At 48.7% G+C, this 53,718-nt stretch overlaps 5 protein-coding genes across 5 annotated transcripts; all 5 read right to left on the reverse strand.

Moving 5' to 3' along the window:
• Positions 1-6,405: 6,405 nt before the first annotated feature.
• Positions 6,406-7,707, reverse strand: LOC123158833 (uncharacterized). The gene has a single exon (XM_044576663.1). The coding sequence runs from the start codon at positions 7,705-7,707 to the stop codon at positions 6,475-6,477; it is 1,233 nt and encodes a 410-aa protein (XP_044432598.1). The 3' UTR covers positions 6,406-6,474.
• Positions 7,708-7,918: 211 nt separating this feature from the next.
• On the reverse strand, positions 7,919-9,613 carry LOC123158834 (disease resistance protein PIK6-NP-like). The gene is made up of 3 exons (XM_044576664.1): positions 9,429-9,613; positions 7,980-8,602; positions 7,919-7,935 (listed from the first exon to the last, which is right to left on the reverse strand). Exons 1-3 carry the CDS (start codon positions 9,611-9,613, stop codon positions 7,919-7,921), a joined length of 825 nt encoding a protein of 274 aa, XP_044432599.1.
• A 13,019-nt stretch (positions 9,614-22,632) lies between these two features.
• LOC123158835 (uncharacterized) lies at positions 22,633-23,934 on the reverse strand. The gene has a single exon (XM_044576665.1). The coding sequence runs from the start codon at positions 23,932-23,934 to the stop codon at positions 22,702-22,704; it is 1,233 nt and encodes a 410-aa protein (XP_044432600.1). The 3' UTR covers positions 22,633-22,701.
• Positions 23,935-24,145: 211 nt separating this feature from the next.
• LOC123158836 (disease resistance protein PIK6-NP-like) lies at positions 24,146-25,841 on the reverse strand. The gene is made up of 3 exons (XM_044576667.1): positions 25,657-25,841; positions 24,207-24,829; positions 24,146-24,162 (listed from the first exon to the last, which is right to left on the reverse strand). Exons 1-3 carry the CDS (start codon positions 25,839-25,841, stop codon positions 24,146-24,148), a joined length of 825 nt encoding a protein of 274 aa, XP_044432602.1.
• A 13,030-nt stretch (positions 25,842-38,871) lies between these two features.
• LOC123162902 (uncharacterized) lies at positions 38,872-42,766 on the reverse strand. Its single transcript, XM_044580658.1, has one exon. It carries the CDS (start codon positions 41,254-41,256, stop codon positions 38,941-38,943), a length of 2,316 nt encoding a protein of 771 aa, XP_044436593.1. The 5' UTR covers positions 41,257-42,766; the 3' UTR covers positions 38,872-38,940.
• Positions 42,767-53,718: the final 10,952 nt, after the last annotated feature.

Genomic DNA, 53,718 nt, shown 5'->3' on the forward strand with positions numbered 1-53,718 from the left:
GCCAACGCGTCGCTAAACTTGGTCATGGCGTGTTTGTTTATCTTCTTCATTGCCGGGTCCTCGTCTGGATCTTCATAATCCTTCTCATTCTGGCCCGGGAACAAGAATATCTGGTGAAACTTCTTTAGGAGGGAGCTCCTCATATTTTCTATCTTCTGTAGTTTCTCATCGTTGATGGCGGCGGTTGTCCGTACGATGCAGCCTATTTGATTGCCGTAGCATCGACGCGATTCCCCGGGCGCCTTTGGCTCAAAATTGCCGTCGTCCACCTCCATGACCACCAGTCTAGTAGTCCTGAGTTTGTTAGGAAGTCACTGCCTCTTTGCTTTCGGTTCTACAGTACCGGCTCCGCTCCCCGAGGCAGCGCCGGTCTCAGTCTCAGCGCTGGTCTCGACACCGGTCTGAGTCTCAGCGCCGGTTTCAGTCTCAGCACCGGTCTGCGTGTCGGTCTCAATCCCCGATGCCACCGGTGGGCCCAGCAACAACATCGGTTTATCGTCGGTAAGGCTAAAAAATTCGTCTGCCGCCCGGTTGACGTCGTCGCAATCACCAGAACCCTGTCCTTCATCGTTGCTAGCCATGTTTCCTATGATTAAATCTAGTCAATTAATTCTAGACCTAATAAAATGAATAATGACATAAAAAAGGCCTATTGTTTTGCAGGAACGTTGACTCCTTCCTGGTGCGGCAAATCCCGGGCACTCGGTATGTCCTAGTTTGTAGCACAAGTCATGCCGAAATTCCCGGAGAATTTCAGCATGACCTTTGCTAAAAAGTGGACAAATCGAGAACCTGAAATTTGCCGGAACGGAAATGAATCAACATTCCGGCACAACATATATAGGCCACTCAGCTTCATTTAAACAACAAAGCCACTTGGGCACAATCGAACCACTTCAATGAAAAGATATAACATGACCACTTCAATGAAAAGATATAATCAACAATAAAAGTCTAGGAAGGGATCATCTTTAAAATAAAACTTGCCTAAATAACCTAGATAATTAACCTAATTAAAGTAGTTAACCTGACTAGTTCTCTGTCAAAGCCCTAACTAAATTTTTGCCTAAATAACCTAGATAATTAACCTATGCATGAGAGAGAGAGAGAGAGGAGGGGTGGGGGCTTACAGAGGATGGCTCCGGTGGTGGCGAGGGAGGCAGGGGCGTCTCCGGTGACGGCGAGGGAGGCAGGGGCGTCTCCGGTGACGGCGAGGGAGGCAGTTGTGGCAAGGGAGGATCCGGTGGCGTCGACGGCGGCTCCGGTGGCGTTGATGAGGCCGCGCGGCTTCGTGGCGTTGGGGGCGGCTCCGGTGGCGTCGACGGCGCACGGCTCTGGTGGCTCCGGGGGCGTCGACGTCGGCAGGAGACGGCGGCGAAGTGGGGCGACGGCGAATCGGGGAGATGGCGGCGGGGTGGGTCGAGAGATTTGGGGGGCAATGGTGGCCGGGGGGAAACGGTTTTTTGGTTAAGTCAAACGTAGCGGAAGCGCGTTTCGAAAAATGGGTTATAGCTAACTTAGCTATAGAGCGTTTTACAAAACGCGCTACTTCTACGGCTATGTAAATTTCTCCCTTTTTTATTTCCTTTTCTGTTTCTACAACGGGGGTCTAGGAAACGCGCTGCAGCTATGTTAGCTATAGCGCCTCTTTTGAACACACCCTACAGCTATGCCTTTCTATGTTTTTCTGCTTTTTCATTTATTTTGCTTTACATTTTATTTTATTTTCTTTCTCCTTTTCTGTTTCTTTCATTTTCATTTACTTTTCTATTTGTTTTTCATTTTATTTTATTTCCGTTAGCAGTAGCGCTCTTCTTGTGAAACACGCTGCTACTCATGCCCTAGCTGTAGCGCGCTTCCTCCAAGCCCGCTACTGGTATGCGTAGCCTATCGTTCCACCAATGGGAATATTAGTAGTAGCGCTTTTACGATCACACGCGCTACTGCTACAATTGTATCTGCAGCGCGGTTTTTTCTCAACCGCTACTGCTATCTAGCACTAGCGCCCTTTTTTGACCCGCGCTGTTGCTAAATTTCTGTGTATAAGGTTTTCCCTAGTAGTGATTCCATGCCCGAGGAACTTGTCGTAGCCCGTACACCGCTTTGTGTAGGTTCAATACCTTGTGCTCCTCTCCTTCTTGGATGTACCCCGGTGGTTGCTTCACATACAACTCTTCTTCTAACTCCCCAGTCAAAAATGCGGAGTTCACATCCATATGATGTATCCTTCAAGATTCTTGAGCCGCGAGAGCTATAAGTAGCCTCACCGTGTCCATCCTTGCAAGTGGAGCGAACACTTCTTTGAAGTCCATACCTTGGTCTTGCACGTTCGATTTAGCCACGAGCCTTGCTTTATGCTTCACCAAGTTCCCCTTCGGCATCTTTATTGACTTTGAACACCCACTTGAGCTTCATGGCATTATGTCCGTTGGGAAGATCGACGAGTTCCCATACTTTGTTGTCTCGGATCGACCCCAACTCTTCATCCATAGCATGACGCCAACACTCTTCTGTCTTTGCGTCTTCAAAATTTTCCGGTTCCTCGATGTGCAAACATCGTTGCCCTTTACTCTTCATCTTCACCGGACATCGTTGTTCTGAACTTGCCAAAGTTCCTGTTGCTGGCAATTTTGTGCTTTCTGGAGCTTTTTCTAGCGCTCCAAACTTTTCTGAGCTGTGTTCCCCTTGCAAATTTTCTAGGATTTGCTCCCTTTCTGGCCCACTAGATAGATCTCTTGCAGATGGCACTGTTCCTTCACGTGGGCTGCTTGAATGCACCACAACCACCACATTGCTTCTTGCTAGTTCTTGGCTTGATCGTGGCCCATGTGGCCACCTAGTGCACTCACCTGCTTGTGCGCTGCCTAGCAAGTTGCTGCTGCCATCGAGCTCGTCGCCCACTGCATCTCCGCTCGCTTGCAACCCAGCAGCTACTCGTGACGCATCTGCCTCGAACCGTGTTCTTCTGGCGAAACGTATTCGCCATTTTCCTGCACAACCACTCTGTCACGCCCTGCCACGTGTTCTTCTGGCGACACATCTTCGCCGTCTTCTAGCGCAATCACATCATCACGCTTTGTGTCGTGGTCTTCTGGCGCGACAACCTCGCCTACTTCTAGCGCGATCACACCGCCACGCTTTGCGTCATGGACTTCTGACGCCACAACTTCGCCTAGGTTTGCTGACGTAACCACACTGTCACACCCTGGGTCATGGTCTTCTGGCGCCACAACTTCTCCTGGGTAGACTGAGGCGTATGCACTCACCGGACCCGTGTCCAGCTGATCGTGATCATCTGGATCATCTTCGTCCACTAGCTCGCACATCAACATCATATCCCATCGTCTCCTTCCTCGACCATGAGCGTCCTTTGCTTGATGCTTCCTCGCACTTAGCCTTGAAGTGACCGAGGAGGCCACACTTATGACACCTCACTTTTCTGATGTCAAACTTCCTCCTCGGTGGTGCGGGCGCATCCTCGTCGTCTTAGTCGGTGAAGTTCTTTCTCGCCGAGCGCTGCTTCCCTTTCCCCTTCTTCTTGGCGCTGCTCGTAGATCCACCCTGCTTTTCTTTTGACAGGGCAATCCGTTGCACCTTTGTCAGCATCGGGTGCTCACCCGCCTCCGCGTCGCCGAAACTAAGACGAATTCTCTCGTCGTGGGCCTTGAACCTTCCGACGAGATCCTCAACCGTAAGAGTTTTCAGGTCGAGACATTTCTCAATCGACGTGATGATCTGGATGTAGCATGCGGGCGCGGCGCGCAAAAATCGTCGGAGGATCGCAACTTCTTCTAGGGTTGAACCATAGTTGTGTATGCCGTTGACGAGGGTCTTGAGATGGGAGGCAAACTAATCGACCGTCTCACTTTCATCCATCTTCAGGCACTCGTAGCTTCTCATCAAGGACTGGAGATGTGCTTCCTGGACACGGTCACGACCCTGGTGCAGGATCATGATGGTCTCCCATGCCTCCTTCGCCGAGTTCTTTCCGACTTGGTGTTGCGGCACATCCTTCGGCATGGCGGAGTAGATCGCCCTTAACGCTTGACGATCCTTCCGGTACTTCGCCGCGCCCTTCGCGTACTCGGTGCCGCCAGGGTCGACGGCTTCCCAGTACTCAGCTCCCTCCATCGCGACCTCCATGTTCATCGCCCACAGTGCGTAGTCCTCTAGATTCAGACGGGGGAATTGCGACACCCCACCATCGGCATCGGCGCTCTCGCTGCTGCCGTCACGATCTCCTTGCCTGTGTTCGACATGATCCTTCGAGTGCTTTCCGAAGATCACGACCAACAAACCAAGCTATGAATACCAATTGTTGGCACAGGCCCAACGTACGTCGCTCGTAGACGATTACTTTCCGTCAAGAGCACACACGTAGTCGCCGAATCCACCGAGTTCTTTCCGGCCATACGTAGACTACACGTACGTAGCACAGCCAGGACACACAAGGCACATGCTAACTAGCTAGCTTAACAAACTTGCATGCGTCGTTGGGCGGCCGCGGTGCTCCTCGGCTTTCGATGGTGCGACTTGGCGGTGTTCCGCGGGTCGCGGGCGTTCCTGATGCGGCAGCGCGGCCATTGGCCGTGGGGCGCGTGGTGGTGCGGCTGGCCACCGGCTTATGCTCCGCCTAGATCTGGGCCCCTCTGGGCCTCATCTGGGTTGGGGCGGCCTGGTGCTTAGGCGCCCGGCGGCGCAGCTCCCTAGTGGAGATGGCGCGGCGTCGGGGGTTACGGGCGGTGGCAGCCTCGTCAACCGATGTGTTGCAGCATGGCGGCACGGGTTGTCCGGATCCTTCGAGGTCCGGCCGGGCCTGTGCGGGCCCGGTAAGCTCATGTCGTCCTGTCCGGTCGGCTCTGCGGCAGCAGTGGTGGTAGTCCCCACCCTTCGACTGAGTGGCGGATGCCCCCGAGCCCGTTGGCCCTTCGTCCCTCCACCAAGTCTCGTGTCGGTGGCTCAGAGAGACGGCAATGATGGTTCGGTGACCGTGGTGGCACATGTTGGTGGACGGCAGTTCCAGTGGTGCACTTCAGATCGTCCGGGGTGGTGGTGGTCGTTTGGGTGGGAGAAATCTCTGGTGGCTTGTCCGTCATCGACGCGGTGACGCCTGCGGGCGCCGCAATACCTTCCTGAAGGGCGTCGGATATACCCCTCCCCCACTGCCCTCTGCGTACCGGGGGAAACCCTTGGACTTGTTCGGGCAGCAGTGACGTCGTCATCGCATTCCTTCTTGAAGGTGCTGCCCGGTATGCGACGCCTCGGAATGCTAGGAGCACGGTCGTACTTCTCCGGATGGTGCAGCTGTTTCTGGCCATCTTTGTTTTGTCGATCAGCCGTCGTCGGCATTTATTTCTCTTTTTTCTCTCTTCTTTTCTCTTTTGGGCTTGTTTGTGCTGCGGTCCCAACAAGCTCGTTTATCGGATGGTGCTGTATAATATATAAAGCGGGGGAAAGCCCTTTTTTCTTAAAAAAGAACAATACAAAGACGCGACTTGATGGCTATGGGGCCGTATCGGTCCTGCTGATCTTTATTACCTGATCTGAGTCGTTACAATTACAGGGGCTGGTTACAAAGTAGTATATAAATAGCACTTAGGCTAGCTAATACCAAAACCTACTCGGTGATGGTTCCAATCCCGAGCCGGACTGGACTTCGTGGTTAATTCCAACAATTAACATGTACTAACCTTAATCAGGACAGCAATATTATTGCCTTCATAAAACAAGAATTATCAGCTGATCCATGAGTGTCTATCATTCCACCATATATATCTTTTGCATTGCGCTGCCAAACATTTGTTTAGCCTTACTTTTGAATTATGGGCATGCACATACATATGTTCAACATTGGTTCAACCAACTTCTGAATTATGTTTTGCTATTATATGGCCCAGTATTTGTGAGAAAAACTTGTTTAAGTTTTCTATACTTATGATTAAAGTAGCTAGCTGCACATACATATATACATGTCACTATACAACCTGGTAAATAGAGAATCAAATTAAAATTACAAGATAGTGTGTCGGTCCTGGTTAGTATATGAGCTCTTGCTCGGTTTCGCCTTGTATCAGTCACGCCGTTCCAGCTTGTTCCTCTAGTTCTTGAGGGTAGTGTGGTGTGGTTAAATGCAGAATGCCTATAAGGCTATAGAACCAGCTGTTCTGCTACAAGGCACGGATGTTCTCCTGCGACATTATCTCGAGTCTATAGTCTAATTGCTGCAAGGAATGTGGAGTTGTGGACACATTCACTCATGTTATATGCTCGTGTATCGTTATGTCAGACATTTGTTCGGACGTAATCAGGCTTCAAAGAAGAAAAAGAAGAACCCATGGCAAAAGGAAGCAGGACGTATTTCAATGTTCAATTGGCACGATATAACCAAGGCCTTGTGATCTGGAAGATTGTTGGGTGCCTATTACATTGGATGCACATAACTAGAGAATAAAGAGAAGAAGAAATGGAAATGAATCAGGACGGATGTGCTTGGTCCTCCAGCCTCAGGACAGCTCTTGTGTACCTGGACTCCCTGCCGTACTTAACTGCCTCCTCCAAGCGTGAGCTGTGTAGCTCATCAAGTTTCTGCTGCAAATGTTGCTTGATTGCCTCGCTGTAGGAACCCTTGAGCCACACCTCCTTGAGTCTAGATAATTCCTTTAATCCAGACACCTCCAAAGAAGCCTCAGCAGTAGAGCAGTCAACCACCAGCACCTCAATGTATTCTGGTATCCAATATCCAAAACATATCGCCAGCTTGTAGCTGCCACAGTCAATCTTGAGGATTGGGGCGTCAGTGAAACCATCACAATACAACGTCTCATCCCGCTGACCATAATGGAGCTGGCCATCTTGAACCGGCTTGACATAAATATTACGAAATGCACGTCGATGAGGAAATTCCGTAATGCTGTATATATCTTCTTGCGTCGACACTATGAGGTCAAAACGAGACTTTCTGAGACAGTAAAGATGCTTCACCAAGACCGGCGGTACTTGTACTTCCCCACCCGTCGAATACAGCTTAAGGCTCTTCAGACTCTTGGGTAGGCCGGAGAACATGTCACTCGAACGAGAAAAAAAACTTGTTGCAGGTTCCCCCTTGTCAAAATATACTGACAATGACTCGAGATGACCATGTCCTGAAATGGCAGAGTACAAGTCGTGCCAGTTTTTGCGGTTGATACCAGACACGCCGAGCTTGCGCAACTGGGTAAGCTTATTTACCTCCTTGAGGATGGCCTTCCCACCTGCACCACTCACATTCACGACACCGAGTGTACGCAAGGCCGCCATATTCCCAATCCCGTGAGCCTGAACCTTAACACCACCACCATTATCATTAAGTCGTTGGCGTCTGCGCAACTTCTTCTTATTGGAAAACCAGTTATCCAGATCGTGTGCCCTCCTTCTCAGTAGCGCTAGTATAGGTGATGCCCCATCATCACCGTCAATAGCAGCTGGTGCTGGTGTTTCTGATGGTTGACTAGTGCTCACGCCATGACGGTCTACCGGTGTTGTTGTTGTTGTTGCTGCTACTGCTACTGCTCCTGCTGTTTGGACTGTCCTTGTGCCATCATTGTCTGCTTCTGCTGCTTTAGTTAATCCCCCGTATTCATTGTCAATGCCAGCTGGTGGCAATGTTTCTGATAGTTGACTTGTGCTCGACTTGCTTGTTGCTGCTACCGCCACTGCTCTGCGGATCATGCTTGTGCTAGCATGGCCTGCCGCTACTGATTTAGTTAATGTCCCATCTTCATCATCAATGTCAGTTTGTGGTGTTTCTGATGGTTGACTTATGTTCGCGCCATGAGGGTCCACTGATGTTGTAGTAGTAGTAGTAGTAGTAGTAGTAGTAGTTGTTGTTGTTGTTGCTGCTGCTGCAACCACTACTGATGTTTGGCTGGTGCTTGTACCATCATGCTCTGATGCTTCCTGTTGCACATCATGGCCTTGACCCAATGATTCATAAGTGGTGCCTGCACGAATATATTGTAGATTTTGTAGCTTGCTGATGGAGGCTGGTAACTCTACTATACATGTGTGTCTGACATCCAGAGTTTGCAACTGCCTCAGTCCACCCACTGAATCTGGCAGACAAGTGATATCTTCGCATCCCCGCAAGGATAGAAACTTGAGACAAGGCAGTAGCTTCACTATCTTCTCGAGGTCACCATCTGATACACTTGATGTATCCTCCAGATCCAGCACCCTAAGAAGTGCCATATTGATACCCTTAGAGACGAAGAATGACCTCCACTTCCCAAATACTGTGAAAGAACGTAGTCGTGATAGGTCCATGCTCTTGAATACACTCTCGTCTCTGTCCCAAGTGGTGCTAATGGTGAGGTGTTGTCCAGCACATTGCAAGCTGGGGCTGCAACGGCCCTCCGGTGCAAACACAAGGTTATCATCCATTCTCCGTGACATGATATATCCATGGAAGAAACCGTTAACTTGGAACATGTCTTTCACCTTGCTATTTGATGCATTCGTGTTTGGTGGATACTGGATTATGCTCAACTTGATCAGTTCAGAGAACAACATTTCCCCATCCTCATCTGCACTAATGCCAAACCTATCCTTGTAGTAACCCTCTGCACTTATACCAAAATTTTCCCTGGAGTAGCCCTGACGGTTGATAAGATATTTATCACTAGAGTAACCCCCTGAGCGCAAACTAAATTTTCTGTTACCCTCCATGCTAGTACCAAACTTCTCTCTGGAGTAACCCTCAGCTCGAGAGCAGTTTTTTGTAGCTCGAGCTACACAGGACCTACTATCCCTTCCGTTCATTCTACAATACTTTGCATAGAGATATGTGCCATGTAAACAGGCCTTGTCAGTAGTTAACAGCGCAGGAACAGTGCGACGCCCTCACCCAGGCCAGACGCTGCGCTGTGTAAAAAAAGGCCTATCTCCTAGGTGAGTACTGTAGTATAATTTTTATGATAGGTTGGTCTACTGCATGCATGCGCATCTCTCTTCCTTCACCCTACTATGTCCCACATGCATGCAGCTTTCCACTCTCCTCACGTCCTCTCTCTTCTTTTTTCCTCTCTCACACAGTCACGTAGCTCCTCTCTCTCTCTTCCTATTCTCTCTCACAAACAATACCTCGCTCCCTTTGAATCTCATATCTGACAACATCTCTCTCTAGGAAAAAAGGAGCACTCTCTGCACACTCTTCTCTAGATTGGTCAGAGGTGTGCAGGCGGTGAGAAAATGTGTACAGTGGTTTGGCCCATGCGTTACAGTTTGCCAGCGATTAAAAAACAGAACAGTGGCCTGCAGCTTCCCCACAGCTTGCACAGACAGCTCCTGCTAATTACTCTGCCATGTCAGAAGGACAGCTTGTGTAGCACATATCACGACGTGAGCCGATGGTATGGATAGTGGGTCATGTGGAGCTCGGCCTAGGCTGAAACTTTCCGCCCTCAGCTATCCACCGCCTCAACAATCGCCTACGTCTGATATTGTAGTCCGCATGGAAGACTGAGAGATAAAAGATACATGGCTTCAGTGCATCTGAGCACGCATCAAAGTAGGACTGCATCCAACTAAATATACTCTTTAAACCAGAGAATTCTGGCCTGGTCTCCAAAATTTCCATGTAGGTATTGAAAGTGCAACTCACTCCAAATGATCTACATCAACATTGAGCATCCACATCTTCAACACCTACATGAAGTCATCATCGACAAAACCCAAGGTTAGTTCATCCCTCTAAGGGGGTATCTCACATCTAGGGGGAGCTTAACTCTAAGAATTGAGTCAAAGCAACTCTAATGATGTGAACACATCAATGCATTATGTAAAAGTGGTAACCCCACTTGAAGCTTAAACGATGAGTATGACTTATGATCAAATGTTCTCATTTGACTCCTAAGTCAATATACTCATATATAGATGACCTAGTCATCGCCAATTGTTTGATAGATGCTAGAATTGGTTATGCATGTTTTGCCACATATTTCATTTGCCATTTTATTGTGTGAGCATGTTGGTTGCATATTTTACTCATTCGAGGACATCCACTTGTTGTTTTGATTGATTGGTTTCTTTTTCTTTTGCCAAGTGGATGGACAAGAATGCCTAAGAACCTACACTAGCTATCTATGCGTTTCTCGTCTCAAACTCTATTCATGCTACATCACAAAATTTGATCAAGTCAGATTCGAACCATTCTGTGTGAGGAGCACTCGGAGTCCCCGATTCGTCATAGACTTAAACTTCCAAAACTTCTTTGTGCTTTTCGGTCTGACCGATTCTTCCATTTCGGTCATACCGAGATCACTAAGTCGATCTAGGTTTTCAATCTCGGTGCAACCGATTTGAACTTTTTGGTCACACCGAGTTGCTGTAACTGTCAACAGTTATGCATCACGGTGCCACCGAGTCGTTCCACTCGGTCACACCGACAGTGTCGGGCTATATATTCACACGGGCAAAAATTTGGAAAACTTTCTCCAAACCTCTTAGCCCGCGCATAGCTCGCTCTGCCTTCTAGGTCTCCGGATCATCGACTTCGTCGCCAGCCGCCTCCAGTCGCTGGTCTCCGCCGCCGTCAACAGATTTCATCTCCGTCGTTGCCGCCGTAGCGAGTTCATCGCAGAACTAGGGTATGAACTCGATCACAGTGCTATCCTCGTCTGATTCTCAGCACATTGTGTTCATTATGATTCTTGCCACGATTGAAACACCTCTATCCAGTCAAAACAATCCTTAGAATAGATGCGATTTGAAAATTTAGGGTTAGGTTTCCGCCGAAACCATCTCGAACCCATCGAGTTGAAAACTCGGTCCCACCGATTCGGCTAACGCCATTGCACTAGTAAACCATCTCGGACCCACCGAGTTGAAAACTCGGTCCCACCGATTCGGCTAACGCCATTGCACTAGTAATTCTCGGTCTGACCGAGAATTGCTAATCGGTGTGACCGATTTTAGAACTTTGTGAAACCCTAGCAGTCTCGGTGCCACCGAACTATGACTCGGTCTGACCGAGTTCACTAGTTTAGGTTCCAAAACTGCTTCGGTATCACCGAGTTTGAAAATCGGTTGATCCGAAATGCTTTCTGTGGAAAACTATAACTAAGTTTTTGAATCATTCTTTTGCAAAAATATCTGCATTTTGTGATGCTCATCCACTCTATCTCATCTATAACTATTCACAGGGTCAGCAGTCAGTGTTTGCATCATGTCAGACCAAAGTGATAGTCAGAACAGGGAAGAAGAGCAGATTCACATGAGTGAGGGCACTAGTCCCTCTAGCACTTCAGATGATGGCAGCAGAAGCACTCCCAGCAATTTGCCCAAAGCTGCCACCAGGACAAGGAAGAAAAGAACCTCAGCCTCTGAGGATGAGGATTATGTGGCAGTAGAGGATGAGGCCACTTCCATGAAGAAAGTGGTCAAGAAAGAATATGGTTCAGCTGCAGCCACTAAGCCAGTAGTGTAGAAGAAGGCACCTGCAAGAAGGATTCCCACTTCCAAACCCAGGAAGGTTGCCACTGGAGAAACCATGAAGTTTACTATTGAGTCAGAAGATGAAGCTGCTGGTCAAGATAAAAAGAAAAAGAGAGTCAGAACCACTACTGCCAAAGTTCTTGGCAATCCCTCTATGAGGAGAGACTCTGAGGAAGAGGAAGAAGAGGTTGCTGCACCAGCACCCAAGGCACAAAAGCTGATGAGTGAAGCTATAAAGTCAGGGGCTGCAACATCAAAGCCCAAGAAGCACCCAAAGCTGCCTCCAAGCCCAAGAATGCACCAAAGAGGAATACCAGGAGTATACCAGCTGCTGAGAAGAACAAGGCCCTAGTGCCTGAAGTTGCTGCTGAGGAAGATGATGAAGGACAAGTCCTGAGGAAGCTCAAACCCAAGATTCCAGACCACAATGATGCTCATCCTGTGGCTGAGAACATGAAAATCAGGAGAGATTCAGGGTTGAGGCTATGGAGAGAGTCAGATCCATATGCCACTAGGAGAAAGACTGCTGTTGATTACAGGTTCCACACAAAGGAACAGCAGGATTTCTATGAGACAATTTTGTTGGACAAGAAGCCTATAGTGTGTGATATGAGGTGGGTCGACTGGACCTACATGAAGGAGAATGAAGAACACTATCCGGAACATGACTTGGATTGCAGTCTTTCATGCCACTGCTTTGAAGTATCTTCTTCGCATATGCCTCCTGCCATAATGTGATCTCCTCCGGCTTTTGGTGTACCTCGATCCCAAGGTAGTAATGCAAGAGCCCTAGATCAGTCTTCTTGAATAGCTCCTTCATGTGTAGTTTGAAGTTTGCAATCACCTCTTCGTCTGCTCCAGTTATCAACAGATCATCCACATAGATGCCCGCTAAGAAACGATCCTTGCCTTTACCTCGCTTATATATTGTATGCTCTAGTGGGGCTTTCTCAAATCCAAGAGAAATCAATGTACGGTCAAGCTTAATATTCACTACTAGGGAGAAGGCTAGCAGCAACGCGGGTTTTAGGTGTATCAGTAGCGCGGGGTGAGGCGCTACTAATAAGGCGCTACAGCTAACACATAGCAGTAGCGCGTGCTCACCAGCGCTACTACTACACAAGTGTAGCAGCAGCGCGCTTAGTGGAAGCTCGCTACTGCTAGTAGCTCTAGCGTGCTCTGGCTGGACGCGCTACTGCTATCGCGGCGCTGCTGCTAACTTTCATACACTCGCTACTGCTAATTTTAGTAGTTTTTTGTTTTTTTTCGGCATATTTGTTTTGTATTTGAACAGGCTTTATAGATGAATCTTTAGCACATACAAATGTAACCATGATACACAGACAAATGCCTGCAAGACCACAAATGTAATCATAGCATATACATACAAATAATCTCATCATAATCATCATCCAACACAAAGTGGTCTCTCGTCATCATCTCGAAAATAGCGATACAAGTCTCGATTACTTGCAAATACATCGCCATCCATCTAAACAATGATATACGCGAGAAGAGCTATCACTTTGAGTACATGAGTTCGTATCCCTCTCTCCCATTAGCGTGAACCTAAATTAACTACTGCCCATCGCTCGGAAACCGGAAACCGGTACACCTAGGCCTGACACTCCGGCCACTTGTCGTATATATACTCCTAGCGTAGCACTTATTCACCATCCATGATCTATGCACCTGCATCGTCACATGAGTCGATGATATGGAACATATATAGTTGAGCAACAGAAGAGACAGACTTGGCAAAAATAGAAACAACATATCATAAGCATAAATAACAAAGTTCATCGTACCCCAAAATGCCCTAACTAGAGTGATATTCACTAGTCGAGGAGGAGGACGGTTTAATTACATCACAAATAAAGTTTCACCGCGCATAACTCAAAGTTTTGTCATACAGAAAGTATGGACTAAACGGACACATTGTCATATATCGACAATCACTCCAACATGTCGTTCCATCCATCCATGTCAGGGAGATAGTCCCCGAGCTAGTGAAAGGCTTCAGGTCGAGACGCTGAACGGCTACCCGTGTTCGGACGTCTTCCCGCGACATTTGTCCTTCTTCGTAGAACATCCCTGTTTTTCCGACGACCTCCTTCATGATGATTTGGGCAAGTTCGCGCTAGATGTGATAGAACTCGGCTCGAAGTCGATGATCCTCGATATCTCCTACGTTCTTTGCCCATTGCAGAATATGGGCATCGCCGGATGTAGGTGACATGCGAAGATTCTGGTGATCCCGCCTATACTCCAGCATGTGGTGTAGGACATAGAATCCATCATTAAGAGAATCGTTCGGTTGCTGGATGCAGCAGAAGTCGGTCTTATGGCCGAAGGCGAGCCTGCCGCCCCTTCTCTTCTTGTCCCTAACCTCTCCACCCTTGCTTGGTAGTAAACATATAACTGTCGAGAACATCCTTAATGTGGGTGTAATCCTTTTTGTGAATGTTCTTCGACGACTCCAAGTAAAGAGCGTGAGAGAATCGGGGGTATAGGATGATGAGGACGGCGCGCCCACCGCTGCGCAAAATAAGTACACCTCAAATTACTTAGCCTCCACCGTGCAAATGAATGATTGAAATCGAAGGAAGGATAGCAGCGCGGATGACTTACACGCGATGATAAGGCACGAGAATCGCCTCCTTGTCCTTATTGGCGAGCATGAAACTAACGATGTAATCCCTCGCGTATTCACGGTGCTCTGCGCAGACTCCCAAGAAGCCCTCGTGCATGTAGTACGGGTCAGCGACACAAATATGAGATATCTGCTCAAACCCGATGATGTAGTTCATGTGCAAGGCATAAAGGCGGACAAACGTAAAATCCAGCTTCTTCATGTGAAACATGTCGAATATGTAATCGAATCGGAGGAAGAACTTATCCGCGGGGAAGCTGTCGACGTACGACATTTGCCGCGGAACGTTAACCACGTAGAGTGGGTATCCTGGATCTGTCGAGGCGACAAGGCCTTTCTCTACCCGCAGCACATCGTCATGAAGTCTCCTTAGATCGCCGAATCTGGCCCCTAGCGCTCTTGCAGGTAGGATTGGTTGACCGGGGATATGCCATTTATCCGCATCGGGGATATCTATACGGTCCTGAAGCCGAGGCTGCTGAGGCGGCTGGATCATAGAATCAGTTTTTTTGCCTTTCCTCGCTCTCTTCCTAGACTTCTTTACTACCGGAAGGTCGTCCATAATACGTTGAGACGGCAATTCAGGCACCGACTCATGACGCTCAAACCCTGAGGAGGCGCCAGTATAGACGTACTGTTCAGTGCCACCGTCGTCCTCGTCCTCATCCATGGCGACGTCATCAGCGACTAATGGAGCCTCCTCCTTACCCCGTCCGCTATCACCCAACCCGACACCCGACGCTAATTGGGTAGGTGGGGTGTTGATGTTCATACCTTGCTGAGGCTGCGTGCTCGTGGGTGTGCTCCCGACCGCCTCCAGATGAAGTAGACTCTTTGGTCACAACAGGACCCACCCATTGCAACAATCACCAAGCCGCCGCGGTGTCTCATCGTCATCCACCAGTAGTATTGCAGGAGGCAAATTCTCGTGGCCCAGTTCGACACTGGCCACGGAAACCTTGAAGACGTTCGGGGGGATCGGCCGGCTATAGAACAATGGTTCCTTCGGCTCCATTATCGTCGCCTTCCCCACGTCCACCTTCTGGTCGCCGATGGTGTACAATATGGTGCACGGGGTTTCGTCGGCCTGCAAAGAAAAGTCTTGACGTGAGACATCCGAAAGGCAACGAAAACGGGAGATTATACATTTATATTGAAGGGGTCCGGTGTGACAGATACCGTGAGGGCGTCGAGCTCAGCCAAAGACGAAGCACCGCCGAGCACGTCCGGTGCGGGAGTCGGTGCGGGAGCAGGTGCTCCCAAGAAGTCAGCAAGGGGAAAGTCCTCTATATTTTCTTCTGGATTTTGCCTTGTCCAAGTGAAAACGCCCGTCACCAAGGAAGTAGACAAATCTGCAACCACCTGTTTTGCGGCAGCTACCGCTGTTGCGACTGTCTGAGATGATTTCTTCTCAACCGCAATCTCAACCTTCTTGTCGATGTTTTCTTCAGTTAACCTCTGTCTTTCCTTTCTCTCCTCCGTGGTCTCACAGTAGTACTTCTTCCATGTGGCGCCGTCTCCGACACCGTGCACGCGTCCGTACGAGGTTGAGTATCCACCGGTTGTCGTTTCAATATGTTCAACGCCCGGTTGAATGGAGTGTCCCACTTGGGCCTCGCCAATGCCTCAGACGGCGAGTCGCTTTCGGCCGCAATCCGGTGCTGCTCTCTCTGCAAAAGGCACAAGGATCGTTTACAAATATGACTAACGTGTGCAGTCAAATTGATCAGAAACTAAAATTACCAGCAGTCTCATGAACTCCGTAATGACCGGTGTTGTCTCGTAAACCTTCTTCACTGGGTCCCAATGGTGCCGAGCCCTCAGGACGTCACGCTCCTGCGGGACGGTGAAATCCGCCAAGGGTTCTGGGATGCCCAGACTCGCGGCTTCCGCGTCCTCCTGGGCCCATTTGGACCTCTTTCCGCCGTAACCACGGCTTCCGAGGTGGTGGCTCCCAATGTTCCTCTCTTGATGCCCCTTCATGTACTTAGATTTTTTTTGGCAGCTTCAGCCTCGCAAACCTCCTTGAATATTTGAAACTGCTCTTCCGTGATTGTCGGATTATCCTTTACAATCTCGGAGTAGGGTTCCTTCTTGTCGATGATCTTTGCTTTCACTCGAGTTTTCCAAGCGGCCAACGCGTCGCTAAACTTGGTCATGGCGTGTTTGTTTATCTTCTTCATTGCCGGGTCCTCGTCTGGATCTTCATAATCCTTCTCATTCTGGCCCGGGAACAAGAATATCTGGTGAAACTTCTTTAGGAGGGAGCTCCTCATATTTTCTATCTTCTGTAGTTTCTCATCGTTGATGGCGGCGGTTGTCCGTACGATGCAGCCTATTTGATTGCCGTAGCATCGACGCGATTCCCCGGGCGCCTTTGGCTCAAAATTGCCGTCGTCCACCTCCATGACCACCAGTCTAGTAGTCCTGAGTTTGTTAGGAAGTCACTGCCTCTTTGCTTTCGGTTCTACAGTACCGGCTCCGCTCCCCGAGGCAGCGCCGGTCTCAGTCTCAGCGCTGGTCTCGACACCGGTCTGAGTCTCAGCGCCGGTTTCAGTCTCAGCACCGGTCTGCGTGTCGGTCTCAATCCCCGATGCCACCGGTGGGCCCAGCAACAACATCGGTTTATCGTCGGTAAGGCTAAAAAATTCGTCTGCCGCCCGGTTGACGTCGTCGCAATCACCAGAACCCTGTCCTTCATCGTTGCTAGCCATGTTTCCTATGATTAAATCTAGTCAATTAATTCTAGACCTAATAAAATGAATAATGACATAAAAAAGGCCTATTGTTTTGCAGGAACGTTGACTCCTTCCTGGTGCGGCAAATCCCGGGCACTCGGTATGTCCTAGTTTGTAGCACAAGTCATGCCGAAATTCACGGAGAATTTCAGCATGACCTTTGCTAAAAAGTGGACAAATCGAGAACCTGAAATTTGCCGGAACGGAAATGAATCAACATTCCGGCACAACATATATAGGCCACTCAGCTTCATTTAAACAACAAAGCCACTTGGGCACAATCGAACCACTTCAATGAAAAGATATAACATGACCACTTCAATGAAAAGATATAATCAACAATAAAAGTCTAGGAAGGGATCATCTTTAAAATAAAACTTGCCTAAATAACCTAGATAATTAACCTAATTAAAGTAGTTAACCTGACTAGTTCTCTGTCAAAGCCCTAACTAAATTTTTGCCTAAATAACCTAGATAATTAACCTATGCATGAGAGAGAGAGAGAGAGGAGGGGTGGGGGCTTACAGAGGATGGCTCCGGTGGTGGCGAGGGAGGCAGGGGCGTCTCCGGTGACGGCGAGGGAGGCAGTTGTGGCAAGGGAGGATCCGGTGGCGTCGACGGCGGCTCCGGTGGCGTTGATGAGGCCGCGCGGCTTCGTGGCGTTGGGGGCGGCTCCGGTGGCGTCGACGGCGCACGGCTCTGGTGGCTCCGGGGGCGTCGACGTCGGCAGGAGACGACGGCGAAGTGGGGCGACGGCGAATCGGGGAGATGGCGGCGGGGTGGGTCGAGAGATTTGGGGGGCAATGGTGGCCGGGGGGAAACGGTTTTTTGGTTAAGTCAAACGTAGCGGAAGCGCGTTTCGAAAAATGGGTTATAGCTAACTTAGCTATAGAGCGTTTTACAAAACGCGCTACTTCTACGGCTATGTAAATTTCTCCCTTTTTTATTTCCTTTTCTGTTTCTACAACGGGGGTCTAGGAAACGCGCTGCAGCTATGTTAGCTATAGCGCCTCTTTTGAACACACCCTACAGCTATGCCTTTCTATGTTTTTCTGCTTTTTCATTTATTTTGCTTTACATTTTATTTTATTTCTTTCTCCTTTTCTGTTTCTTTCATTTTCATTTACTTTTCTATTTGTTTTTCATTTTATTTTATTTCCGTTAGCAGTAGCGCTCTTCTTGTGAAACACGCTGCTACTCATGCCCTAGCTGTAGCGCGCTTCCTCCAAGCCCGCTACTGGTATGCGTAGCCTATCGTTCCACCAATGGGAATATTAGTAGTAGCGCTTTTACGATCACACGCGCTACTGCTACAATTGTATCTGCAGCGCGGTTTTTTCTCAACCGCTACTGCTATCTAGCACTAGCGCCCTTTTTTGACCCGCGCTGTTGCTAAATTTCTGTGTATAAGGTTTTCCCTAGTAGTGATTCCATGCCCGAGGAACTTGTCGTAGCCCGTACACCGCTTTGTGTAGGTTCAATACCTTGTGCTCCTCTCCTTCTTGGATGTACCCCGGTGGTTGCTTCACATACAACTCTTCTTCTAACTCCCCAGTCAAAAATGCGGAGTTCACATCCATATGATGTATCCTTCAAGATTCTTGAGCCGCGAGAGCTATAAGTAGCCTCACCGTGTCCATCCTTGCAAGTGGAGCGAACACTTCTTTGAAGTCCATACCTTGGTCTTGCACGTTCGATTTAGCCACGAGCCTTGCTTTATGCTTCACCAAGTTCCCCTTCGGCATCTTTATTGACTTTGAACACCCACTTGAGCTTCATGGCATTATGTCCGTTGGGAAGATCGACGAGTTCCCATACTTTGTTGTCTCGGATCGACCCCAACTCTTCATCCATAGCATGACGCCAACACTCTTCTGTCTTTGCGTCTTCAAAATTTTCCGGTTCCTCGATGTGCAAACATCGTTGCCCTTTACTCTTCATCTTCACCGGACATCGTTGTTCTGAACTTGCCAAAGTTCCTGTTGCTGGCAATTTTGTGCTTTCTGGAGCTTTTTCTAGCGCTCCAAACTTTTCTGAGCTGTGTTCCCCTTGCAAATTTTCTAGGATTTGCTCCCTTTCTGGCCCACTAGATAGATCTCCTGCAGATGGCACTGTTCCTTCACGTGGGCTGCTTGAATGCACCACAACCACCACATTGCTTCTTGCTAGTTCTTGGCTTGATCGTGGCCCATGTGGCCACCTAGTGCACTCACCTGCTTGTGCGCTGCCTAGCAAGTTGCTGCTGCCATCGAGCTCGTCGCCCACTGCATCTCCGCTCGCTTGCAACCCAGCAGCTACTCGTGACGCATCTGCCTCGAACCGTGTTCTTCTGGCGAAACGTATTCGCCATTTTCCTGCACAACCACTCTGTCACGCCCTGCCACGTGTTCTTCTGGCGACACATCTTCGCCGTCTTCTAGCGCAATCACATCATCACGCTTTGTGTCGTGGTCTTCTGGCGCGACAACCTCGCCTACTTCTAGCGCGATCACACCGCCACGCTTTGCGTCATGGACTTCTGACGCCACAACTTCGCCTAGGTTTGCTGACGTAACCACACTGTCACACCCTGGGTCATGGTCTTCTGGCGCCACAACTTCTCCTGGGTAGACTGAGGCGTATGCACTCACCGGACCCGTGTCCAGCTGATCGTGATCATCTGGATCATCTTCGTCCACTAGCTCGCACATCAACATCATATCCCATCGTCTCCTTCCTCGACCATGAGCGTCCTTTGCTTGATGCTTCCTCGCACTTAGCCTTGAAGTGACCGAGGAGGCCACACTTATGACACCTCACTTTTCTGATGTCAAACTTCCTCCTCGGTGGTGCGGGCGCATCCTCGTCGTCTTAGTCGGTGAAGTTCTTTCTCGCCGAGCGCTGCTTCCCTTTCCCCTTCTTCTTGGCGCTGCTCGTAGATCCACCCTGCTTTTCTTTTGACAGGGCAATCCGTTGCGCCTTTGTCAGCATCGGGTGCTCACCCGCCTCCGCGTCGCCGAAACTAAGACGAATTCTCTCGTCGTGGGCCTTGAACCTTCCGACGAGATCCTCAACCGTAAGAGTTTTCAGGTCGAGACATTTCTCAATCGACGTGATGATCTGGATGTAGCATGCGGGCGCGGCGCGCAAAAATCGTCGGAGGATCGCAACTTCTTCTAGGGTTGAACCATAGTTGTGTATGCCGTTGACGAGGGTCTTGAGATGGGAGGCAAACTGATCGACCGTCTCACTTTCATCCATCTTCAGGCACTCGTAGCTTCTCATCAAGGACTGGAGATGTGCTTCCTGGACACGGTCACGACCCTGGTGCAGGATCATGATGGTCTCCCATGCCTCCTTCGCCGAGTTCTTTCCGACTTGGTGTTGCGGCACATCCTTCGGCATGGCGGAGTAGATCGCCCTTAACGCTTGACGATCCTTCCGGTACTTCGCCGCGCCCTTCGCGTACTCGGTGCCGCCAGGGTCGACGGCTTCCCAGTACTTCAGCTCCCTCCATCGCGACCTCCATGTTCATCGCCCACAGTGCGTAGTCCTCTAGATTCAGACGGGGGAATTGCGACACCCCCACCATCGGCATCGGCGCTCTCGCTGCTGCCGTCACGATCTCCTTGCCTGTGTTCGACATGATCCTTCGAGTGCTTTCCGAAGATCACGACCAACAAACCAAGCTATGAATACCAATTGTTGGCACAGGCCCAACGTACGTCGCTCGTAGACGATTACTTTCCGTCAAGAGCACACACGTAGTCGCCGAATCCACCGAGTTCTTTCCGGCCATACGTAGACTACACGTACGTAGCACAGCCAGGACACACAAGGCACATGCTAACTAGCTAGCTTAACAAACTTGCATGCGTCGTTGGGCGGCCGCGGTGCTCCTCGGCTTTCGATGGTGCGACTTGGCGGTGTTCCGCGGGTCGCGGGCGTTCCTGATGCGGCAGCGCGGCCATTGGCCGTGGGGCGCGTGGTGGTGCGGCTGGCCACCGGCTTATGCTCCGCCTAGATCTGGGCCCCTCTGGGCCTCATCTGGGTTTGGGGCGGCCTGGTGCTTAGGCGCCCGGCGGCGCAGCTCCCTAGTGGAGATGGCGCGGCGTCGGGGGTTACGGGCGGTGGCAGCCTCGTCAACCGATGTGTTGCAGCATGGCGGCACGGGTTGTCCGGATCCTTCGAGGTCCGGCCGGGCCTGTGCGGGCCCGGTAAGCTCATGTCGTCCTGTCCGGTCGGCTCTGCGGCAGCAGTGGTGGTAGTCCCCACCCTTCGACTGAGTGGCGGATGCCCCCGAGCCCGTTGGCCCTTCGTCCCTCCACCAAGTCTCGTGTCGGTGGCTCAGAGAGACGGCAATGATGGTTCGGTGACCGTGGTGGCACATGTTGGTGGACGGCAGTTCCAGTGGTGCACTTCAGATCGTCCGGGGTGGTGGTGGTCGTTTGGGTGGGAGAAATCTCTGGTGGCTTGTCCGTCATCGACGCGGTGACGCCTGCGGGCGCCGCAATACCTTCCTGAAGGGCGTCGGATATACCCCTCCCCCACTGCCCTCTGCGTACCGGGGGAAACCCTTGGACTTGTTCGGGCAGCAGTGACGTCGTCATCGCATTCCTTCTTGAAGGTGCTGCCCGGTATGCGACGCCTCGGAATGCTAGGAGCACGGTCGTACTTCTCCGGATGGTGCAGCTGTTTCTGGCCATCTTTGTTTTGTCGATCAGCCGTCGTCGGCATTTATTTCTCTTTTTTCTCTCTTCTTTTCTCTTTTGGGCTTGTTTGTGCTGCGGTCCCAACAAGCTCGTTTATCGGATGGTGCTGTATAATATATAAAGCGGGGGAAAGCCCTTTTTTCTTAAAAAAGAACAATACAAAGACGCGACTTGATGGCTATGGGGCCGTATCGGTCCTGCTGATCTTTATTACCTGATCTGAGTCGTTACAATTACAGGGGCTGGTTACAAAGTAGTATATAAATAGCACTTAGGCTAGCTAATACCAAAACCTACTCGGTGATGGTTCCAATCCCGAGCCGGACTGGACTTCGTGGTTAATTCCAACAATTAACATGTACTAACCTTAATCAGGACAGCAATATTATTGCCTTCATAAAACAAGAATTATCAGCTGATCCATGAGTGTCTATCATTCCACCATATATATCTTTTGCATTGCGCTGCCAAACATTTGTTTAGCCTTACTTTTGAATTATGGGCATGCACATACATATGTTCAACATTGGTTCAACCAACTTCTGAATTATGTTTTGCTATTATATGGCCCAGTATTTGTGAGAAAAACTTGTTTAAGTTTTCTATACTTATGATTAAAGTAGCTAGCTGCACATACATATATACATGTCACTATACAACCTGGTAAATAGAGAATCAAATTAAAATTACAAGATAGTGTGTCGGTCCTGGTTAGTATATGAGCTCTTGCTCGGTTTCGCCTTGTATCAGTCACGCCGTTCCAGCTTGTTCCTCTAGTTCTTGAGGGTAGTGTGGTGTGGTTAAATGCAGAATGCCTATAAGGCTATAGAACCAGCTGTTCTGCTACAAGGCACGGATGTTCTCCTGCGACATTATCTCGAGTCTATAGTCTAATTGCTGCAAGGAATGTGGAGTTGTGGACACATTCACTCATGTTATATGCTCGTGTATCGTTATGTCAGACATTTGTTCGGACGTAATCAGGCTTCAAAGAAGAAAAAGAAGAACCCATGGCAAAAGGAAGCAGGACGTATTTCAATGTTCAATTGGCACGATATAACCAAGGCCTTGTGATCTGGAAGATTGTTGGGTGCCTATTACATTGGATGCACATAACTAGAGAATAAAGAGAAGAAGAAATGGAAATGAATCAGGACGGATGTGCTTGGTCCTCCAGCCTCAGGACAGCTCTTGTGTACCTGGACTCCCTGCCGTACTTAACTGCCTCCTCCAAGCGTGAGCTGTGTAGCTCATCAAGTTTCTGCTGCAAATGTTGCTTGATTGCCTCGCTGTAGGAACCCTTGAGCCACACCTCCTTGAGTCTAGATAATTCCTTTAATCCAGACACCTCCAAAGAAGCCTCAGCAGTAGAGCAGTCAACCACCAGCACCTCAATGTATTCTGGTATCCAATATCCAAAACATATCGCCAGCTTGTAGCTGCCACAGTCAATCTTGAGGATTGGGGCGTCAGTGAAACCATCACAATACAACGTCTCATCCCGCTGACCATAATGGAGCTGGCCATCTTGAACCGGCTTGACATAAATATTACGAAATGCACGTCGATGAGGAAATTCCGTAATGCTGTATATATCTTCTTGCGTCGACACTATGAGGTCAAAACGAGACTTTCTGAGACAGTAAAGATGCTTCACCAAGACCGGCGGTACTTGTACTTCCCCACCCGTCGAATACAGCTTAAGGCTCTTCAGACTCTTGGGTAGGCCGGAGAACATGTCACTCGAACGAGAAAAAAAACTTGTTGCAGGTTCCCCCTTGTCAAAATATACTGACAATGACTCGAGATGACCATGTCCTGAAATGGCAGAGTACAAGTCGTGCCAGTTTTTGCGGTTGATACCAGACACGCCGAGCTTGCGCAACTGGGTAAGCTTATTTACCTCCTTGAGGATGGCCTTCCCACCTGCACCACTCACATTCACGACACCGAGTGTACGCAAGGCCGCCATATTCCCAATCCCGTGAGCCTGAACCTTAACACCACCACCATTATCATTAAGTCGTTGGCGTCTGCGCAACTTCTTCTTATTGGAAAACCAGTTATCCAGATCGTGTGCCCTCCTTCTCAGTAGCGCTAGTATAGGTGATGCCCCATCATCACCGTCAATAGCAGCTGGTGCTGGTGTTTCTGATGGTTGACTAGTGCTCACGCCATGACGGTCTACCGGTGTTGTTGTTGTTGTTGCTGCTACTGCTACTGCTCCTGCTGTTTGGACTGTCCTTGTGCCATCATTGTCTGCTTCTGCTGCTTTAGTTAATCCCCCGTATTCATTGTCAATGCCAGCTGGTGGCAATGTTTCTGATAGTTGACTTGTGCTCGACTTGCTTGTTGCTGCTACCGCCACTGCTCTGCGGATCATGCTTGTGCTAGCATGGCCTGCCGCTACTGATTTAGTTAATGTCCCATCTTCATCATCAATGTCAGTTTGTGGTGTTTCTGATGGTTGACTTATGTTCGCGCCATGAGGGTCCACTGATGTTGTAGTAGTAGTAGTAGTAGTAGTAGTAGTAGTTGTTGTTGTTGTTGCTGCTGCTGCAACCACTACTGATGTTTGGCTGGTGCTTGTACCATCATGCTCTGATGCTTCCTGTTGCACATCATGGCCTTGACCCAATGATTCATAAGTGGTGCCTGCACGAATATATTGTAGATTTTGTAGCTTGCTGATGGAGGCTGGTAACTCTACTATACATGTGTGTCTGACATCCAGAGTTTGCAACTGCCTCAGTCCACCCACTGAATCTGGCAGACAAGTGATATCTTCGCATCCCCGCAAGGATAGAAACTTGAGACAAGGCAGTAGCTTCACTATCTTCTCGAGGTCACCATCTGATACACTTGATGTATCCTCCAGATCCAGCACCCTAAGAAGTGCCATATTGATACCCTTAGAGACGAAGAATGACCTCCACTTCCCAAATACTGTGAAAGAACGTAGTCGTGATAGGTCCATGCTCTTGAATACACTCTCGTCTCTGTCCCAAGTGGTGCTAATGGTGAGGTGTTGTCCAGCACATTGCAAGCTGGGGCTGCAACGGCCCTCCGGTGCAAACACAAGGTTATCATCCATTCTCCGTGACATGATATATCCATGGAAGAAACCGTTAACTTGGAACATGTCTTTCACCTTGCTATTTGATGCATTCGTGTTTGGTGGATACTGGATTATGCTCAACTTGATCAGTTCAGAGAACAACATTTCCCCATCCTCATCTGCACTAATGCCAAACCTATCCTTGTAGTAACCCTCTGCACTTATACCAAAATTTTCCCTGGAGTAGCCCTGACGGTTGATAAGATATTTATCACTAGAGTAACCCCCTGAGCGCAAACTAAATTTTCTGTTACCCTCCATGCTAGTACCAAACTTCTCTCTGGAGTAACCCTCAGCTCGAGAGCAGTTTTTTGTAGCTCGAGCTACACAGGACCTACTATCCCTTCCGTTCATTCTACAATACTTTGCATAGAGATATGTGCCATGTAAACAGGCCTTGTCAGTAGTTAACAGCGCAGGAACAGTGCGACGCCCTCACCCAGGCCAGACGCTGCGCTGTGTAAAAAAAGGCCTATCTCCTAGGTGAGTACTGTAGTATAATTTTTATGATAGGTTGGTCTACTGCATGCATGCGCATCTCTCTTCCTTCACCCTACTATGTCCCACATGCATGCAGCTTTCCACTCTCCTCACGTCCTCTCTCTTCTTTTTTCCTCTCTCACACAGTCACGTAGCTCCTCTCTCTCTCTTCCTATTCTCTCTCACAAACAATACCTCGCTCCCTTTGAATCTCATATCTGACAACATCTCTCTCTAGGAAAAAAGGAGCACTCTCTGCACACTCTTCTCTAGATTGGTCAGAGGTGTGCAGGCGGTGAGAAAATGTGTACAGTGGTTTGGCCCATGCGTTACAGTTTGCCAGCGATTAAAAAACAGAACAGTGGCCTGCAGCTTCCCCACAGCTTGCACAGACAGCTCCTGCTAATTACTCTGCCCATGTCAGAAGGACAGCTTGTGTAGCACATATCACGACGTGAGCCGATGGTATGGATAGTGGGTCATGTGGAGCTCGGCCTAGGCTGAAACTTTCCGCCCTCAGCTATCCACCGCCTCAACAATCGCCTACGTCTGATATTGTAGTCCGCATGGAAGACTGAGAGATAAAAGATACATGGCTTCAGTGCATCTGAGCACGCATCAAAGTAGGACTGCATCCAACTAAATATACTCTTTAAACCAGAGAATTCTGGCCTGGTCTCCAAAATTTCCATGTAGGTATTGAAAGTGCAACTCACTCCAAATGATCTACATCAACATTGAGCATCCACATCTTCAACACCTACATGAAGTCATCATCGACAAAACCCAAGGTTAGTTCATCCCTCTAAGGGGGTATCTCACATCTAGGGGGAGCTTAACTCTAAGAATTGAGTCAAAGCAACTCTAATGATGTGAACACATCAATGCATTATGTAAAAGTGGTAACCCCACTTGAAGCTTAAACGATGAGTATGACTTATGATCAAATGTTCTCATTTGACTCCTAAGTCAATATACTCATATATAGATGACCTAGTCATCGCCAATTGTTTGATAGATGCTAGAATTGGTTATGCATGTTTTGCCACATATTTCATTTGCCATTTTATTGTGTGAGCATGTTGGTTGCATATTTTACTCATTCGAGGACATCCACTTGTTGTTTTGATTGATTGGTTTCTTTTTCTTTTGCCAAGTGGATGGACAAGAATGCCTAAGAACCTACACTAGCTATCTATGCGTTTCTCGTCTCAAACTCTATTCATGCTACATCACAAAATTTGATCAAGTCAGATTCGAACCATTCTGTGTGAGGAGCACTCGGAGTCCCCGATTCGTCATAGACTTAAACTTCCAAAACTTCTTTGTGCTTTTCGGTCTGACCGATTCTTCCATTTCGGTCATACCGAGATCACTAAGTCGATCTAGGTTTTCAATCTCGGTGCAACCGATTTGAACTTTTTGGTCACACCGAGTTGCTGTAACTGTCAACAGTTATGCATCACGGTGCCACCGAGTCGTTCCACTCGGTCACACCGACAGTGTCGGGCTATATATTCACACGGGCAAAAATTTGGAAAACTTTCTCCAAACCTCTTAGCCCGCGCATAGCTCGCTCTGCCTTCTAGGTCTCCGGATCATCGACTTCGTCGCCAGCCGCCTCCAGTCGCTGGTCTCCGCCGCCGTCAACAGATTTCATCTCCGTCGTTGCCGCCGTAGCGAGTTCATCGCAGAACTAGGGTATGAACTCGATCACAGTGCTATCCTCGTCTGATTCTCAGCACATTGTGTTCATTATGATTCTTGCCACGATTGAAACACCTCTATCCAGTCAAAACAATCCTTAGAATAGATGCGATTTGAAAATTTAGGGTTAGGTTTCCGCCGAAACCATCTCGAACCCATCGAGTTGAAAACTCGGTCCCACCGATTCGGCTAACGCCATTGCACTAGTAAACCATCTCGGACCCACCGAGTTGAAAACTCGGTCCCACCGATTCGGCTAACGCCATTGCACTAGTAATTCTCGGTCTGACCGAGAATTGCTAATCGGTGTGACCGATTTTAGAACTTTGTGAAACCCTAGCAGTCTCGGTGCCACCGAACTATGACTCGGTCTGACCGAGTTCACTAGTTTAGGTTCCAAAACTGCTTCGGTATCACCGAGTTTGAAAATCGGTTGATCCGAAATGCTTTCTGTGGAAAACTATAACTAAGTTTTTGAATCATTCTTTTGCAAAAATATCTGCATTTTGTGATGCTCATCCACTCTATCTCATCTATAACTATTCACAGGGTCAGCAGTCAGTGTTTGCATCATGTCAGACCAAAGTGATAGTCAGAACAGGGAAGAAGAGCAGATTCACATGAGTGAGGGCACTAGTCCCTCTAGCACTTCAGATGATGGCAGCAGAAGCACTCCCAGCAATTTGCCCAAAGCTGCCACCAGGACAAGGAAGAAAAGAACCTCAGCCTCTGAGGATGAGGATTATGTGGCAGTAGAGGATGAGGCCACTTCCATGAAGAAAGTGGTCAAGAAAGAATATGGTTCAGCTGCAGCCACTAAGCCAGTAGTGTAGAAGAAGGCACCTGCAAGAAGGATTCCCACTTCCAAACCCAGGAAGGTTGCCACTGGAGAAACCATGAAGTTTACTATTGAGTCAGAAGATGAAGCTGCTGGTCAAGATAAAAAGAAAAAGAGAGTCAGAACCACTACTGCCAAAGTTCTTGGCAATCCCTCTATGAGGAGAGACTCTGAGGAAGAGGAAGAAGAGGTTGCTGCACCAGCACCCAAGGCACAAAAGCTGATGAGTGAAGCTATAAAGTCAGGGGCTGCAACATCAAAGCCCAAAGAAGCACCCAAAGCTGCCTCCAAGCCCAAGAATGCACCAAAGAGGAATACCAGGAGTATACCAGCTGCTGAGAAGAACAAGGCCCTAGTGCCTGAAGTTGCTGCTGAGGAAGATGATGAAGGACAAGTCCTGAGGAAGCTCAAACCCAAGATTCCAGACCACAATGATGCTCATCCTGTGGCTGAGAACATGAAAATCAGGAGAGATTCAGGGTTGAGGCTATGGAGAGAGTCAGATCCATATGCCACTAGGAGAAAGACTGCTGTTGATTACAGGTTCCACACAAAGGAACAGCAGGATTTCTATGAGACAATTTTGTTGGACAAGAAGCCTATAGTGTGTGATATGAGGTGGGTCGACTGGACCTACATGAAGGAGAATGAAGAACACTATCCGGAACATGACTTGGATTGCAGTCTTTCATGCCACTGCTTTGAAGTATCTTCTTCGCATATGCCTCCTGCCATAATGTGATCTCCTCCGGCTTTTGGTGTACCTCGATCCCAAGGTAGTAATGCAAGAGCCCTAGATCAGTCTTCTTGAATAGCTCCTTCATGTGTAGTTTGAAGTTTGCAATCACCTCTTCGTCTGCTCCAGTTATCAACAGATCATCCACATAGATGCCCGCTAAGAAACGATCCTTGCCTTTACCTCGCTTATATATTGTATGCTCTAGTGGGGCTTTCTCAAATCCAAGAGAAATCAATGTACGGTCAAGCTTAATATTCACTACTAGGGAGAAGGCTAGCAGCAACGCGGGTTTTAGGTGTATCAGTAGCGCGGGGTGAGGCGCTACTAATAAGGCGCTACAGCTAACACATAGCAGTAGCGCGTGCTCACCAGCGCTACTACTACACAAGTGTAGCAGCAGCGCGCTTAGTGGAAGCTCGCTACTGCTAGTAGCTCTAGCGTGCTCTGGCTGGACGCGCTACTGCTATCGCGGCGCTGCTGCTAACTTTCATACACTCGCTACTGCTAATTTTAGTAGTTTTTTGTTTTTTTTCGGCATATTTGTTTTGTATTTGAACAGGCTTTATAGATGAATCTTTAGCACATACAAATGTAACCATGATACACAGACAAATGCCTGCAAGACCACAAATGTAATCATAGCATATACATACAAATAATCTCATCATAATCATCATCCAACACAAAGTGGTCTCTCGTCATCATCTCGAAAATAGCGATACAAGTCTCGATTACTTGCAAATACATCGCCATCCATCTAAACAATGATATACGCGAGAAGAGCTATCACTTTGAGTACATGAGTTCGTATCCCTCTCTCCCATTAGCGTGAACCTAAATTAACTACTGCCCATCGCTCGGAAACCGGAAACCGGTACACCTAGGCCTGACACTCCGGCCACTTGTCGTATATATACTCCTAGCGTAGCACTTATTCACCATCCATGATCTATGCACCTGCATCGTCACATGAGTCGATGATATGGAACATATATATATAGTTGAGCAACAGAAAGAGACAGACTTGGCAAAAATAGAAACAACATATCATAAGCATAAATAACAAAGTTCATCGTACCCCAAAATGCCCTAACTAGAGTGATATTCACTAGTCGAGGAGGAGGACGGTTTAATTACATCACAAATAAAGTTTCACCGCGCATAACTCAAAGTTTTGTCATACAGAAAGTATGGACTAAACGGACACATTGTCATATATCGACAATCACTCCAACATGTCGTTCCATCCATCCATGTCAGGGAGATAGTCCCCGAGCCTAGTGAAAGGCTTCAGGTCGAGACGCTGAACGGCTACCCGTGTTCGGACGTCTTCCCGCGACATTTGTCCTTCTTCGTAGAACATCCCTGTTTTTCCGACGACCTCCTTCATGATGATTTGGGCAAGTTCGCGCTAGATGTGATAGAACTCGGCTCGAAGTCGATGATCCTCGATATCTCCTACGTTCTTTGCCCATTGCAGAATATGGGCATCGCCGGATGTAGGTGACATGCGAAGATTCTGGTGATCCCGCCTATACTCCAGCATGTGGTGTAGGACATAGAATCCATCATTAAGAGAATCGTTCGGTTGCTGGATGCAGCAGAAGTCGGTCTTATGGCCGAAGGCGAGCCTGCCGCCCCTTCTCTTCTTGTCCCTAACCTCTCCACCCCTTGCTTGGTAGTAAAACATATAACTGTCGAGAACATCCTTAATGTGGGTGTAATCCTTTTTGTGAATGTTCTTCGACGACTCCAAGTAAAGAGCGTGAGAGAATCGGGGGTATAGGATGATGAGGACGGCGCGCCCACCGCTGCGCAAAATAAGTACACCTCAAATTACTTAGCCTCCACCGTGCAAATGAATGATTGAAATCGAAGGAAGGATAGCAGCGCGGATGACTTACACGCGATGATAAGGCACGAGAATCGCCTCCTTGTCCTTATTGGCGAGCATGAAACTAACGATGTAATCCCTCGCGTATTCACGGTGCTCTGCGCAGACTCCCAAGAAGCCCTCGTGCATGTAGTACGGGTCAGCGACACAAATATGAGATATCTGCTCAAACCCGATGATGTAGTTCATGTGCAAGGCATAAAGGCGGACAAACGTAAAATCCAGCTTCTTCATGTGAAACATGTCGAATATGTAATCGAATCGGAGGAAGAACTTATCCGCGGGGAAGCTGTCGACGTACGACATTTGCCGCGGAACGTTAACCACGTAGAGTGGGTATCCTGGATCTGTCGAGGCGACAAGGCCTTTCTCTACCCGCAGCACATCGTCATGAAGTCTCCTTAGATCGCCGAATCTGGCCCCTAGCGCTCTTGCAGGTAGGATTGGTTGACCGGGGATATGCCATTTATCCGCATCGGGGATATCTATACGGTCCTGAAGCCGAGGCTGCTGAGGCGGCTGGATCATAGAATCAGTTTTTTTGCCTTTCCTCGCTCTCTTCCTAGACTTCTTTACTACCGGAAGGTCGTCCATAATACGTTGAGACGGCAATTCAGGCACCGACTCATGACGCTCAAACCCTGAGGAGGCGCCAGTATAGACGTACTGTTCAGTGCCACCGTCGTCCTCGTCCTCATCCATGGCGACGTCATCAGCGACTAATGGAGCCTCCTCCTTACCCCGTCCGCTATCACCCAACCCGACACCCGACGCTAATTGGGTAGGTGGGGTGTTGATGTTCATACCTTGCTGAGGCTGCGTGCTCGTGGGTGTGCTCCCGACAGCCTCCAGATGAAGTAGACTCTTTGGTCACAACAGGACCCACCCATTGCAACAATCACCAAGCCGCCGCGGTGTCTCATCGTCATCCACCAGTAGTATTGCAGGAGGCAAATTCTCGTGGCCCAGTTCGACACTGGCCACGGAAACCTTGAAGACGTTCGGGGGATCGGCCGGCTATAGAACAATGGTTCCTTCGGCTCCATTATCGTCGCCTTCCCCACGTCCACCTTCTGGTCGCCGATGGTGTACAATATGGTGCACGGGGTTTCGTCGGCCTGCAAAGAAAAGTCTTTGACGTGAGACATCCGAAAGGCAACGAAAACGGGAGATTATACATTTATATTGAAGGGGTCCGGTGTGACAGATACCGTGAGGGCGTCGAGCTCAGCCAAAGACGAAGCACCGCCGAGCACGTCCGGTGCGGGAGTCGGTGCGGGAGCAGGTGCTCCCAAGAAGTCAGCAAGGGGAAAGTCCTCTATATTTTCTTCTGGATTTTGCCTTGTCCAAGTGAAAACGCCCGTCACCAAGGAAGTAGACAAATCTGCAACCACCTGTTTTGCGGCAGCTACCGCTGTTGCGACTGTCTGAGATGATTTCTTCTCAACCGCAATCTCAACCTTCTTGTCGATGTTTTCTTCAGTTAACCTCTGTCTTTCCTTTCTCTCCTCCGTGGTCTCACAGTAGTACTTCTTCCATGTGGCGCCGTCTCCGACACCGTGCACGCGTCCGTACGACGGTTGAGTATCCACCGGTTGTCGTTTCAATATGTTCAACGCCCGGTTGAATGGAGTGTCCCACTTGGGCCTCGCCAATGCCTCAGACGGCGAGTCGCTTTCGGCCGCAATCCGGTGCTGCTCTCTCTGCAAAAGGCACAAGGATCGTTTACAAATATGACTAACGTGTGCAGTCAAATTGATCAGAAACTAAAATTACCAGCAGTCTCATGAACTCCGTAATGACCGGTGTTGTCTCGTAAACCTTCTTCACTGGGTCCCAATGGTGCCGAGCCCTCAGGACGTCACGCTCCTGCGGGACGGTGAAATCCGCCAAGGGTTCTGGGATGCCCAGACTCGCGGCTTCCGCGTCCTCCTGGGCCCATTTGGACCTCTTTCCGCCGTAACCACGGCTTCCGAGGTGGTGGCTCCCAATGTTCCTCTCTTGATGCCCCTTCATGTACTTAGATTTTTTTTTGGCAGCTTCAGCCTCGCAAACCTCCTTGAATATTTGAAACTGCTCTTCCGTGATTGTCGGATTATCCTTTACAATCTCGGAGTAGGGTTCCTTCTTGTCGATGATCTTTGCTTTCACTCGAGTTTTCCAAGCGGCCAACGCGTCGCTAAACTTGGTCATGGCGTGTTTGTTTATCTTCTTCATTGCCGGGTCCTCGTCTGGATCTTCATAATCCTTCTCATTCTGGCCCGGGAACAAGAATATCTGGTGAAACTTCTTTAGGAGGGAGCTCCTCATATTTTCTATCTTCTGTAGTTTCTCATCGTTGATGGCGGCGGTTGTCCGTACGATGCAGCCTATTTGATTGCCGTAGCATCGACGCGATTCCCCGGGCGCCTTTGGCTCAAAATTGCCGTCGTCCACCTCCATGACCACCAGTCTAGTAGTCCTGAGTTTGTTAGGAAGTCACTGCCTCTTTGCTTTCGGTTCTACAGTACCGGCTCCGCTCCCCGAGGCAGCGCCGGTCTCAGTCTCAGCGCTGGTCTCGACACCGGTCTGAGTCTCAGCGCCGGTTTCAGTCTCAGCACCGGTCTGCGTGTCGGTCTCAATCCCCGATGCCACCGGTGGGCCCAGCAACAACATCGGTTTATCGTCGGTAAGGCTAAAAAATTCGTCTGCCGCCCGGTTGACGTCGTCGCAATCACCAGAACCCTGTCCTTCATCGTTGCTAGCCATGTTTCCTATGATTAAATCTAGTCAATTAATTCTAGACCTAATAAAATGAATAATGACATAAAAAAGGCCTATTGTTTTGCAGGAACGTTGACTCCTTCCTGGTGCGGCAAATCCCGGGCACTCGGTATGTCCTAGTTTGTAGCACAAGTCATGCCGAAATTCACGGAGAATTTCAGCATGACCTTTGCTAAAAAGTGGACAAATCGAGAACCTGAAATTTGCCGGAACGGAAATGAATCAACATTCCGGCACAACATATATAGGCCACTCAGCTTCATTTAAACAACAAAGCCACTTGGGCACAATCGAACCACTTCAATGAAAAGATATAACATGACCACTTCAATGAAAAGATATAATCAACAATAAAAGTCTAGGAAGGGATCATCTTTAAAATAAAACTTGCCTAAATAACCTAGATAATTAACCTAATTAAAGTAGTTAACCTGACTAGTTCTCTGTCAAAGCCCTAACTAAATTTTTGCCTAAATAACCTAGATAATTAACCTATGCATGAGAGAGAGAGAGAGAGGAGGGGTGGGGGCTTACAGAGGATGGCTCCGGTGGTGGCGAGGGAGGCAGGGGCGTCTCCGGTGACGGCGAGGGAGGCAGTTGTGGCAAGGGAGGATCCGGTGGCGTCGACGGCGGCTCCGGTGGCGTTGATGAGGCCGCGCGGCTTCGTGGCGTTGGGGGCGGCTCCGGTGGCGTCGACGGCGCACGGCTCTGGTGGCTCCGGGGGCGTCGACGTCGGCAGGAGACGACGGCGAAGTGGGGCGACGGCGAATCGGGGAGATGGCGGCGGGGTGGGTCGAGAGATTTGGGGGGCAATGGTGGCCGGGGGGAAACGGTTTTTTGGTTAAGTCAAACGTAGCGGAAGCGCGTTTCGAAAAATGGGTTATAGCTAACTTAGCTATAGAGCGTTTTACAAAACGCGCTACTTCTACGGCTATGTAAATTTCTCCCTTTTTTATTTCCTTTTCTGTTTCTACAACGGGGGTCTAGGAAACGCGCTGCAGCTATGTTAGCTATAGCGCCTCTTTTGAACACACCCTACAGCTATGCCTTTCTATGTTTTTCTGCTTTTTCATTTATTTTGCTTTACATTTTATTTTATTTTCTTTCTCCTTTTCTGTTTCTTTCATTTTCATTTACTTTTCTATTTGTTTTTCATTTTATTTTATTTCCGTTAGCAGTAGCGCTCTTCTTGTGAAACACGCTGCTACTCATGCCCTAGCTGTAGCGCGCTTCCTCCAAGCCCGCTACTGGTATGCGTAGCCTATCGTTCCACCAATGGGAATATTAGTAGTAGCGCTTTTACGATCACACGCGCTACTGCTACAATTGTATCTGCAGCGCGGTTTTTTCTCAACCGCTACTGCTATCTAGCACTAGCGCCCTTTTTTGACCCGCGCTGTTGCTAAATTTCTGTGTATAAGGTTTTCCCTAGTAGTGATTCCATGCCCGAGGAACTTGTCGTAGCCCGTACACCGCTTTGTGTAGGTTCAATACCTTGTGCTCCTCTCCTTCTTGGATGTACCCCGGTGGTTGCTTCACATACAACTCTTCTTCTAACTCCCCAGTCAAAAATGCGGAGTTCACATCCATATGATGTATCCTTCAAGATTCTTGAGCCGCGAGAGCTATAAGTAGCCTCACCGTGTCCATCCTTGCAAGTGGAGCGAACACTTCTTTGAAGTCCATACCTTGGTCTTGCACGTTCGATTTAGCCACGAGCCTTGCTTTATGCTTCACCAAGTTCCCCTTCGGCATCTTTATTGACTTTGAACACCCACTTGAGCTTCATGGCATTATGTCCGTTGGGAAGATCGACGAGTTCCCATACTTTGTTGTCTCGGATCGACCCCAACTCTTCATCCATAGCATGACGCCAACACTCTTCTGTCTTTGCGTCTTCAAAATTTTCCGGTTCCTCGATGTGCAAACATCGTTGCCCTTTACTCTTCATCTTCACCGGACATCGTTGTTCTGAACTTGCCAAAGTTCCTGTTGCTGGCAATTTTGTGCTTTCTGGAGCTTTTTCTAGCGCTCCAAACTTTTCTGAGCTGTGTTCCCCTTGCAAATTTTCTAGGATTTGCTCCCTTTCTGGCCCACTAGATAGATCTCCTGCAGATGGCACTGTTCCTTCACGTGGGCTGCTTGAATGCACCACAACCACCACATTGCTTCTTGCTAGTTCTTGGCTTGATCGTGGCCCATGTGGCCACCTAGTGCACTCACCTGCTTGTGCGCTGCCTAGCAAGTTGCTGCTGCCATCGAGCTCGTCGCCCACTGCATCTCCGCTCGCTTGCAACCCAGCAGCTACTCGTGACGCATCTGCCTCGAACCGTGTTCTTCTGGCGAAACGTATTCGCCATTTTCCTGCACAACCACTCTGTCACGCCCTGCCACGTGTTCTTCTGGCGACACATCTTCGCCGTCTTCTAGCGCAATCACATCATCACGCTTTGTGTCGTGGTCTTCTGGCGCGACAACCTCGCCTACTTCTAGCGCGATCACACCGCCACGCTTTGCGTCATGGACTTCTGACGCCACAACTTCGCCTAGGTTTGCTGACGTAACCACACTGTCACACCCTGGGTCATGGTCTTCTGGCGCCACAACTTCTCCTGGGTAGACTGAGGCGTATGCACTCACCGGACCCGTGTCCAGCTGATCGTGATCATCTGGATCATCTTCGTCCACTAGCTCGCACATCAACATCATATCCCATCGTCTCCTTCCTCGACCATGAGCGTCCTTTGCTTGATGCTTCCTCGCACTTAGCCTTGAAGTGACCGAGGAGGCCACACTTATGACACCTCACTTTTCTGATGTCAAACTTCCTCCTCGGTGGTGCGGGCGCATCCTCGTCGTCTTAGTCGGTGAAGTTCTTTCTCGCCGAGCGCTGCTTCCCTTTCCCCTTCTTCTTGGCGCTGCTCGTAGATCCACCCTGCTTTTCTTTTGACAGGGCAATCCGTTGCGCCTTTGTCAGCATCGGGTGCTCACCCGCCTCCGCGTCGCCGAAACTAAGACGAATTCTCTCGTCGTGGGCCTTGAACCTTCCGACGAGATCCTCAACCGTAAGAGTTTTCAGGTCGAGACATTTCTCAATCGACGTGATGATCTGGATGTAGCATGCGGGCGCGGCGCGCAAAAATCGTCGGAGGATCGCAACTTCTTCTAGGGTTGAACCATAGTTGTGTATGCCGTTGACGAGGGTCTTGAGATGGGAGGCAAACTGATCGACCGTCTCACTTTCATCCATCTTCAGGCACTCGTAGCTTCTCATCAAGGACTGGAGATGTGCTTCCTGGACACGGTCACGACCCTGGTGCAGGATCATGATGGTCTCCCATGCCTCCTTCGCCGAGTTCTTTCCGACTTGGTGTTGCGGCACATCCTTCGGCATGGCGGAGTAGATCGCCCTTAACGCTTGACGATCCTTCCGGTACTTCGCCGCGCCCTTCGCGTACTCGGTGCCGCCAGGGTCGACGGCTTCCCAGTACTCAGCTCCCTCCATCGCGACCTCCATGTTCATCGCCCACAGTGCGTAGTCCTCTAGATTCAGACGGGGGAATTGCGACACCCCCACCATCGGCATCGGCGCTCTCGCTGCTGCCGTCACGATCTCCTTGCCTGTGTTCGACATGATCCTTCGAGTGCTTTCCGAAGATCACGACCAACAAACCAAGCTATGAATACCAATTGTTGGCACAGGCCCAACGTACGTCGCTCGTAGACGATTACTTTCCGTCAAGAGCACACACGTAGTCGCCGAATCCACCGAGTTCTTTCCGGCCATACGTAGACTACACGTACGTAGCACAGCCAGGACACACAAGGCACATGCTAACTAGCTAGCTTAACAAACTTGCATGCGTCGTTGGGCGGCCGCGGTGCTCCTCGGCTTTCGATGGTGCGACTTGGCGGTGTTCCGCGGGTCGCGGGCGTTCCTGATGCGGCAGCGCGGCCATTGGCCGTGGGGCGCGTGGTGGTGCGGCTGGCCACCGGCTTATGCTCCGCCTAGATCTGGGCCCCTCTGGGCCTCATCTGGGTTGGGGCGGCCTGGTGCTTAGGCGCCCGGCGGCGCAGCTCCCTAGTGGAGATGGCGCGGCGTCGGGGGTTACGGGCGGTGGCAGCCTCGTCAACCGATGTGTTGCAGCATGGCGGCACGGGTTGTCCGGATCCTTCGAGGTCCGGCCGGGCCTGTGCGGGCCCGGTAAGCTCATGTCGTCCTGTCCGGTCGGCTCTGCGGCAGCAGTGGTGGTAGTCCCCACCCTTCGACTGAGTGGCGGATGCCCCCGAGCCCGTTGGCCCTTCGTCCCTCCACCAAGTCTCGTGTCGGTGGCTCAGAGAGACGGCAATGATGGTTCGGTGACCGTGGTGGCACATGTTGGTGGACGGCAGTTCCAGTGGTGCACTTCAGATCGTCCGGGGTGGTGGTGGTCGTTTGGGTGGGAGAAATCTCTGGTGGCTTGTCCGTCATCGACGCGGTGACGCCTGCGGGCGCCGCAATACCTTCCTGAAGGGCGTCGGATATACCCCTCCCCCACTGCCCTCTGCGTACCGGGGGAAACCCTTGGACTTGTTCGGGCAGCAGTGACGTCGTCATCGCATTCCTTCTTGAAGGTGCTGCCCGGTATGCGACGCCTCGGAATGCTAGGAGCACGGTCGTACTTCTCCGGATGGTGCAGCTGTTTCTGGCCATCTTTGTTTTGTCGATCAGCCGTCGTCGGCATTTATTTCTCTTTTTTTCTCTCTTCTTTTCTCTTTTGGGCTTGTTTGTGCTGCGGTCCCAACAAGCTCGTTTATCGGATGGTGCTGTATAATATATAAAGCGGGGGAAAGCCCTTTTTTCTTAAAAAAGAACAATACAAAGACGCGACTTGATGGCTATGGGGCCGTATCGGTCCTGCTGATCTTTATTACCTGATCTGAGTCGTTACAATTACAGGGGCTGGTTACAAAGTAGTATATAAATAGCACTTAGGCTAGCTAATACCAAAACCTACTCGGTGATGGTTCCAATCCCGAGCCGGACTGGACTTCGTGGTTAATTCCAACAATTAACATGTACTAACCTTAATCAGGACAGCAATATTATTGCCTTCATAAAACAAGAATTATCAGCTGATCCATGAGTGTCTATCATTCCACCATATATATCTTTTGCATTGCGCTGCCAAACATTTGTTTAGCCTTACTTTTGAATTATGGGCATGCACATACATATGTTCAACATTGGTTCAACCAACTTCTGAATTATGTTTTGCTATTATATGGCCCAGTATTTGTGAGAAAAACTTGTTTAAGTTTTCTATACTTATGATTAAAGTAGCTAGCTGCACATACATATATACATGTCACTATACAACCTGGTAAATAGAGAATCAAATTAAAATTACAAGATAGTGTGTCGGTCCTGGTTAGTATATGAGCTCTTGCTCGGTTTCGCCTTGTATCAGTCACGCCGTTCCAGCTTGTTCCTCTAGTTCTTGAGGGTAGTGTGGTGTGGTTAAATGCAGAATGCCTATAAGGCTATAGAACCAGCTGTTCTGCTACAAGGCACGGATGTTCTCCTGCGACATTATCTCGAGTCTATAGTCTAATTGCTGCAAGGAATGTGGAGTTGTGGACACATTCACTCATGTTATATGCTCGTGTATCGTTATGTCAGACATTTGTTCGGACGTAATCAGGCTTCAAAGAAGAAAAAGAAGAACCCATGGCAAAAGGAAGCAGGACGTATTTCAATGTTCAATTGGCACGATATAACCAAGGCCTTGTGATCTGGAAGATTGTTGGGTGCCTATTACATTGGATGCACATAACTAGAGAATAAAGAGAAGAAGAAATGGAAATGAATCAGGACGGATGTGCTTGGTCCTCCAGCCTCAGGACAGCTCTTGTGTACCTGGACTCCCTGCCGTACTTAACTGCCTCCTCCAAGCGTGAGCTGTGTAGCTCATCAAGTTTCTGCTGCAAATGTTGCTTGATTGCCTCGCTGTAGGAACCCTTGAGCCACACCTCCTTGAGTCTAGATAATTCCTTTAATCCAGACACCTCCAAAGAAGCCTCAGCAGTAGAGCAGTCAACCACCAGCACCTCAATGTATTCTGGTATCCAATATCCAAAACATATCGCCAGCTTGTAGCTGCCACAGTCAATCTTGAGGATTGGGGCGTCAGTGAAACCATCACAATACAACGTCTCATCCCGCTGACCATAATGGAGCTGGCCATCTTGAACCGGCTTGACATAAATATTACGAAATGCACGTCGATGAGGAAATTCCGTAATGCTGTATATATCTTCTTGCGTCGACACTATGAGGTCAAAACGAGACTTTCTGAGACAGTAAAGATGCTTCACCAAGACCGGCGGTACTTGTACTTCCCCACCCGTCGAATACAGCTTAAGGCTCTTCAGACTCTTGGGTAGGCCGGAGAACATGTCACTCGAACGAGAAAAAAAACTTGTTGCAGGTTCCCCCTTGTCAAAATATACTGACAATGACTCGAGATGACCATGTCCTGAAATGGCAGAGTACAAGTCGTGCCAGTTTTTGCGGTTGATACCAGACACGCCGAGCTTGCGCAACTGGGTAAGCTTATTTACCTCCTTGAGGATGGCCTTCCCACCTGCACCACTCACATTCACGACACCGAGTGTACGCAAGGCCGCCATATTCCCAATCCCGTGAGCCTGAACCTTAACACCACCACCATTATCATTAAGTCGTTGGCGTCTGCGCAACTTCTTCTTATTGGAAAACCAGTTATCCAGATCGTGTGCCCTCCTTCTCAGTAGCGCTAGTATAGGTGATGCCCCATCATCACCGTCAATAGCAGCTGGTGCTGGTGTTTCTGATGGTTGACTTGTGCTCACGCCATGACGGTCTACCGGTGTTGTTGTTGCTGTTGCTGCTACTGCTACTGCTCCTGCTGTTTGGACTGTCCTTGTGCCATCATTGTCTGCTTCTGCTGCTTTAGTTAATCCCCCGTATTCATTGTCAATGTCAGCTGGTGGCAATGTTTCTGATAGTTGACTTGTGCTCGACTTGCTTGTTGCTGCTACCGCCACTGCTCTGCGGATCATGCTTGTGCTAGCATGGCCTGCCGCTACTGATTTAGTTAATGTCCCATCTTCATCATCAATGTCAGTTTGTGGTGTTTCTGATGGTTGACTTATGTTCGCGCCATGAGGGTCCACTGATGTTGTTGTTGTAGTAGTAGTAGTAGTTGTTGTTGTTGTTGCTGCTGCTGCTGCAACCACTACTGATGTTTGGCTGGTGCTTGTACCATCATGCTCTGATGCTTCCTGTTGCACATCATGGCCTTGACCCAATGATTCATAAGTGGTGCCTGCACGAATATATTGTAGATTTTGTAGCTTGCTGATGGAGGCTGGTAACTCTACTATACATGTGTGTCTGACATTCAGAGTTTGCAACTGCCTCAGTCCACCCACTGAATCTGGCAGACAAGTGATATCTTCGCATCCCCGCAAGGATAGAAACTTGAGACAAGGCAGTAGCTTCACTATCTTCTCGAGGTCACCATCTGATACACTTGATGTATCCTCCAGATCCAGCACCCTAAGAAGTGCCATATTGATACCCTTAGAGACGAAGAATGACCTCCACTTCCCAAATACTGTGAAAGAACGTAGTCGTGATAGGTCCATGCTCTTGAATACACTCTCGTCTCTGTCCCAAGTGGTGCTAATGGTGAGGTGTTGTCCAGCACATTGCAAGCTGGGGCTGCAACGGCCCTCCAGTGCAAACACAAGGTTATGATCCATTCTCCGTGACATGATATATCCATGGAAGAAACCGTTAACTTGGAACATGTCTTTCACCTTGCTATTTGATGCATTCGTGTTTGGTGGATACTGGATTATGCTCAACTTGATCAGTTCAGAGAACAACATTTCCCCATCCTCATCTGCACTAATGCCAAACCTATCCTTGTAGTAACCCTCTGCACTTATACCAAAATTTTCCCTGGAGTAGCCCTGACGGTTGATAAGATATTTATCACTAGAGTAACCCCCTGAGCGCAAACTAAATTTTCTGTTACCCTCCATGCTAGTACCAAACTTCTCTCTGGAGTAACCCTCAGCTCGAGAGCAGTTTTTTGTAGCTCGAGCTACACAGGACCTACTATCCCTTCCGTTCATTCTACAATACTTTGCATAGAGATATGTGCCATGTAAACAGGCCTTGTCAGTAGTTAACAGCGCAGGAACAGTGCGACGCCCTCACCCAGGCCAGACGCTGCGCTGTGTAAAAAAAGGGCCTATCTCCTAGGTGAGTACTGTAGTATAATTTTTATGATAGGTTGGTCTACTGCATGCATGCGCATCTCTCTTCCTTCACCCTACTATGTCCCACATGCATGCAGCTTTCCACTCTCCTCACGTCCTCTCTCTTCTTTTTTCCTCTCTCACACAGTCACGTAGCTCCTCTCTCTCTCTTCCTATTCTCTCTCACAAACAATACCTCGCTCCCTTTGAATCTCATATCTGACAACATCTCTCTCTAGGAAAAAAGGAGCACTCTCTGCACACTCTTCTCTAGATTGGTCAGAGGTGTGCAGGCGGTGAGAAAATGTGTACAGTGGTTTGGCCCATGCGTTACAGTTTGCCAGCGATTAAAAAACAGAACAGTGGCCTGCAGCTTCCCCACAGCTTGCACAGACAGCTCCTGCTAATTACTCTGCCCATGTCAGAAGGACAGCTTGTGTAGCACATATCACGACGTGAGCCGATGGTATGGATAGTGGGTCATGTGGAGCTCGGCCTAGGCTGAAACTTTCCGCCCTCAGCTATCCACCGCCTCAACAATCGCCTACGTCTGATATTGTAGTCCGCATGGAAGACTGAGAGATAAAAGATACATGGCTTCAGTGCATCTGAGCACGCATCAAAGTAGGACTGCATCCAACTAAATATACTCTTTAAACCAGAGAATTCTGGCCTGGTCTCCAAAATTCCCATGAAGTCATCATTGATGTATTCCAGAAAATCTACATTCTTTCGGCATGTGCGACACTCTTCTCCTATAGCAAGTATCACTTTAGGAAGTCTGCCACACTTAGACATGGCAATATTGGAAACCTGAATCTCCCTAGGACTCAGTTCATTGCCGCCCCAAGCTACCTAAAATGCAGAAGTCAATTAAATTCAACAGCATATACACAAATTTATTTGGAGACAATATCAACTTAAGTACATATGCAGTATACGTAAAGTTACTTTTAGATTGCCAAATGAAGTTAGCAAAATCAAATTCTATGTTTGAGTCTCAAATGAGAATTAAAGTGTAGAGTATTCTCAAAAGACGTAATTTGGCCATTTTAGATACCTTTTGGTATGTCACGCGGATTAATTTGATGTCTTCATTTTATGAATTTCATTCTGTTAAACGTCAATTGCATCGCTTAGATTTTTGAGAATAACACATCTTCCAGAGGAACATGATGCTAACCGATTACACAACAATATTGTCCTATTTGTCTTCATATTTTATGTTTCAAGAAGTTCTCTAAATTAGTAAATAACCGCATCAATAGTGCGTCAGATCATGTTGTTTTCCCCACTTAGACAATCTTAGTGAGAGGAACGAACATCCCTTGAGGTGGTGGTAATCCTGCATTAGATGATGCAGGGGTTGCTCCGAAAATATAGTAATGTGATCCTTCAAAATTTGAGTAACCATATGGGAAACCAAATGATCCATTCATGCTGATATGGACCACTACACAGTGATGGTGAATAGGAACAATAGTACTCTCATAAGTAGGGCTCCTGTTGGGAATGAATTGGTGGGTCATCAATAAGAATTGCATGATCAGAAGCGTCAATGGAAACCTAATTATGTGGTTATGTTGCTGATATCAACTATACATGATTGAGGCTTAGATCACCTACAATTTCAAAAGGAGCCTTAGCTCAGCGGTTAGGCATGTGGTTGCAAGCCTTACCACCCAGGTTCAATACCTATAATTGAACCATGATGTTTTTTTAAAAAGGAGGATGACCCCCGGCCTCTGCATCTAGGAGATGCATGCAGCCATTTTATTAATTATTCACAAAGACCTTACAACATAGTACACCGGCTAGTCTGAAGCAACCATCTTAGCAACATATGTCGCTACTCCAATCTAGTCCGAGCCTAATAGTAAACGGACATCATGGGTCTTTAACTTGAGGTGCATGGCCTTTTCCCCATTTTATTAACTTGAGGACTAACTTTCACTACTAGGAAAAGGGCTAAAGATAGGATTGACACTAATGGCGCACCAGAGAAGTGGTGCGCCACTACTATATACTAATGGCGCACCTGGTGGAGATACGCCATTAGTGTGGAATACACTAATGGCGCACCAGGCAGAAGGTGCGCCACTAGTAAAACAATTTTATTTCATTTTTTCAAACATTCTAATGGCGCATCCGGGCAAAGTGCGCCATTAGTAGTTAGAACTACTAATGGCGCACTGGAGACAGAGTGCGCCAGTAATTTTTTTTTACTTTTTGGCGAACAAACTTATTCCCTCCCTCCCTTCCTCCCCACTCAGTACGCCCCCCGCCCCAACCGTACGCCGCCGCCGCGCCCCCGCGCCCCCACGCCCCCTCCGTCCCCTGGCGCCGCCGCCCCGACCCCCGCCCCCGCGCCCCCACGCCCCCACGCCCCGCTGCCGGCCCGCCGCCGCGGGCGCGCCCAGCCGGCCGAACCCTCCGCTGCCCCGCCTCCGGTACAGGCCCCTCCAGCCCCGAAGCTGCGCCCCCGTCCGCCTCCTCCTTTCTTCTCCCGCGACCTCCCCCCTACCCCCTCTGCACCGCCCCGTCCCCTCAGCGCCGCCCGCCGTCTCCCCGAACCCTAGCTCCGCCGGCGTCGGGGACGACCACCTCGTCGGCCTCACCAGGCCGCAGGCCCTCAAGCCCCACGCCGTCCTCGGCCTCGCCCTCTCCACCGGCGGCGTCCCTTCCTCCGCCCCTGCAGCGCAGCAGCAGCAGTAAACAGCCAGGTAAAACTGTGTTGTGAAGCTAAGACGATGATGATATTTTCTTATATGGTGAAGATATACTGTGTAAAACTGTGTCATGGTATAAAGACGCCATATTTAGCTCAACCGTACCTGATGTCGATTATCAGAGTGGTTCACTGAAACATATAGTCTAAGATGGGACTTTTCTGTTTTAGTATTGTTTGCATCTGGGCTAAAATCATTTTCCTTGCTACCTCTTTATAGTCTAAGTTTGTCTATTTGTAGAACAACAAAGAATAGCATGGAACATATAAATACCATGGACCACAGGCATTTTATTCTGCAGTGTTGTATAATACTACCTTGTACAATATTAATAGTAGTACATCAGTAAATAGCATAACACTCCAGCACACCATCCAGGTCTTACAAGCAGTTACACTACACACGCATGTAATGAAGAACTACATCTTTAATTCAGAAATCGCCAACTTGATAATTAGTTCATCCACGGATATCGAGTTGGTGCCCATGGTCCTTTTGTCTTAGTTTCATCATTATGGCATGTTATAAGTTGGTGGTTTGTGATTAATACCACGAAAATCTCCCACGGAGACATCACGGTGGGACTCTATGGTAGTGGTAGTTTCAACATTTGCTATTTCAGCACTATTTCTCACACATCCTGCATTGGTCGCACCAGAAACATGCCCGCCAAGGGATGAACTCATCCCACTAAAGGATGCCTTCTGCTCTGCATTAATCACTTTGCGAGAGAATAGAACTTGCCTCTGGTGTGCAACGCCCTCCAAGACATTGTAGGAGAACATAATTGCAAGGACAAGTAGTAGGCCAACAGTGTTTCTCTTCTGTTTTTCAAACGTATTTATTTGAGCCAAAGTCACTGGGAGGCCCAACGTATTTTTTGTGAATCATGTCAATGGGCCAGTCAATGGTCGTATTTGTTGTGAATCACGTCAATGGATCGGTCATGCATCCATGCACTAGATAGATTGATATACATATACATACGATATATTTCCCTCATATTTGTTGTGAATCATGTCAATGGGCCAGTCAAAGGCTAGCAATGACCAATGTGCGTCTCTAGAAAGTTAATGGGTTGTTAATTTGAGGACACAATCTGACTTTCAGTCTCCAACTGTGCTTCCTTCTAGTTTATGTAGTTTGCTCAATCGTGTATTGCCTGTGGGATCATACAAGCTTTTGCATCGCTTCGCTGGTACTGCTGTTACTAAGATAAGCATTATTAGATGCTCATCAGGTTTGGATATGTTAGTATTTTGATTTGCATGCATAGCTTGGGAACTATAAATTATAGTGAAATTAAGTAGAAATTATAGTAGTTTGGTTCTGTTTTTGCTGGTGTTTGGTTCTAAAGATGAGTAGCAATTATAGTAGGAAGATGATGCATAGTAGTTTTATGTTGTTGTTGTAGTTGTAGTTGTAGGAACATTAGATACAGTAACAAGTGTCATGTTGTTGTATTAGATACAGTAGTAGTATCATGTGCTGCTGAAGATGAGTAGTTGTAGGAAGATGATGCCCTAATGGAAGTGACATGAATATTTGGCCTAGCTTTTTTTCGATGTTGGTTCATTAATCTTAAGCCCATCATGTTTGTTGGTTGTTTGCTGTCATGTTGTTATTACTTCCATTAGGGCATCTGTTGGTTCATTAACCTTTCTAACATCTGCATATTTCAGGTTTCCGAGGAGGTAAAGGAAGTGAAGTTCAGACAGTGCAGCAGCAGCAACACCTCCAAGGTGAGAAATATGTTCCTATTTATCTTTTTTTGCTCAAGTTCTTCAGTACATCATATAATATAGAGAAGTGCAGGTCAAGTGGTGCAATCATATACATCTGCCACTTAAGTCATCCTTCCCTTTAAGCAGAGTGATGCCTTTCGATGTCACACAATAATGTTTGTTGCAAGAACATTCTACTCTTAGTGTTCGTTTGTTTACTGCATAAAAATATATAGTTTTGCTGCTGTTATGCCTGTATTCACTGCTGCTGCTGCTGTACTTGTGATGATGTTGTAGGTACCCCGAGAGGCCCTTGAGTTTGCCGGAATGTCGATTAACTTCCGTTCCGGCAAATTCGGGTACTCCATATGTCCTATTTTCAGCAAAGGTAATGCTGAAATTTTCCGTGAATTTTAGCATTACTTTGCTAAAATAGGACATATGGGGTACTTGCGACTAATGCCTGTTATCATGCATGTTTTATGATCTGTTGTAAGGGTACTAATTGGTCTCTTCTGCTGCTTAATTATCAGAGATGGCGGGAAGCAGCCACCGCCGCTCTGCGACACCGCAGTACGAGTTGGATGCTTCCGAGTTCTTCACTATCATACTTGGGACTTCAGTATCATCCATGACGCAGGTATATAAAATGAGAGATCTCCCCTAGCTTCACCCATCTCATTATGATATCTGTTGTTTGCCTACATCACTCATTGTCCCAAACTGCAGAGGCTGCCTGACAGTTTTAAGAACATGCTGATGGGTGAAGATCCGCCAAATAATGTGAAGGTGCGACAGGCCGGCAGCGGGTTTCGCAGGCTGTGGGATGTGGAGTTGGTGATCAAGGAGGGCCACATGTACTTGTCTCGTGGGTGGGAGAAGTTCTACCGTGCCTACGACCTGCGGCTGGGGTACTTCCTTCTCTTCACGTACGACGACGACGCCACCATGCTCATCGTGAAGGTGTTCAACGCGACTATGTGTCGCATGCGCTACGCTGAAGATTATGATGCCGGTACGTTCTGCCTCTTCTTATTCCTCTACATTTGGCTTTGTCTCACATCGATTGTTAATGGTCATTGTTGCATTTGGACAGGTAATGGGAGCAGCAGCAGCGACAATGGCTACAGCCAAAGCAGCAGCGACCATGGCTGTAGCGAAAGCAGCAGCGACCATGGCTGTAGCGAAAGCAGCAGCGATTCTGGCTGTAGCGAAAGCAGCAGCGATTCTGGCAGCAGCATAGACAACAAGAAGGATGATCCAGACTGGAGTGCGGGAGAAGAGGAGCAGAGTGGGGATGAGGAGCTGCAGGATGACGATGGGCATCAGGCTGAGGATGACCTAGCGCTGGTGGTGGCTGACCAAGGGCAAGAGATGGTGGTGGCTGACCATGGGCAAGAGATGGAGGTGGCTGAGGATAACCTAGTGATGGTCGTGCCTGAAGGTGGCCTCGCGATGGTGGTGGTGCCTGACAATGACCACGCACCGGTGGTGGCGCCGGCGATCCCACAGCTGGGCGACATGACCACGCCAATTGAGGTAGAAGACTACATCCCACTGCCTCCACCGCCTCCACCGCCTCGCCGCTCTTGGCGCATCAGACTGAGGAAGGAGAAGGAGAAGAACAATGCGTAAGAACTGAACTTTGTCAGGTATGTCAGATCTCCAAAATGATATATATATATATACTTAGTTACCTATGTTATCTCTAATATGCTTAGTTTCTATAGGTTAGCTTCATTTTACCTAAGTTGGCTCTAATATGCTAACTTAGAGCTTATATGCTTAGTTTCCTATAGGTTAGCTCCAAAATAACTTATGTTAGCACAAAATGATCAAGTTTACATAATAAGCTTATAATCTTTTTCTTCTTCTTCTTCTTTTCCAAAATGACATAGGTTAGCTTCATTTTACCTAAGTTGGCTCTAATATACTAACTTAGAGCTTATATGCTTAGTTTCCTATAGGTTAGCTCCAAAATAACTTATGTTAGCACAAAATGATCAAGTTTACATAATAAGCTTATAGTCTTCTTCTTATTTCTTTTCCAAAATTCTTCTTATTCTTCTTCTAGTGTTCTTCTTCTTCTAGTATTCTTCTAGTCTTCTTCTTTTTCTTCTTCTAACTTCTTGTTTATCATTTTGCAGATTTGATTTAATTCACGGAAGCTTGCATGGATGGAGTGCTTCTTTTCCATTTGTGTTTTTATTTTGTATCAATGTGAAACTTTTGTGAATTGATGGATAACGGTGTTGGATGAACAATGTGAAACTTTTGTAATATGTAACGATGGAACTTGTGTGTTGGCTATGTATGTATATATGATGGAACTTGTGTGTTGGCTATGTATGTATATATGATGAACTTGTGTGTTGGCTATGATTGTTATATGGATGCTTGTTGTATATATATGTGTTGGATATCTCATAGGTGAAATAGTGACCTGAGATTAAGAAAAAAAATTAAAAAAATTGTTACTAATGGCGCATTACAGTGTGGTGCGCCATTAGTCACCGTGGGCAAAACTAATGGCGCACTACCTGGTGCGCCATTAGTATACCAGATACTAATGGCGCACCAGTGATGCGCCATTAGAAAAAAATTCTAGTGGCGTGATACTAATGGCGCACCAGTGATGCGCCATTAGTAGGCAAAACTGGTGCGCCATTAGTAGCCCTTTTCCTAGTAGTGTTTGGTGCTTTGTGGGGTCGCCCATCAAGATAAAAGTCTTGCTACTCAAATTTAAAAAGTCCTTGAGAAGGAGGCATGATGGTATTTTTACCCCATTTTATTTCCTTGAGGACTGAGATTGGTGGGATCACAAATCAAGATAAAAATCTTGGTAATCACAGGAAAAAAGTCCTTGACCAGGCTTGATGGTTTTTTTCACACTTTATTTCCTTAAGTACCAAGCTTGTTGCATGGTGGTATAACCCATGAAGATAAAAAATTGGTGCACGTGTTTGAGAAAAATCCTTGAGGACCAGGCTTTGCGTTCTGGGACTACATATCGACACAAATATCGTTGTACTCATACTAAAAATGGTTGTGCAAACCCTAGTTGTTGTAGAGACCAGGAGTGAGATTCTCCCCCAATTTCAAAAAGGGAACCTGACCTGGTGTTACCCGCGACTAGCGATATCTCGTGGCGTGGCCCATCCCCGGGGTCGTCAGATCCAACCAGTATAATGTGTAGGCTATGCAATCCATGTGCAGTTGCTTGGTGGTGCTGATCTTACGCGTGCCCGACCCTGATGTGGTCAGGACGGGCCTCGAGAGTCGGGACTATCATGTTTGGAAGGCCTCCTATGGTGGTGGTCCTATGGCGACGGTGGTGGGCATTGTGGAGTAGTCGGGCTCATTTTTGGCATGGGATAGGGGTTGCCTAATGTCATGGTAATTATGGAGGTGATGTGATGGCTATCGTATCTATAGCACAAAGAGCCAGGTAATTGTATCTGTGCTATGGTGGTTTGGTGTGGATAAATGTATTGTTTGCATGGTGAAAGCTATAGTCTAGCTAGGTAACTACCATATAATGTGTTGGTGATAACTGCAAGCCCCGCCTGGCTAATATAGTAGACACAGGAGGCAACTCGATCTTCATCACTTCCTGCCCCTGCCGTCTGCTCCTTCCCCTTGCAGTCGCTAGAGTCCATGCCCAGGTGAAGCCTGTGCGGTGGTGGTGGTGGCGGCGGGGCCTTTCTCCCTCCTTATTCTGGTGACCTGATGGTGATTGGAAACACCCCATGGGGGCTGTTGGCAAAGCAATCGGATCTTCGGACGTCTCCATAGCTCCATGCCCCTGTGCGTGCTCTAGAAGATGTGTTCCGGCCGCGCCTAGACTCGTACAGGAAGATGAGATGAACCCTTTGATATGCTGGCTTCTCCACTACTTCCGTTCCTGATCGGCTGCTCGACCGCACGGCAGCAAAGCTACCTAACAACACTGGTCAGCTACTATGCCTGCTAGTGACGGGCTGCTCCTATTGGCAGCGGCTCGCGAGTGCAATGGCAACAATATCGACCGTTTGAAGAGACGCAGTTATGAAGCAAGATCGGCATGGCCATTTGAAAGCTATGTTTTTCAGGATTTGGCTTCTCCATCTCCGGCGGCTGTGATAGCAACGGTGACCACACCGTTTTGTAGTGGCCACTACAATATCTTCGTGAGTGTTCATCTCTCTAGATTCGGTGGTTGCTTTCGACGGTGTTTTGCAATCTATAGACAACGACTTGACGGACAGGGTATGGTTGTGCAGCGGTGGCGGTTGGTTTTCTAGCGTTGCTCTCTTCATGAAGGTTTTGTCATTGAAGAACATCGTTGTCCTTGTGGTGTCATGACATGTTTGGTGTATGGTCATTGATGTAGTTTGTTGACCGCAACTTCGATCTTCTCGGGGTTTTTCTTTTACCTCACATAGGTATACTTTTGGTCTTATATGACCTTGCAATTTGCCAGCGTTTTGTGTGTGTGCGTGCGCGCGCGCATGTCTTCAAGTTGGCTGTGTGCATCCTATCTTCGTAGAGGCCGAGTGTGCTTATTGTGTTTGTATTCTCTTTATGCTTTATTTGGAGTCGATGACACAACTGTTGTAGTGCTAATTAATTAGCAAACAGTACAATTCCAAATTCACGGATGTGGCTGAGACAGTCATCGAAGTATGAATATGTGGAATTACAAACGCCACCAATAGCTATGTACGTAGCTCATTTGGCATCATTTGTCTCTGAAAATTACTTTTCTAGGTCTAGATTCAGTCACTCGAACACACATAATCAATAATAACTAATCTTAGAAGGTGTTAAAAGAAGGTGAGATTGTGAGACTGTTAGCTTCAATCATGATTCATGTATCATCATGTTTATTTCATCGCATTAGTTAGTTAGCTGCATGGTCAATGGCGTCGCCGTTGACGATATAGTGCCCACACACTGGATGTGGACATGCATGCAGTAGGTGGTTAGTGCATTTAATTGCGTGGGTTAGTTGAGATAGTGGGCATGCCAATGGGCTTCTAGAAGCATAACAAGATTAGGGAGGTGATTGTTGGAACTCATCTTGTTGTTAGTATTAAGTTCATAGGATTAGATAATTTTTGTTCCATGAGTACTGCACTACTGCATGTAGTCAAAGCTGCGGTGGTGCACGTAGAGTTGCCTTCACGTGCACAAGGCAAAGCTAATTAGGTTGTAGTATTAGTTAGCTGCATGCATTATGTTCGGCGGAGTCCAAGCGGCCAAGTCGCGTAGCAGATAGATATGGACTTCTGACGCCACAACTTCGCCTAGGTTTGCTGACGTAACCACACTGTCACACCCTGGGTCATGGTCTTCTGGCGCCACAACTTCTCCTGGGTAGACTGAGGCGTATGCACTCACCGGACCCGTGTCCAGCTGATCGTGATCATCTGGATCATCTTCGTCCACTAGCTCGCACATCAACATCATATCCCATCGTCTCCTTCCTCGACCATGAGCGTCCTTTGCTTGATGCTTCCTCGCACTTAGCCTTGAAGTGACCGAGGAGGCCACACTTATGACACCTCACTTTTCTGATGTCAAACTTCCTCCTCGGTGGTGCGGGCGCATCCTCGTCGTCTTAGTCGGTGAAGTTCTTTCTCGCCGAGCGCTGCTTCCCTTTCCCCTTCTTCTTGGCGCTGCTCGTAGATCCACCCTGCTTTTCTTTTGACAGGGCAATCCGTTGCACCTTTGTCAGCATCGGGTGCTCACCCGCCTCCGCGTCGCCGAAACTAAGACGAATTCTCTCGTCGTGGGCCTTGAACCTTCCGACGAGATCCTCAACCGTAAGAGTTTTCAGGTCGAGACATTTCTCAATCGACGTGATGATCTGGATGTAGCATGCGGGCGCGGCGCGCAAAAATCGTCGGAGGATCGCAACTTCTTCTAGGGTTGAACCATAGTTGTGTATGCCGTTGACGAGGGTCTTGAGATGGGAGGCAAACTAATCGACCGTCTCACTTTCATCCATCTTCAGGCACTCGTAGCTTCTCATCAAGGACTGGAGATGTGCTTCCTGGACACGGTCACGACCCTGGTGCAGGATCATGATGGTCTCCCATGCCTCCTTCGCCGAGTTCTTTCCGACTTGGTGTTGCGGCACATCCTTCGGCATGGCGGAGTAGATCGCCCTTAACGCTTGACGATCCTTCCGGTACTTCGCCGCGCCCTTCGCGTACTCGGTGCCGCCAGGGTCGACGGCTTCCCAGTACTCAGCTCCCTCCATCGCGACCTCCATGTTCATCGCCCACAGTGCGTAGTCCTCTAGATTCAGACGGGGGAATTGCGACACCCCCACCATCGGCATCGGCGCTCTCGCTGCTGCCGTCACGATCTCCTTGCCTGTGTTCGACATGATCCTTCGAGTGCTTTCCGAAGATCACGACCAACAAACCAAGCTATGAATACCAATTGTTGGCACAGGCCCAACGTACGTCGCTCGTAGACGATTACTTTCCGTCAAGAGCACACACGTAGTCGCCGAATCCACCGAGTTCTTTCCGGCCATACGTAGACTACACGTACGTAGCACAGCCAGGACACACAAGGCACATGCTAACTAGCTAGCTTAACAAACTTGCATGCGTCGTTGGGCGGCCGCGGTGCTCCTCGGCTTTCGATGGTGCGACTTGGCGGTGTTCCGCGGGTCGCGGGCGTTCCTGATGCGGCAGCGCGGCCATTGGCCGTGGGGCGCGTGGTGGTGCGGCTGGCCACCGGCTTATGCTCCGCCTAGATCTGGGCCCCTCTGGGCCTCATCTGGGTTGGGGCGGCCTGGTGCTTAGGCGCCCGGCGGCGCAGCTCCCTAGTGGAGATGGCGCGGCGTCGGGGGTTACGGGCGGTGGCAGCCTCGTCAACCGATGTGTTGCAGCATGGCGGCACGGGTTGTCCGGATCCTTCGAGGTCCGGCCGGGCCTGTGCGGGCCCGGTAAGCTCATGTCGTCCTGTCCGGTCGGCTCTGCGGCAGCAGTGGTGGTAGTCCCCACCCTTCGACTGAGTGGCGGATGCCCCCGAGCCCGTTGGCCCTTCGTCCCTCCACCAAGTCTCGTGTCGGTGGCTCAGAGAGACGGCAATGATGGTTCGGTGACCGTGGTGGCACATGTTGGTGGACGGCAGTTCCAGTGGTGCACTTCAGATCGTCCGGGGTGGTGGTGGTCGTTTGGGTGGGAGAAATCTCTGGTGGCTTGTCCGTCATCGACGCGGTGACGCCTGCGGGCGCCGCAATACCTTCCTGAAGGGCGTCGGATATACCCCTCCCCCACTGCCCTCTGCGTACCGGGGGAAACCCTTGGACTTGTTCGGGCAGCAGTGACGTCGTCATCGCATTCCTTCTTGAAGGTGCTGCCCGGTATGCGACGCCTCGGAATGCTAGGAGCACGGTCGTACTTCTCCGGATGGTGCAGCTGTTTCTGGCCATCTTTGTTTTGTCGATCAGCCGTCGTCGGCATTTATTTCTCTTTTTTTCTCTCTTCTTTTCTCTTTTGGGCTTGTTTGTGCTGCGGTCCCAACAAGCTCGTTTATCGGATGGTGCTGTATAATATATAAAGCGGGGGAAAGCCCTTTTTTCTTAAAAAGAACAATACAAAGACGCGACTTGATGGCTATGGGGCCGTATCGGTCCTGCTGATCTTTATTACCTGATCTGAGTCGTTACAATTACAGGGGCTGGTTACAAAGTAGTATATAAATAGCACTTAGGCTAGCTAATACCAAAACCTACTCGGTGATGGTTCCAATCCCGAGCCGGACTGGACTTCGTGGTTAATTCCAACAATTAACATGTACTAACCTTAATCAGGACAGCAATATTATTGCCTTCATAAAACAAGAATTATCAGCTGATCCATGAGTGTCTATCATTCCAC

The sequence above is a fragment of the Triticum aestivum genome, chromosome 7B (assembly GCF_018294505.1).
Source record: "Triticum aestivum cultivar Chinese Spring chromosome 7B, IWGSC CS RefSeq v2.1, whole genome shotgun sequence".
NCBI lineage: Eukaryota > Viridiplantae > Streptophyta > Magnoliopsida > Poales > Poaceae > Triticum > Triticum aestivum.

Excerpts from the sequence above, each read along its gene's own strand:
- LOC123158833 (XM_044576663.1), bottom strand. The coding sequence starts at position 7,707 with ATGATCCGCAGAGCAGTGGCGGTAGCAGCAACAAGCAAGTCGAGCACA.
- LOC123158834 (XM_044576664.1), bottom strand. The coding sequence starts at position 9,613 with ATGGAAATTTTGGAGACCAGGCCAGAATTCTCTGGTTTAAAGAGTATA. Across the intron at positions 8,603-9,428 it reads TGGATAGCTGAGGGCGGAAA|TGCAGAGGGTTACTACAAGG; the intron begins GTTTCAGCCTAG and ends TTTTGGTATAAG.
- LOC123158835 (XM_044576665.1), bottom strand. The coding sequence starts at position 23,934 with ATGATCCGCAGAGCAGTGGCGGTAGCAGCAACAAGCAAGTCGAGCACA.
- LOC123158836 (XM_044576667.1), bottom strand. The coding sequence starts at position 25,841 with ATGGAAATTTTGGAGACCAGGCCAGAATTCTCTGGTTTAAAGAGTATA. Across the intron at positions 24,830-25,656 it reads TGGATAGCTGAGGGCGGAAA|TGCAGAGGGTTACTACAAGG; the intron begins GTTTCAGCCTAG and ends TTTTGGTATAAG.
- LOC123162902 (XM_044580658.1), bottom strand. The coding sequence starts at position 41,256 with ATGAACGGAAGGGATAGTAGGTCCTGTGTAGCTCGAGCTACAAAAAAC.